A 69,885-nucleotide genomic window follows, 5' to 3' on the forward strand; every position below is an offset into this window, starting at 1 on the left:
ATTTTGTTAAGAACACAAAAAAACTTGGCTAATCCAAGTGTGTACATGTCCTTGTAGTTCCCTTCTTTTACTCAGGTTTGTTGTATATATATGTTCATCATTATCTGCTATAGAACACTCGGCGACTTTAGTTTTGTTTCCTTTTTATAATTGCATATTTCTCTAACCTTTACAATTGTCTGCAGGGAATCCTTCAACCCGACATGTGGAATGTAGTTCCGTCGGATCGATGGGATTGGACAGCTTTAAGGGAAATGATATTGAAGCATGGAATCAGAAACTCCCTTCTTGTTGCTCCTATGCCTACTGCTTCAACCAGTCAGATTCTTGGCAACAATGAATGTTTTGAACCCTACACATCTAATATTTACAATCGCAGAGTTCTGAGGTATTCTTAAACTTAGTTGGATGATCCAAACATTCTCTGGTTGAAGAGATTAAAAAAACTTTAATTAATTCTCTTGAATCTTTCACTTGTTTTTGCAGTGGAGAATTTGTTGTGGTCAACAAGCATCTATTACATGACTTGACCACAAAGGGTCTTTGGTCACTGGATTTAAAGAATAAGATCATCAATCAAGATGGTTCGGTTCTTAACATTCAAGAGATTCCAGATGATTTAAAAGCAGTTTACAAGTATGGTTCGCGCATTTCCGTCACTGATGTCTAGGATTTACTTATTCGATTATTTATGCTACTGCCTTTCTGGTGCTAGATCTGTCTGGGAAATCAAGCAAAGGACATTGGTTGACATGGCAATCGATCGTGGGTGCTACATTGATCAGAGCCAAAGCCTTAACATTCATATGGATCAACCTAACTTCGGGAAACTAACTTCACTGCATTTCTACGCTTGGTCTAAGGTCTGCAACTAACAAGGAAGATTCAACTACTGTATCCTCACTGTCATATGCGTGCTGAAGCTTCTTGTTTTTGAATTGTGGCTTGAAAGGGACTAAAGACTGGGATGTACTATCTTCGTTCGCGAGCAGCTGCAGATGCAATCAAGTTCACTGTCGACACTTCTGCACTTGGGGTAAAAGGTCACTTGATTTTGTTCAAAGTTTCGACTTTTGTATTGTTGCTCACAATCTTCTGTGGGCTTTCCTGGGTTTCTACTGCAGAAAACTGAGCCAGTCGAGAAAGGCGATGAAATTGCCTGTGCTTTAGAAAACCGTGAAGATTGCATGGCTTGTGGAAGTTGAACCATCTCATGTTGCAGCAAGCAAGAGATTCATGGTCCCTGGATTAGGCATCCTTAACTTGGTAATAACTTGGTATTATAGTATGGGTGGTGGCTTATTTTGGTTACAGTAAATAGATATCTGTTTCTTCTAATATAACGAATAGCTATCTTATTTGCAATCTGCACCGTCCATTTGCTACTGACATGTGGATGTCTTCAATATCGCGATTGGGTAAATCATTCAGGTTGCTAACAGATCTATCCTGCATTTGAAAACTATGCCCTAAAAAAGTGCATATATATAGTATGTTAAATGTAATGATGGTTGAATTTCAATTTACCTATAAGATTTTATTTGCATGTAAATGTTATTTTAAATTGTCCAAGTGCCATTTCGAAATGTTAAGTTGAAATTGATATTTTAAATTAAAATTAATGCATTGTTGTATATTATTAATTTAAATGAGATTCCCACTTGGCATTCGTACAAAACTTCAAGACTATCAAAAGGAGAAATTAGAATACATTGATACAAGTTTATCACATGTGGGCTAGCTCGCTACAGTCTGTTATAATTTCTCGACCCAGAGAAATTATGATACACGATCCTTGAGGGGAAGTTCTATATGGCTCAAATTGAGTTCTGATTTCTGAGTTTATTGAGGTTTTTTGTTTCTTTAGATCTTTTTAACTTTTAGAGTTAGTTCTATATTGACCAAAGTTTCAATTTTATACACGTTGCAAATTTGTCCCGTGATTATCGGCTCGGCTACACCGTGAGTCTTCAATTATAATACACGCTCCTTGAGGGAAGTTCCAATCCCATCAAAATTTCTCAAACTAACCATAACACAAATCAACCATTTGATCCACTCCAGTCGTAAAAACATTATTAACTTTAAAGAAGCGTTACAGATATAAACCATGCGAAAGAGTACAGACCAAGTGAATGAGATAGAGAAATGAATAAGTAATCACGTTACCATGTAGTGATCCGCAAGATCACCAACATTACTCGCATCGGGTTAATAATGACACCACCAAAAGTATGGAGTAATTAAGTGAGACAAAGATGTTATAATTGGCAGGGCAGTGAAAGAGCAATCACTTCAACGTAGGGGATGGTATATTTGAAATGTTTGATGGAACCGTATTTATGTAAACTACTATCCAAACAGAGAATGCGCACACAATGAAATTTGATACCCAGATTTCTCCTCTGGCAATGTCACAGCATGGTGCAGCATTGATTGGTTTTCTTGGCTTGTTTGTAGAACATCTTCGCGTGAACAAATACAATAGGATCAAACAAAAAAAACAAAAAAATCAGTGCAAGGTGTTAAGCTTAAAACTACTCTGCATAGTGTCAAATGGAACAACAGGAAAACAGAAATGAAAAAAACTTGCATGTTGAATGATTGGTTCTGCTCTTATATTGATTTCATTACACTGAAATGGTATAAAGATTGGATCGAAAACATAATCACCAATTAGGCATAACTATGCAAAATTGTTAAAGGTAGAATGTCTATTGGGTGTTAAATTTTGGACAGAATGGATGGTGGAAGTAAGCGGTAATTAGAAAGGGCAGTGTTCCTCATATTATATCGATAAACAAGAAGCACACCCATATGGGTCCTTGACTTGCCCTTATGGAAGTGAAAGTCTTGGCTTCAGCCATCTAGTGATATGCTCGTATGCTAAACAACTACTTCTTCCCTTCCACTTCAGGTGATGTATGTTGGGTGTAGAGTAAAAACATGGCACAACTACATGCCTCTTTACTAGGTAATAAGTTACCCTAGGACGTTAGGCTACCTTAATGCACGGATTGTGACTTGGGCTTTTCACTGCTTGCATTAACTGCTTCAACCCACTGCTTGAAAGGAAAGTAAGGTAACAAATTGGCTTGTTACCGGGGGGTATTAATTGCTCAAAAAGTGGGTCAGCAAACCTAGTTGATAATTAAGCTAAAATATGACCTACTAAAAAACCTATCTTTCTATTTATTTTTTACATATCATAAATAATGTTAACGGTGATTTAGATCTTTAAAATCTTATATATGTGACAAAATATATATATGTAATGGGTACAATCATAGAAATACACTAGAAGCTTTCTATGTAATTATACCTACAAATGTTCTGCCCTTTCTCAATCAATTTTCCAATACAGAGTTCACTAGCTTCTTCAAGTATAATAACTTAATCGCCGGAATTGGTTCTCGTTAATTGCTGGCCTTTTCATTGACTGAATCTCCAAAGTTTTTTCAAGTTTGTTGCTTATTCTTTAGGCAAACATTAATGATTTCTTATTAAGTTTGTTCTCTAGCATGTGTATTGAAAGGATGTAATGCACTGTTATCAACCATTACATTGAACTACTATATACTGAAGCAGAGTCAAGCTTACTTGTGATGCTGCGCTGAGATCTGAACTCTTGTCCACTAGGCTATCCAACCTTTCTCCTCGGGCGAGCACACTATCAATAGTTTTATGCTGCATGATTTTCCAAAAAAAGGGACAATGATTAGTAAAAGTTACTCAAAGTCGCTACAAGTTCTCATCCGTTAATAGAATGTTAACATTTTCTAGTTTTTTTTGTCAGATAAACCATTTATTTGACAAATTTAATTTAATATTTGCGAGATACAAAAAAAGACATCAATTTCGACACAAGGCAGATGCTGCATGCTTCAATTTCAATCACATGGGAAGTTTCAGAAGATCACTAGGCAAAGATTTAATATCAAATAGCAACATTCCAAGACATTTCCAAACTGAAAATGCCTACATTTCATGGACTTTGACATGAGCAGTACAATCATTTAAGTATTGACAGAATGGATACCCAACATTCTCGCAAGTAATGCCCAAATGAGAAGGGAAATAAGTTATATATTCACGTTTTGCAGTATAAAATCACAATTTCTGCAGCCCATACTATCATCTGGTGAAGAATGAAGCTGAAACATAGGATTTTTTAATTGTTCTGAGCAGCGAACAGGGAATGGTTAAAAGGGCCACAGCGTCCAAAATAATTATATATGGCTCCTCTACTGATGATTTTTTCCATTTTACTGTGATTAGTTGAGTAGATAAATGAACAGCAAACATAAGCTCACTTTGTTTTTTTAATTAGTCTTTTAACCAATAAAATGGATGTTTCCAAAGCATAAAAGAGTTGCAAAAGGGTGTGCTTACAAGGATAATCTTAGTTTCATCTAGGTCCCTCTGAATTTTCAGCAACTTATCAGCCTCTGCAGGATCCTAGTAAGAGAAATAAGAGCAAAGTTATTCATTGAAGCTAATAAAATAATGATTTAAATAAGAGTGGCAAAGTGTCAAAACAATTTTCAATCAAAATGATATGCAATATTTAAGAAAATTTATCACATTATCAGACAATACAAACAAAAGAACGAAGAAAAGCCATCACTTTAATAAAAGAGCTATCTTGTGCATTTCCATCATGAAATTTTTTGAAGTTATTAAATTAAACCAAATGCTGACACCGGTGGAAAACCACAATTAAAATCAAGACAAACCTGAAATTTTGTCAATGCTTCAGTTAGAAATGGCCATGGTTGAGTTGAATCAGTCTGCTGGACTCTCCAAGACTCCCCAAAAGTTTTCTGATACTCATCCAGTACCTTGAGCATATAGAAAAACTCTAATGCAAATAGAAAAACTGAAATAACAAGTTTAACGAAAGTATGACATAACACCCACAAGAACCAAATTGAAATGATGCAAATCCTGAAGTATGATTAGAATACATTGAACCCACAAAAATTAGTCTTCGGATCTCCATCTAGTACTTAAACAGATTTAGAGTTTTGAAAGACATGAAATAGTCAAGTATATATTCCCATAGAAACCAACATTAGAGAAAGTTGAACCCTGAAATATGATTAGGAAAAACTTAGAGCTAAGGAAGTGTAAACTCCAAATCCCTTTACAAGGAAGTATAATCTGCAAAACATTGCTTACAATCATCAACCAATAATATTATGTCATTATCAAGATTGAATATAGTCTGGAATACAAGAATCAAAGGCAATTTACAATCATAAGACCCAGGGTCCCATATCAGATGATAAGGTCAAGAAAACAGCATAAATTTCCTCAGTAGGATATTGCCAAAGAATATTATGGAACTTCTCTAAAAGCAAAAGAAGATAACTTCTGAAACTGATACTATGTAATGCTAGATTTAGCTTGCATCGAGAACTAAATAAATTGAAGGTTAGGATATCAAATCTTGAATCAATGTAACAAGGATCTATTCCTCGTTGTAACTCAATGCAAAATCATATAATTAGTGATCTTCAAATGTTCCAAATTATTTCTAATTAAAGTTTTCTGTGTCTCATTGACTCAGTTTGTGTAACAACAAAATTTGTTGATCATATTTGACCATTTGCATTCTATTTTTCATTCATTTTACTGACTACTGAAATTGCACCCAATTGCTCCCTAACTACAATATTTTTTATTTGTCTTAGCATCTCATCTTTACAAAAATAAGTTGTGTGTATTGTTTCCTGACTCACAAACACTCAAGTAGATTATGTATCACAGGCGGTGGTAACCTAAGTGGCACAACCTTCACTTAAGACTCTAGAAGCTCCACAACGTTCCCATCAAACCTTTACCTTCCTCAATATGCCTTTCTATGTAAGAGGGTACATCTTACAAAAGAAGTGTTTGGTATTATCATTGGGAGTAATGGGTGAACCTAATATGAAACTAAAAATAAAGGTGACTGGGTTACTCAGACTGCCCATTCTCTTATAGTACACGCTCATTTCAATGTTCTTCAAGCATACTTGTAACTGATGGATACATGAAAATGGAACTGGGGACAGAGAATAGAAAAGAAAACTTGTCGGAATTGCTACTTTTGAGGGGACAAGAAGTGTACATTGAGTGCAAATTTACACATTAAAGCTCCCATAAGGAGAACCTAAATATGCGCATAAGCCTGAAATGAGACAACTTAAGTTGAACTGATTCAAGCGAGGAACAAGTTGAAGTTAACTAAATTTTTTACAGTAACATATGCGTGGTTTAAGACGACCATTGTTGTTGGTAGAAGCATATGCATCATATGCCAGAAAAAAAAGAAGCAATTACCGTGTTTAAGAGAGAAAATGCACTTCGCACTGGATAATGATCATCCATAAAAGCCAAAGCGCAAAGGCCATTTCGGTTATAAGAGTGCACCTTGTACTCTGAAAATCATCAAAGAAAGAAGGAGATTAACTATTAGCCATAATAAAACTGAAGAAATCTACCTTGGCAGAGAAAAATGAAAACTACAGTATGCTATTCTAATTCTGAAACCTCACAATTACCCAATTCATGGCGAATATTATGATTGGTTTGATGCCACGTTGAGAACTTATATAGACAACTTTTGGTTTTACACAAGACACGTCGTTAGTAAAATCCAGAAAACCCAAAATTTACCCAATCATGGAGTCTTTAGATTAGTTTGATGCCATACTGGTAACTTAAAGATGACCCCCTTTTTTCACAAGACGCGGAATTGACAAATTGCACAAAATAAAAAAGTGCAAATTTAGTCGAATGAAGAAGAAACTGCGCATCATCCGCCACCAATTTCTCAAATTGGAGAAACGATACACAAAATGCACCGGGTACGATCGAAGAAAAAGCTGAATTTCGCGGCGTCAAAGAGGACCTTCGTGCTGGACGGACTGGCGCTGGCCGGCGGGCGTGCGCTTGGCGACGGTGCGGGAGACGAAGAGGATGAACTCCTTGGCGGCCGACCTCTGGAAGTACCCGAAATGGCTGACGTCGGAGGCGTTGGCGAGGACCACGGGATCTGTCCCGGAAGAGGAGGAGGAGGAGGTGTCGCCGGCACCGGAGTTCTTCAGCACGAGGAGGGCAGTAATCTTCATCTCCGATCCCAATCGGGAAACCCTAGACGAGGCGAGATCGAATCCTCTCCTTCTGCGCTTTTTCGTTCGTCGCCGATGAAAGGAATAACAAGTGACCTTTGACAGATATTTTATTAAATATTTAGACAAAAAAAAAGAGAAAATTTCATTCCGCACCTTAAATTTATTTGAGCAAACAAAACTCCTTTTTTATTTATTATCGAAACAAAAATAACATCTCATCCAGCTAGAGTCTATTTTTTATTTTTAAAAACAATTGACCAATATTAATTTTATATTACAATAGTCACTTATTCCTGGTCCGCTCCTATACCAAGGAAAAGGAAATTGATGGGAGATTATGGCTCCCACCATTGCCCCTACTAATGCAATTGGTAGGATTGGAACAACTTTTACGGTCCAGATGATCTCATCCTACTAACAATAACCACAACGAGAGTAGATCCTCTATACTACAAAATGCGGTGTAGAGGACATACCACTATACTGATTGGTTGATTTATATGGATCCCACCTGCTAAACAGGTGGGGTCTATTTAAATTAACCAATAAATTTTTGTGGTTCATGCTTTGGTCGACAAAGTGTGGACTGGAGGATCCCGCCTGAGCCACGACGCGACGATGAAAAGTAAGATGAGAGTCTCCCAGGCACGAGAACAGATCTCTTGGTCCACAAAAAAATGGACTAGGGGATGGCCCACTTTCAATTGTGCCCGGATTGTAATTGCAATCCCTTCATAGGTTCATCGCCCCCACCAAATTATAGTTTAGATCAGAGCAGACGACCGGAGGCCACCCTGAGGCTGTCGGAAGTGGGTAAGTGTCCAGGTTGTCGAGCACTGAGCAAGAGGAGACCTCCGAGAGGCCACCTGTTCTGACCCAAATTATAATCTGATGGAGACGATGAATCTATAAAGGCATCGTAACTAATTGCAGCCGAACCATAATTACGATCCGACCACAATTAGAAATGGATCATTCCTGATCTATATTTTTATGGACCAAGAGATCTAATTACTCATGATGGCAAAAGACGAATACACTCGTCCTCAGCACCCCCATCAAACCATCCCAGAGTTAACACAAAGAAAGTAAATGAGAGATCTAGTCTCCTATTGTAGCAAAAAGGCGAATATGCTCACCCCCAACGCTCCCGCTAATCTGTCCCAAGACCAACACGGAGATCTAATCTCTCATGCACTTATACATCGTATTTGAATCATTCATGATGCTACATTGCTACTGGGTAGTCCATCAGAATTCCTCTATATTTTTTAAATTTATCTGAATGGCTGATAAAAAATTTACTTGGGGCTAAACAATGACCTCAACATCAAATCACAGATTGAGATACTAGTATATAAATAATAATTTCTTGTTGTACATATTAATTAAAGAGAAATAATATTCTTAAGAAAAATTCTTAAGGATGGACACATAAATGATAAGATTCACAAAAAGTGAAATGATGGATCTCATTATTTATGTGTCTATCTTTAAGAATTTTTCTTAAGAATTTTCCTTATGAGAATCATAGCTCTTAATTAAACTAACATTATATTGACATGATATAATACAACAAGGGAGAAATTTAAGCTGTTGCATGAACTTTAGAAAGTAACATAATATAAATAGAAAAACATAATAAAATCCTATATGATATTTATTTATTTACGTGGAACCGAAATAATACGAAATCACTGAAAACTAAAATCCTCTAATTTATTAGACACCAAATGATTTGAAGTACTCTGATTCACGTTTCTTTCAACACAAAGATGATGTTACAAACTAAAAATCAAAGGGGGATCTAAGATTGATCCCCTCAGGACGTGAGCATGAGACGAATAAGATTACAATGCGTTGAAACAAGCAACCATGTGGCCACATTACTAGATGCGGAGAGATTAAAGATTGGGGTGTCAATTACGCTGAGTGAACGGAGATCGTGGAATAAGAGATTGTTTGATAGGCTGCTGCTTGGAAGTGCAAACAGGGTGGTTCTCTCGGAATTCCTCGAGCAGAACTTCCATTGGCATCGTTCGAAGAGATTCGATCATCCCCCTGCTTGGAATCTCTAATTCAGACCTCATGGGGGTTTCACCAGTTGGTTCGTAATCCTGGGGGAAAAAATTGAATCTAGATTCAGACTTAGATGATAACAAAAAATTGGGATACAATGTTGAAATAAAGAGGTGCGACACTTAGTTTCGTTCCCAATAATAAGTGGAGGCCGATAAAAAAACATTATAAAGTTCGATGAATATGCTACTATTGACTTCACTAAATTTGAACGCTCCCTTAAGTTGAATAATATGTTTGAACTTACCTGGTAATTGTTTTGGAACGTTTCCTCGGCATGCCTGTTGATGTCAGCAGCATGAGTTGCATGTGACACCTGCAACTCTCGTATGTGAGTGTCATGCAGTTCTACTGCAGTTATCACTTGTTTCACACGCTCTTGCTCATGTTCTAACATACCTGATCGAAAATTTAGCAGTTAGGCAACCAAAAGGTAAAATAGAATCTCAGTATCACTACTTCTGAAAGTAGATTTTCAAATACAAAGCAAGAACACACTCTCAAGATTCTGAATTATGTCTGAACTGCTCTTTGAAGCAGCATCAACAGCAGCATCTCGAGCAGAAGCAATTTCGATGTCATGTTGCTCATTGCTATCAATAGCAGACCTGCAATAAAGGTGCTTGTGCATTTTATCAAGTCATGTATCGGGAAAAAACTCACAAAACTTGAATAAATGGAGGAAATATAAACCTTATGTGAACATCCAACTCAGCAGCATGTTTATTGCTTAGCTCATTGGCTGAAGTAAGAGTCTTCTTCCATTGTTGAGTAGCAACATGGGCATTGTCGATGCTGAAAAGTTGTTTAGATAGACATGGTGAATCAAAAAGAAATTTAGATTAAGACAGGATCGGAGAGGTATACTGAATCCGACTTGCACTGACCATTGCTGTAGCTTGAGTTCTATACAACAGTGCTTCGCTGCAGAAAAATTGGAGGCATCCTTCAAATCATGTTCGGTGCCCTTGCAAAAGTTTTCCCATTTCCTCTTTGCATCAGTGGTCAAGACATCCAATGTCGTTGTAATCTCTTGTACATTTTCTTTGCCAACCAACGCTACTTCTTCCATACTAGCAAGCCTCTCATCCACCTTAAAGGCAAAACATGTGATTGTAATGCTTGAAAAAAATTTACATCTTCAAACATGGATTTTGAGCAAACCAGTTTTTTTTGCCGACACATGTGACTGGATACTAAACCAGCTATCTCTGAAAGAAGCTTCTCTTCTTCATATTTGGATTGCTCCTGTTGGAAAATATCAATGGGCCAAAATCAGATTATTGAATAAGAACGAAATCTGTGTAGAAAGAGAGTCAAAAATTATACCTCATAAGCCGTCTGCAAATCATGTATGCACATCACATGTCTTTCATGCAGCAGATTTGACTGGCTTCTAAGCCTTTCTGCTTTCTGACCAAATGTATCGAGTAAGCTGTATGTGAACACAGAGATTTCTTTCACAAGGTTTATGCATGCATTGAATCTCTGGATGAAGTACAACTAGGTTAGGATAAAAAAAATCAATTAAACAACTAAATGTTGATAATGCGATGCAAACCTCACGAAGTTCATGGGTAAAATTTGCAATTTCTCCTCCGTGTTGGGATAATAACTTTTGCAAATTACTAAAGCTCTGATCAGCTTCAATCTCCCCAAGAGATAGCAACTGATGCATAAGTAAGCATAGCAGGTGAATGGTTTAATAAAGAATGGAAGAATGAAAATAACTGCTAGATCATTTCAAGAACTCATATGGGTTCCATTTAGCTACTTACTTGATCAAGAGAGCAACAATTGGAGGCAACCAGATCAGACATTTCCTCCAGGTTGGCAGTATTACCAGCTTTATGAAGTCTCACAACATTTTGAACAGCTTCCATATGTGATACAAACAATGATTTCGAAGCTAATACTTTCTTCTTCAATTCGATCGCACCCTGAATTAATTATATCAGCAAGAGAACAATCAGATAAATCATACAACAAAAAATTATAGAGTGCAATGAAATGCCTCTAAAAGCACATACCTTTTCACTTAAATCAAGGCAAGATTGGCACATCTTCTCAATAGAGAGAAGATATTTATTCTGTTCATCTATGGATGAAATAACAGTATTGCAAAGAAGTCCAACCTTTGCTGCCAATTCAACTTGAAAATTGTTGACAACAGACCTGTTGGTCGCACCGAGTTTGTCTTCTCTAGCTGTGAAGTTTTTAAGATATGAGCTAATAGCATGGAAAGCTATTATAATTTAGAAACAAAAAAAAATATTCACAGAACAAAAGTTACCTATCTTAGAGAATAACGATGCATTATCACGAAGAGATTTTTCCAAATCAGAAGACAGGACAGAAGCTTGATGGACTAATGCATTTTCTGATTTGCATATTTTGAGTATTAGCATAACGTCACAAGTTTTGCAAGACTGTATAAGTAATTAAATACCTGCTTTTCTCTGTTCAGAGATGATGAACTCTTTTTCCTGAAGAGTATATTGGGCACACTTCAGATCATCTGTGACACTAGCTAGTAACTTGCTTGTCTGATCTAATCTTTTCTGCATCACAATTGCAGTAAATCAGTTAAAAGAACTCAACAACCAGAAGAATAATTATTTAAATCCAACAACCTCCATATTGTCAAGTGTCTGAGTCAACTCTGCAGAATGTTGAAGTTCACCATTGTACTTCCCTTGGAGATCTTCAAGTTGCTGATGAAACAAAAAGAATGAGTTGCAAGAAATATGTTCAACTTAGATTGAGTTGATTATATACTTTACCAAAATTGTTAATTCTCACCTTTTGATTAGTCTCTATCATTGATGTCATTTGCTCAATTTGTTCTGCCATTGCCTTCGTGCAAGAAAGAAAACAAATTGAGTGAATGCTTTAAAGAATTTCTAAAAATTAATTTTAATTAAGATAAGAATAAAGTATTGGGAGTAGAGACACTGAAAATGGTGAAATCTAAACCATGCCAATAAACAAAAAAAAAAACTAATTCAATCTAAATACAGAATGCTAAAATTGACAGGCATTAGTTTATTTTTCAATGGATATGGCATAAAAGATTCAAAATTGTTCCTTAAATTATACCTTCCTTTCATTCTCCTCCTGGTAGTACCTCTCCTTAGGAATATATACACCAACTTTATCACGAGCAGCATACACCTCTAACATATGAAATCATTAGTTTAACTATCCAAGAAAATTCAATTAGTTATTGGCAAAAAAATATATATATAGAAATACCAGCTTTAAGGCGATCAATTTCCCCATAAAGATCCTTGATCAATGTTGATTTCATCATCTTTTGGTTTACCTAATCAATTCACAAATTTCAAGGGCCATCTACAGATATTGATCAGATTACAAAAAGTTTTTCCCAGACAGTTATTTCTTAATGCAATAAGAGTGGCAGTAGTAAAAGGAAAAAATAGACGTTTCACTTGTTTCTCAAAACCTAAGAAAAAATCTTGCTGTTGAATGTTGACATGACAGCAATTTGAGTAAGCAAATTTGCCAACTCATTACGCATTGCTCCATCAAATATTTTTAGCTTTATTTTCTTAAAATTTAACCCTAAGAAACAACAATGAAAGACATTGCCATTAATCTACAAAAGTTCCTTTCTGAAGGGATAATTCTTTTAACATTTATTTAACACAAATTTAATGATTTAGATGTTTATAGACTAGAATTACAGAGGGTAAAAGACTAATTCCTCATCAATCATGCCAAAACCAAATTATCACATAAGCTAGATTGCTGCCTGTTGTGAAAATCAGGTCAAATTTCTTACAAGAAAAAGCATTTAGAAGGATACCATATAAGAATAATTTTGTATGGTTGCTTATACAGATATTAAACTACTGTATATAAGATCATTAACCACCAATATTTTGATTTCACAAAAATTGAACAAATTAATTAAATAGTACCTATTGATCATATTCAAGATGTTCATACTGTCTTAAATTGTCTTTTAACACTGTAAATTTTTTATTTTTCCCAGATAGAAAAATATTTTTGATGAAAAAAATGGCATTAGAAAAGGAGAGAAAATTTCATTATACCTCAGGTCTATTTTTAATATTCTTAGCCCTGTGAGCATAATCCAGTGTACTAAGAGTTTCCTCAAGGCAATGCACAGAAGGGGACACAGTAGCTATTATGCATGTTTTTGTTCTCCCACCCAATGAATCACGAAGTAAACGTGTAAGTTTGCTGTCTCTGTACATCACATATAGAATTTTGTTAAAGATTAAAAGCTGTAAAACATTGAAAAGTAAAGACTAAGTTAAATATTTAAACCTGTAGGGTATATGTCCAAGATGCTCTACCAGAGCAGTAATAACACGACCTAGAGTAAGCAAGCTTTTGTTGATCTCACCTGCTTCTCTTGCGCGGCCCTTGACACAAAAGAATACAAAAATAAGAATGATTCAGAGTAATGTTAATCCAAGCAGGAATGAGCATAGCTTGTTTTGCTCTAGTAAAAGTTGATCGAGGTTACATAACATAACCAAAATTTTGTAACATCTACTCCTAAAAAGGGACAGAATTTCTCACATAAAAGGGGATAAAAGTTAAGTCCTGGTGAACAATTGCAAGGTTTGGGTAAAATTCATATCATTGTTAATGATATAATTTTATGTTTATTGAAAATTAATTTGCAACATTTACAGAGGAGACCTTTACTTTTCACCAATCATATGGATGGATGAAGGGAGAAAAATATTAGCTCTTGCATATAGCTTTACCTAGTTTTTGATCATTGGATAATTGAAGAGTAGCAATCGAGGAAAATCCATTGTAACCAGATATTGATAGAGAATCACTAGGGCTGCACTTTCATAGTAGCAAGGGGGAAAATTCTACATGAACAATGCCTCATTATTAAAGAAGTGCCATGACACAAATTGCATGTTGATTTTATATTTTTTTAATATGTTGATATCTTATCTATGCTCATCTTGTTGACACAAAATACAATTTTTTTTCTCAATTATTATTCACATAAAACCAATAAAATATGATAACTTAGATAACCAAAAAAGGTTGTATAATGATAGTAAATAACTAAATATTTTAACTAATATTTAATATCATTTCATGTAGGAGTAACAAAAAATATGAACCTTACCTCCCTTGCACCTGAGCGAGATATGTTTTCAGATCCAGCTAAATCAACTAGATTCAGTTTGCCACATTTGATTAGCTCTTCCCCTTCTGGAGTAGCCTCTTTAATGTGAATGGTAATAGAAAACAGAGAATGTGATCGGCTGAAATGTTAAAAAAATGGGAAGAGAACATTAAATAACAAAACTTTTCCAATAAAAAGGAATAAAATTAAAGGAGTATGCTACCTAACCTTGATTGTTTATTCAAGAGAGTCTCTGCAGTGCGCCTTTTAGCTGAACCTCTTTCTAGGAGAGAAAATATCTCAACAGCGCTTGTTACTATCTCCTCCTCAAGACCTCTTACAAGCACGCCACCTTTACCATCTTCCATGAGGGGAAGTGGCTTTTTTTGCCTTTCCTCTAAAACAATCTTAGATAACTCTTCCGGAGCAAGCAAATCAGTTATTTCTTCATTATACAATTCCAGGAAGGTGACCTTTACACTGTATTCATCATTTTGTCTCTCTAACGTGTCAAAAATTTGTTTCACAGCTCGAGGAATGACACCTGCATCTGCAGGCAATTGACCTTTTGGGCCGCTCTGGAACAGTTTAAATTATCACCTTAGCAAAGTATTCATTTCAAATTATTGGAAGGTTTGTAAGCAAAATTTTGATTCACAACTAAAACTAGAACTTGCATTGAAAAAGAAATGACATACTTTAGCCTTTCTACATTCGCCTTCCATTGTGTAAGTTTTCCCAGTTCCAGTTTGCCCATAAGCAAAAATGGTGCAATTGAAACCCTCTAAAACCTCATTTACAATTGGAACAACAGCTTGATCATAAAGATCCGCTTGTTTTGCTGAAGGACCAAACACCTGAAAAATGGAGAGTTTTCTCTTAAATGAAACAAGTGATATAGTTGAAACTGCATTAAAGATTACCAACTCAAACAATACAAATCAATTTCAAAATAAAATCAGAATAAATTAAAGTATAAATAAATTCTAAATCATCATTCTCTAACTATTAAGATTAAAAAATGATCAAAACACAGATATAATAGCCACACTTCAAAATGCTATTCTCACAGCTTTAGTTGATCCTCATATGAATGTCATCTTTCAGAAACCCCCTAATGCATATGTTGAGACATTAAACTTCACAAAACCATCAATCATGGCTAAATCATGGCATCATCTAAATTCCACCTATGAGGATAAAATATGAGTACAACTGCAAATTCATTAACCTGTATATTATGTTGTAGTATTTTTATGTCACAGCACAACTGATAACTTTAGGCTTAGTCATTACTTCATGAAGTAAGTTGTCTAAAAAGAATTAGATACACTTTAGTTCCACGAGGAAGCTAGTCCATGGTTATATAAACTTTAATTAGAAAGGAAAATAAAGTTTTCATTTTCTTATCATAAAATTTCAATGCATATATGTTTAACTGACAGGTTGTATTCAAATACTCACATCACAACTAATCAGTTAACTTCACTTGAGGAAAAAAAACAGAATAGAGAATTGTACTTTAGAGGATACCATGGGAATAAGTGTATAGATAGGATTTATAAAATACAAACGAGGCAGAAGGATAAATTCCAACCTTAATAATTACCATTTTATTTAGTTGAAAATAGTCAAATAACCCTGCTGATTTTTTTCTGATTCCTGGATAGTAATTTCGTTAGTTGAATGTTGAACAAATTTCTTTCTATCCCTACTGGCTTAGAATAGAGGTAGACTTATAGGTATAAGCACCTCTGATTCCTTGCTCAGACTCTAAATAAAAGATGAAAAGCCACTGCAAATACTGAAATTTCATCCTACTTCACTGAATCTGATTTCAAACATACAGTGCACTTAGTCGTGACAAAAAAAATTATTAAAAAAAAAACGAAGGCACACCTTATCAAAAGTAAAAACCCGGTCAATCTGCTTTCCAGCGATCGCCTGCGACACCGCGACCTCCCTCTGGTACTCGTTGCAGGTCACCACCTGCGGCGCATTGTTTCGCAGCTCGTCTTCGTTAAAGGGCCTTCAGATCAGCAAAAAAAAATGAAAAATAGTCAGAACCCTAAACAAGCATCATTGACTATGGCCTCATATCACACCTCCAGACGGGCCCTTATAGATTCCATCCCCTAACCCTAATCGAGTAAAACAGAGAGAACTGGAGCTCTTCCTTCCCCTACCTGCAGCGGAGAAGAACCTGAACGTTCACCGCCTTGTCCTTCTCGTGGCGAGATCCCATCTCCGGCAGATCCGAGTCAACAGAGAAGTCGAAGGCCCGTTAATGGCGAGTCGACGCTGGAATGACCGGGGATCGGAATGAAATTTACATGAAAAAGATGGCAAATATGTTGGGCTTTTTGCTCGTTGTAGAAAAGGCGGGATTCGAAACGGAGTTTGAAATCGAGGCGAAATGTCCGCACGATAAGTGCGATCATAAAGAATCAGACGGCCACGATATAAGCAGAGCAGATCGGGTTCGTAAAGCTCTCCGGTTCAGATGGGCTATTCGTGACCGTCCGATTTCGAATGGACGTCGATCTGCTGATAGAAGATGTAGAAGTCAGGTCCGCATCCGCTCCATTCCGATCTCTCAATGGCCATGATCAACTCTAGTTAGAAGCTCAAAAATCAAATTAAAAAATTATTGGGGAATAACATTATTCATCGTATTTCACTAAACGTATACAAATATTAGTAATTAGACTTGATACCTTAGGTATCCGACCTATATAAGGTCCACAGGAAATGCTCACACTAGCCTGCCTTGAGATAGCTAGGTCATCATGCCGAGTGCCCGAGTAGTCATTTGTCAAGCGCCAAAGAGCGAGTGTAGATTGTTCGAGTGTTAAATGCATGAGGATTTGAGGACCAAGGCCAAATGACCGACGGCTCAAACGCCCAAAAAGTACTAAAGTACTAGAGAGCCTGAGTCCGAATGTCTGATTGTCAGAGCAATCGGGAGTCAAAGACTCAGGAGTCCTATCTTAATTTATATGAAGGACCGTGAACTCGAGTTCGTCATGCAAAGGAAAGACAACAAGTGTGGATAACGCATAACAATTATCTCCATTTAGGCAAAGTAGCTACAATCATTATGAAACTTTGTAAAACAGTGTTATCTGTTACAAGGAGATGCAGTGATGCACCATTTGAGAATCAGACGGTATAATTTTTCACCTTTGTTTTTTCTTCATATATAAGATAACGATATCGATATTGGAGAGGTACATCTATTCGCCATTCTGTCCTCTCCTCTGATCCGGAGTAGATATATAGTCCCCATCGGACGATGGGTTGTTAGACGGCAAATCGAATTCTCTTGTCTATTTGTTTTTGAATTAGGAGATAGTTCATAATCTAATTATAATTAGATCATGATGAACATAATTAGTTATAATTATTTTTTTAATTCATCTTTCCATTTAAATTATAGTTTGGGTCAAGGTGGACGGTCAGAGGTTACTCTCCACTCGACGCCCAGCACCTCGGTCACCTACCCATCACCGACCAACCTCCAGCTACCTACCCAACTCAAACTACAACCTAGGTAGAAAGATAAACTCAAGGAGAGATCGTAACTAATTGCAAGATGTCTTGCTTTCATTTGCTGTCCCTTATCTTTATAATGTTGCCGAAATGTATCGAGAAAGGAGGTCATGTCAGTGATGTCAAAAGTGATACCTATCCATGTTTTGACTTTATCAAGTAGGGGCTTCACAATGTCACAATCAAAGAAATGTATCAAGAACGTAATCACTTTTTGCTACTATGGGATTAGGAGGAGATGAGAGAAGAAAAGGAAAGGGTAAATAAGGGGAATGATAATTTTGACCCTTATTTGGAACGGAGTGAGTTAAGAAGCTGAAAGGGTAAATAAGAAAAATGATAATTTTGACTTTTGTCCGGGATAGAGTGAGTAAAGGAGAGAAGGAAAGCAAAGGGTAAGTTTTGTCTTGCATGCTCATGAATCGGCACAAATTTCTTATACTCTGATTTGGAGTGTAAGAATGAGAACTCAAAAATATTTTGTTATAATTTCATCCTATTCCAAAATATTAATTCTTAAATTAACTCATTTGTTTAGGTATCTTATCTTTGTGACATCGCTTGTCACGCAACGCGTGCAGCATCCAACTGCTAGCACTCCACAGCATATATCTTAAGGTGCGTTTAGTTCACGTTATCATATATAACCTTTGTTATGTTATTACCAGATAATCGCATAACCAAGATTATGAGAAATAAAACATAACCAAATGTTATTTGGTTCAACCTATGAAATACAACAAAAACTTATTTTGTTTCAAGGTTTAATGAATACCTTAATTTAATATTTTACTATATTACCCTCAGTTACAAAACCAACTATACATATAATTATGATTATTATTATTATTATTATTTAAAATTTTCTTTATTTTCAAATTTTTTTATTTCTTTAATTTTTAAAAATTTTAAATTTTAATTTTAAATTATTTTTAAAAAATTTATTATTTTTTTTATTTTTTAAATTTTGTTAACTTTTTAAAAATTTTAAAGATTTTTTACGTTTTTTTCTCTTTTTTCCACGTTTTTTTTATTATCGGAGGGTATTTTTGGTAAAAAAAATCGTTAACCCCGGAATCAAGAAAAACCTTAGGGGGTGTTTGGTTTGCATTTTCCATGCTGTTTTCTGTTTTCATGTTTTGAGAAAATGGAAAACGCGTTTGGTTTACGTTTTTCACATTTATTTTTAAGAAAATGAGAGTATTTTCTAAGAAAACGAAAAACGCGGAAAAGTCATTTTCTAAAAAATGAAAAACGCGCGTTTTTCAGAAAATGAAAATGTAAATGAGGCAAACCAAACGCACCCTTAGTTTTCTAAAATTTTTCGATTTCGGGTTGTATAACCTTTTTGCTGACGTGTCGGGCATGGAGCATTACTTAAGAATTGTTGATTACCTAAATCAAACAGAGTTTTTGTTGATAATTTTGGATGGATAACCAAGATTATCAAGGATAACCTCTAACCAAATACACCCTTAGAGCTTAGGACTCAAGAGGACAACGACGGATAACTCTAATCTTTTCCTCCTCTAAGGACTAAGACATTCTTTCTCTCTTTCATCTTCCTTCAATGATTTTTTCTTTACCCTATCCAAATAGAGTGTTAGGGGTAGAACCATCCTTGAACTTACTAGGGTGGATTTAGAGCTCAACCCCATCTTTTTTTAAAAGCAAATTAATGAATTTTTTTTCCCAATTTCATGTCATTCTCAGATAATAGGCATCGGCATTGGCCATACGTCTCGTTTCCTATTAATATCTAAGATTTGATTTGAATATCGAAGGGGGCCTCAACCCTCGACGCAACTAATTCTAGTCTATATTCATTTAGAAGAAAAATGGATAAATTAATAGAATGTGACTTTAGAAATATTTTTTAGATGATTTTAAAATAAGGTAAAAAAAATATTTCTTAATATTATTGTAAGTCAATAATCTACATCTTTGGTTAGAAATTTTCATTTAAACTCTTGGCCAACAATCAAACAACCTAATCTGAATACAGGTATTTTTCGTTTGTCTCGCTCTAATTTCTTCGTTAGAAATAACACAAAAAATCGCTAACATTATCCTAAAATAGGAAGCAAGAAGATAGGTTTCACAAGCAAAGTGATTCTCCTCTTCCATCCGCCAGATGTCGGAGGCGGATGCCGCCGCCCGCCCAGTCGGCGGCACTGAGTACAGCTGGATCCGGGCTGTTCCCGGAGGCACCGGCATCACCGTCCTCGCTCTCCTTCTCTCCCGGCCCGTCTGCCTTCCCCTCCTCCAATCTGCCCTCCGCCGCCTCCAAGCCTCCCACCCCCTCCTCCTCGCTCAACTCACTACAGCCTCCGCCGCCCACCCTTCCTTCTCCCTGACCGATCCCTCCTCTCTCTCCCTCCTCTCCCTCAACGCCTCCAACCTCCCTCTGCCGCCTCCTGACGCGGAGTCGGGGATCTCCCCTTTCCACGCCATCCTCGAGCGCGAGCTCAATCAGAACCCGTGGTCCGATCCGAGCCCCGATCGCCTCCCGCTCCTCTTCCCCACGGTCTACGAGATGCCCGATCCGGCCCGGACTGTCGTCGCGCTCCGCTTCCACACCGCGGTCTGCGACCGGAGTGCCGCCGCAGCTTTGCTCAAGGAGCTCCTGTGCATAATGTCGAGCGCCGGCACCGGCGGGCCGGGGGAGGGGTTGAACCGGGAAATCGAGGAACTGATACCGAGGCAGGACGCGTGGAAACCGTTCTGGGCGCGGGGGAAGGATTTGCTGGGCTACTCGCTGAACGGGCTGAGGGCATCGACTCTCCGTTTCGAAGACGCCGGCAGCCACGTGCGGCGATCGGAGGTGGCGCGGTTGGTGCTGGGCGCCGACGCCACCGAGAAACTTCTCACGGTGCGTGCGTTCTACTTTCTCACTATTTCTTTTTAATTAATTTTAAATGCATAAAATAATTTATTTTTTGTATCGCCCTTTTTGTCCAGAATATATATAAAATCCTGCCGAAAATGATGGGAACTTATTTTTTTCATAGAATCTTAATAATATTTATTTACCATTTAAAATTACGCTCATGTGGGTTAAGTTTAGAATGATATAATAAAATGTAACATTAAAAAAAAAGATAAAAATGGAATATAACAGATATATAATTTTTTTTAACAAGGATATTTTTGTTATCTAATTTTACACAACATCAAATTTTATTTGAAGTTGTTATTGATATTGAAAGATAAATTTATATTTAGTAATAATAATTTTAGTATTATTTAACACTTAACTCTAAGAATCTATTTTTGCTCGGCTTAGGCTAGGTCCCATGTAGATTGGCATTTTATATATTATTCTTTTTCCAACAATAGTACAAGTATGAGTCATCTCCTTTTCTGTTGGGGACGTAGACACTTGAGAGAATGTGAACCCCAAACAACTCATCCACTTAGTCCTTCTCTCTTATTTTTCTTCCACCAAACTATTAAAAGCAGTTATGTTCATGCATAAGATTTAGCAATGCAATCAGTTAACCTTGATTAGCAAACAAAACTTTAAAATAAAAAGGGGAAAATACGATCTTATCAAGCTTGTAACATAAATAGATTTCTCAAGTTCTTTGGAAAGATATATCTCTGAGAAGCTAAAAAGTTGAGAGGGAACAAAGTTTGCAAAAACTTTTTTACTCACTAAAGAGATCAAGTTGGGGGGAAAATTAGTAAAAGTAGCTATTATCCTTCTCCCCATCCTTCCACGCAAAGCTTGCTGGCATTTACTAGTATGATGGAAATTGGAAATTGATGGGGGAGGTATGTAGGAAAAATTAGAAGAGAGGAAGAATATTATTTTCTCTCTCAGTAAACAAAAAATCATAAATTTATCTCTTCCCTGAATTTTCTCTAGTATACTTTCTGTCCAAGTAAATGGTTGAATTCACATAAATAATTTTTAAGACTTTGAATCACAGGAATGCAAAGAAAGAGCAATCAAGCTCTGCGGAGCCATATCGGCAGCAGCTATGCTTGCTTCCCATGCATCGAAAAAGTTTGAGAATGATCAGTATGAGACCTACTCGGTCGTGACCCTTATCGATTGCCGCAAGTATCTGGATCCAGTTCTACACGAACACAATATCGGTGAGTACCTCGCTTGCCATGACAATTTGACTGAGTGGAGCTAGGATAAATATGTACAAGTAATTTGCAGGGTTTTATCATTCAGCAATCATCAACACACACAACATTCATAGCGGAGAAGGCCTGTGGGAGGTAGCCAAGAGATGCCATGATTCCTACTCCAATGCCATGAACAACAAGAAGCATCTAAAAGACATAGGCGAGCTCAACTTCCTGATGTGCCGAGCCATTGAAAACCCACAATTAACCCCTTCGTCATCCCTACGCACCGCGCTCATCAGTGTGTTCGAGGAACCCGTGATCCATGACTCATCCAAGCTGCAAGAAGAGATTGGCCTTGATGACTACTTTGGGTGTGCTTCGGTTCATGGAGTCGGTCCATCGATTGCGGTGTTTGACACAATCCGAGATGGAAAACTAGATTGTGCCTGTGTCTACCCTTCTCCCCTTCACTCGAGGAAGCAAATCCAAGAGCTACTTGAAGACATGGTAAGAATTCTAACTCAAGGCACGGTAAATGATGAATCTAAATAGATTGAGAAACATTGAGGTAGAAAATGTTGCAGACCTATTCGACTCGCTAGATGAAATAAAAGCATCAATTAAGACTAGTCTTTATGAATTAATGTCTTATATTTTCTATATTATAGAGTCCATCTACTAGTATAAAAATATGTGACGTCGATGTATAGTGCGATGCCTAAAAAAGTACGGTTAAAAGTAATTTCACAGTCGAAATTACTCTAATTTAATTAAAATTATTTTAATATTATTATAATATTTTTTAATCAAAATTGTTATCATATGAATTATGTTTTGATTAAAATTATTTAAAGTAGCTAATATTAAAAATTAAAATTGTTATAGTTTTGGTTAAACTATTATAATATACTAGTCGCACATGCAACATGAGTATACGTAAATTAATGAATGTATAAGATCAAATAATTAAATAATATTATTTAATTTTAGTATGATTTATTTTATAAAAATTTTAATCTGAAAATAAAATTGAAATTAGGTTATTAATCGTCATCTCGTCCGAAAGTCGGGGAAGTGGATGTCGGGAACGTGGTGCTCCCGTTCACCTCCGAGGGTCTTTGCGCTTTCCTGTAACACAGGCAGCATCAGTGTCGAGTCAGGGAAGGGTTCCCCGATGATAATCCTTCGACACTCAAGTCAGTCTCCGGCAGCCAATGGAAGCAAAGAGATAGATGAATAATAGCAACAATAGTAATGTGCGCATACCTCTGCTGAAGCTTGGACCCCCCTTTATATAGGGTTTCTGGCGCGTGTGTGCACGTTTTTTAAAGCGAGCACGTCATCCCAAGCTTTCCGTGAATAGTTATGTCAGTAAAGTGTCTCTGACACAATACCTTAACGAACCGAGCATATATCTGAAATGGCAGTGAAAGCTTCTGTCGTACGATCTTCTGCTTGATCATGACATCCGTTGACGACACTAACTCCTAAAAGGATGTTGAAGGATATCCCTTGGTATCTGTTGCTCAGTCGAATGGGATGGGCGCTTGGCTGGCTGATGAATTTACTTCTTGGCCGAGCGGTTTAATCGCTCAGCCAATACTTCCACTGTCTGATTACTGCACGTGTCTGGACCGAGCGGGATAGCCGATTGGCTGTAGTAATGTTGTCCACGTGTAGTTCGCTAGGCCATGACTCTACTCTGCTGATTTAGTCATTGATGTAGAGTCGAGCGGGGTGGCCGCTCGGCATGCTTTTGCAAACACTTGACGCTTATTCATGCCTTGAGCGTCTCAGCTCAGCCGATGGGGTGAGCTAGTGATGATGTCGGATCGGGCCTTTCACATCTTGGTCGGGCGAATCACTCGCCCGCCCGACCTATGATAGGGGGCGTTGACCACCTTGATTTTGACCATCGTGGCGAAGACCTTTCCCAAGATGAGCTCCTTCTTATCACCGCATCACATACCTCCTCTTTAAGTCTAGTCGAAGGAGGCCGTGGTCCGACTGACTGGACTATTGCGTGAGCAGATTTTGTCCCGACCGGTCTTCCTTTCCGTAGGACCTGATCAGGCTAGGCCTGACCCTTGTCGATCGACCTTTTGAAGGTGGTTGCTTGGTCATGTGTATGCTCCTTTGATCCGGCCGGACAATCAAAAGGCTACACTTGGAGACTTTTTCGTCCGTTTGTCTCGGGCGAACGACGGCTACCTAATGTCACCCTGATTTCTCGAGAAGCGCGTAAATCCTTTTTCATTAAGGCGGAACAGATTCCCATGCTGGCCTTAATTACCGACCCGTGGTAGCACGCCACGTGTCATGTCCGCAGCCACCGCACGCCTTACGCACAGACATTGATGGCAACGCTTGGCGGTTTAAATTCAACGATCGGATTTTCGCATAGGTTTTCACGATCTAGATCGGACGGTTTCGATCGGCTAAGCCCGGGGTATATGAGCTCGTCGCCTCACCGCCCTCTCTACCTTTGTGCTCCTGCGCTTGTGTTTTCCAGTGATTCTGTGCGTGTTCTCTCACGGCTCTCTGCACATATTTTCCAATGACTCTCCTCCTGACTTTCAAATACGATCAAATCATATCTCAAATTATATAGTGAAAATATTTGATATCAGTTGAAGAATTAATGAGAAAATATTTAATATTTGAAGAATTAATGAGAAAATATTTGAAGAATTAATGAGGAATGATATGGAATTCAATTCCTTTTAGAATTGGAATTGAATTTCATGTTTTGAAATGATTTTTTAGCTAAGAATTGATATGGAATTCAATTTCAATTCCATCAAACAAGGCAAAAGTAAATCATACCTCTTTATGTGTGATTTAGATAGGGAATTCAATTCTCCATATTATGTCCATTGTGGCCTCATTCTCTCTTCTTTGTAAGAAAAGAAAAGAAAAAAGAGAGAAGGATAAAATGGTAAAATATAAGAATTTCATAACTTAAGTTACAATTTATTCCAAACATGAGAATTAAATTTAATTTCTTATAGAATTCAATTCATAATGAAATTTAATTCAATTACATGATTTAAATTATTTTTAAACATGGTGTAAAGAATTGATGACTATATCAATTCGTAGAAAAGTTGAAACAGATGAATAATTGATGAGAATTGAGATCGTGAGAAAAAGTGATATTGTAAAAATTAAGTTATGCAGATATACACTCTCTAGTGGCGTGAAATGAAAAAGTTAACGGGCGAGCATTAAGTAGGGGGCCGCCCAACTTAAATTATCCAAACAATTCCCATAATTCGAGCCCAATTATTCTGCCCTAGACAGGATAGTAGCGGCGATGGCGGGCGAGGAAGGAAGCGGCGGCGGCGGCGGGGAGTCGAGTGATGCGGCGGCCGGATGGCAAGGAAGAGTAGTGGGCGAATGGAACAGGATCAAGGAGCACGCGGAGACTTACCCCTACCTATGGGGTTCCTACATCTTGGTCTACGGCGTTCTTGGATCCTACCTCGCCTACCGGTGGAGGAAGCTCCGGAGGACGGAGGACCGCGTCCGCGTCCTCCAGGCGAGGCTCCGTAAGCTGGTCGAGGCCGAGGAGGCGTCCTCCGGAGGTTCCGTCCCGTCGTCCGCGGCGCCCAAACCGACACCGTCGGACAAGTCGAGTGGGCCTCCCTAGGAGTTCTTCCTGCCGGTAGAACCGGTTAGTATGGATCTATCAAATCCGTAGATTCCTTCCCCTCTGGATCTTGCTTCTGAGTTTTGTCAAATTTATGGTTCAGCCGCTCAGCGCGTTCGATTTTGCTCCTACGTTTTCTCCTACTGTTTCTTTAGCTAAAGGAACAATTTTTAAAAGGAAAACCCATCAAATTTACATTCTTCTCTCGCTATTGTAATAACATTACTGGTAAGATTATGAAATCATTGGAGAAAGCATTTCCAACGATCGATTTTGAAGGCGATTATAGGCCAAAGTTGTGTTTTTGAGATGAAATTGAGCTTTGAAATATTGTCTTCTTAGCTTGTTGCATTTGTTAGTTTTGTAACATCAAAAGTTCATTTTTTTTTCAAGTTCAGGCCATATGAATGAGTTGATTTAGGATGAACTTCAACTCGAAGGCACTATGATCCAGTAGGTGTAGTTGAGTTGTAGTTTCTACTACTGAAGCAGAGTTTGGAAGATTTTAATATCGGTAAATAATTTTATATTGCAGTTACGCAATAGAACTATAACCAAACTAAGATTTTAAGCAAATTAATAGTTATAATAACAGGTAAACCATAACAACTTAACCACGAGCTCACTCTCATAGTATGAAGTCTTCTACAACGATGCCGACTTGTCTCATACCGTTCTTACCTTGCCCTCGAGAAGAAGGTGAGCTCTACTTATCTCATGCCATTCTTACATAAAGCTTGGAGCACTTGTCTCATACCGTCCTTATTTGAGCCTCGAGGCTTCAACAATGCGCCTAAGATCCAAGCAACTATAACAACCTTGATTAAGGCAGACGATACCGTTCTTACCTAGCCCTTGGAGCACTGAAGTTGTGAGAGTGTTAACAATCATCGTCGATAAAAGAGTAGGATGAGCTCTATTTATCTCATGCCATTCTTGCTTAAGGCTTAGATTATGTCTCATACCATCCTTATCCGAGCTTCAAGGCACCCGAATCCTCGTCAAGAGAAGTGATAAAGAAGATGATTGGCTCCACTTGTCTTGTAGCATCCTTTATCTAAGCCTCTGAGGCAAAGGAGTTGCAATCTTACATATTGCTAGGCGCTAAAAGTGGTGAAGGAAAGGATGAGTTCATTGGGAAATTGAGAAGTGTCCTACCGCTATATCATTTCCCTGGGAGCTGATGGCTGATGGTCGCCCTCTCTTATATCATAAAGTTGAGCTAATCGATATGAATGATAACACTGATTTGATATAATCTGACCAGAGTTGTTTGTTTCATATGAAGTATTTTTTTTTTATATTCTTATGTTTGCTCTTCGCTCGCATGAATCTTTTGAGACAAAGTTGTCATCACCCATCGGGCTTTTGCTTGTGACCATAAACCATCTGTTGAAGAGATGGTTGTTGAGTGTTGAAGCTACTCGATGTTGGACAATGGGTGGTGGTAACTAAATCGGTGCCAATCTAGGTGATCCCCATGAGTGGCAACCTAGGCATTGTTATCATTCTAATGTCGGTTTAACCCAGGAAGAAGAAGAAGAATAGGAAGAAAATAGAGATGTACAGATTTCGGTGTCGCATGTCAACTAATTCAATCTAAACAAGTGGAAAAATGCTTATAAAAGCAAAAAAAAAAAAAAAAAAAAACCACATATATATATATATATATATAATTTGAATATAAAAAAACAAAATGCTTAATAAGATTGACCATGTTGTTTCTATTGGATATCATAAGGTTTTATAAAGGTAAAAAAAATGCAAAAAAAAAATTAAAAGTTTAAACTGCTGGCTATGGGGTTCGAACCCATGCGCACTTATGTGCAGAAGATCTTAAGTCTTCCCCCTTAACCACTCGGGCAAACCAGCTTGTTGTTTAATGATTTGATAATATCTATGATATTGATTAAAAGTTTGACTTACTAAGGATATTTTTTTTTTGGTTAAGTAGGAAGTGTATATTTGCTAAGGTAACTTGAACGTACGTGTATAGATATTTATTTAGAAGAAAGTTTTCATTTGATTGTGATAGTGATCCATGTCTGAGAACGTCAAACTATCGGTGAGTTAGTATGGATATTGACTTGTTGTCAATCATCGAGCCATAATGAGGAGCAACAAGGAAATTAGTATGGATATTGACTTGTTGTCAATCATCGAGCCATAATGAGGATCAGCAAGGAGATCCTCTGAAGCTTGAATAGAAGAAGACCAAGGAGCAAGAGGATTAGAACGACAACCAAAAGGTTTTTCGATGCAATCATTTTGATTCTCTAGTCAGTTTTCGACGATGATGGAGGAGGAAGAATAAAGAAGAGTAGTTCTAAAATTTTAGATGTATTTTTACTCATACCTGAGCTCATAGGACGGGCTACTTTTTATAGAGCGATGATTGATTCCTATGTTCCCGTGTGTTCCAAAATTCGAACACTTTATTATTCGCTTGCTCAAATAATTTAAAATCCCGAGATCATTATTCTTTTCATGAAAGAGTCAAAAATTCATATAATATATCCGCTCGAGCATTATTATTATTATTATTTTTTGAAATAGTCCGAAATCCAGATTTAAGGCGCTAAAGGGACAGATGCCAAAGAGATGGGGGCACTATAAAGTCGGAGGCGCCAAGAAATCAGGGCACCAAGGAGTGGGGGCATCTGGGGATGACTTGATTCTCCCTTAAACTGCATCTCCGTAGAATTACTAACCTCCTTTATTCACGTGACTCTGATTACCTCCTGATCAATACTAAAAATATTTTTTAGTGCCTGGTTGCTTTAGCTCAGTAATTGCATCCTTTACCAGGCATAAACTTTCTATAACCTGTAATAATAATTCTTTCTTCATCTTGATGCAGGAGGATCTTGAACTCCTTCATGTAATGTCTATTCGCCACTGAAACCCTACCAACCATCAGATCTTGGAAGAGAAGATGAGGGGGTTTACCTCGCCATGCGCCTATGGCCTGTGTACCTGCATGAACCTCCCTCCATATCCGTGGGGCCGGCACTAGGGGGGCCGCTAAGGTAGCGGATCTACCTTTTTTTTGGAAGAGAAGATGAGGGGGCAATGGCGATTGAGGTGGATTGGTTAGAGACGAGTAGAAGTTAAAGGAGGGGACTACAACAGTAGATGTGGATCAACTCAAACATAACTAATGTATACAAACAATATCGATACACAGTCCCTCTTGTTACCTTCATGGTAAACTGAAACACATTCTTATTTGAACTTACAATCCATGTGTTCACCACTTCACCACAAACTTACAAAAGTTACATCCGTAAAACAACCTGAAGCAAAATAGGCACAAGAAAAGAGCAACAAGCAGAACTCTTCTTGATGAATCATCCATAGTGCCAATACATCATTTTCTTTGGCAAATTCAGCAAGGGCTATGGCTATGATAGTAGTGATGCATGCTCTCCTCTTATTTATCAGAGTAATATGTTAATTCCAAACGTGCCCCGACGATTTCTTACTTTTCTCATCTTTTCTGGAAGTTGAGGTACTTGATACAGTAAACAAAGAGGAAGAAGAAGAGGAGGATGAAAGCCAAGTGAGCCAAAGCAACATAGGCAAGGAAACTATGTTGATAGCCAAAGTAGTGTTTCAGGAATTGCTTCACTGTAACATTGCTTTCTCCGGGGATCTCAATCGATTTGTCGTTCTGTCCAAGTTGGGATGCCACAAGACCATATATCGTCCAAGCTACAGGGTCACCCCAGCAATACCACCTCCACCATACAGGCATTGACTGCAAAATCACAAATGTAATGTAATATTAGAAGGGGATTGTAAGGATCATGCCACAAGTCGATATGAGTATCAAGTCAAGGTGTGAAAATCATAAATTTAACCGAAGTTAAACATTTCAAATTTGCATGAGGTCGAAAAATGAATTTGGACTTGTTTGATATGCGGGTCAATTTAATCTTGGTCTTCTGTTTGTGGAAAAAACTAGAATTCCCATGCGAATCATGTACTTATGAGCAATGCCAAACACTTACCGGTCGGGTTATTAGGAAGCCTGCGTACAAGTTCCAGAAGGTGTAGAAGAAACTTGAGAGGATTGCCGCGACTTGGTGGTTAGGTGTGAGTGCTACCACCATCATACCATAGAGAATGAAGTAGGAAAAACATGCTATAATGAAGAATAAGAACCAAAGGAAGTTGCTTGTGTGCCAGCCAAAGCCAATCATGGGGAAGAGGAGCAGGGTGTAGATCAGCCCCTGTGCCAGTACGTATACCATCTCGACGTTAACCTGCAAAACCAAAGAAAATTGAAGATCTCTCATGTCGGTTAGGAAAACATAGTTATTGTAAGGTTAATATTTACATGATTTTCTTGTAAGCTTATCGATACTTGATTGACTAATTATATGTTTTCAAAAGCTCTACTACAGAAAAATATTAATCGAATGATTTTCTTGTTGATAGGGCTAATAGATACTTGATTCGTTAAAAATTGGAAATCGTGTAGTTCATTGGATGCTCCAATATATCCTTATGCATTAGAATTCAAACAGATGCATACATTTTAAGTGAGTAGGAGAATAAAAACAAGAGTGGGTTTCTTCGAGTTTTCCCCTACTCTGTTGTTTACTGGGTTTCTTCGAGTTTATTTAACATGAAGAAACAAGAGTGGGAGAATAGAATATCTACCCCAAGTCCAAATCAAAAAAGTATATTTAATAACTCAACATTGGTGTGGAGCTAAAAACGAAACAAAAGAAACTGTATCACTTTACTACAAACACATGGAAGATTTTTAACTTACTTGAGCAAACGCATAAGCCAGGGCCGAATACATCCCTGCTGCTCGTTCACGATAAAAGACAGTCCTTTCAATACCCACAACTGGTTGCACTGTCATAGCATTGGTGGCTCCAAGAAAGAAAATAGCAGCATATATAGCTCCAACTAGATCCAAAACATCTTGTTCCTTGTTTCTGTGTCATGTAGCCAAATATTAAGATGTTTACATCTTCAGCAACTATTCTATGCATAGAAATTTTGTTTTTCAGCAACTAGATAAATTGGGAAAAATGAGACTGAAAATTTCAAGAATAGAAGTTTATCTTATCCACCATTACCATTTGATTTTTATACTTGAAAAGTCCCATGAAATATCGTAAGCTTGGAAGCTTGCTCTACCAGTTGTTAGCTTCTACCAAAATCCATAGATATGGTTCAAAAATATCAATTTGATACTTGATGATGACAGATTATTCATTAAAGGTGTAGAATAAACAGTCAATGGAAAAGAAAGTGCAATTGAAAAAGAATGAAAAGAGAAGGCACCAAGGGTTCTAATATTGCTCATAACCTTTTTTTATCATCTTATACTGTATGTGTTCCCTATACATGCTGTGTGACAAGAAGACAATTATTTGAGAACAGTAAAGAAGCTTACATATTGTCACCCTTTTGCCAAAACATGGTGCCAAAAATAAGGCCGATGACTATTGTAATGAAGAACCGGACACCATTATATTGTGGGTTTCTCCAATATGACCAGTAGTGTTTCCAACAACAAGCTATGCATTGAGTACCAAAACTCTGGGCATATTTCGTTGGAAAATGCAAGTCCTCTGAATCCACTGAAGGAACAAACAGTGCCTTGATAAGTTGTTTATTTTTCCTGGAGAATAGAAGTGGACGTACATATTTTTCACTTAGTTTGATAAACTAGGTAAGCCAAAAGAAAGTGAATATGAACTTATTTGATTGCATCTTGATACGCAACATCTACATACCGGCAAAGAGAGGAGTGAGCGTATACTTGAGCAAAATCCACATTAATGCTATCTTCAACTGAAGGAGAAGTTACTTCCAGCATCCATGTTGCAGGGTTATAGCCTTCATTAATCTTAGGAACCCCAGGAACTGCCTGAAGGGAAATCGTTTTGGTTAAGTGCAAGTAAATTTAGGCATTCTTGAAAACTCCTTGGGTATTATAGCATAAAGGCACATCAAAAACTAATAAAAATGACCAATGCCTGGAAACCAAAAAGTGTATAGAACTATATTGATGCTTTTCTCAGGTCAATTATTCTGTCTAATATTTTGAGAGTTGTTCAAATTTATTATTAAAATAAGTAATCCAATTGAACTGGAATCACTTTTGAGGCGACTATATATCTACAAAAGGTCATACGCTGACCCCGAGCGGCCTTCACGATTGGCCCCACAACCATCTGTAGAAAGGTAAATTAAGAAATCAAGGTAAATCAAGAAATCGAGTAGGCCACCACATAGGAGGGTATTTCCACTGGCTTTGTATGGAATCGACCCTTGCCCATTTTTGCAAATCTACCATGCGGTGACCAACTCGGCTATGCCCTGAAGGCCACTTCTGAGGCAACTATAGTCATGCTTGTATGTGGTACTGGCCTTCCTAATGCTTGCTGCTCTTCTTATGCCTCTTGGATTATTCTTCTAGAAGCTAAATGTCAAATGTCTACACGATGGATATTTAAACTCACTCTACCTACTTACAGATAAAGACATCTTGGAAGAGTGCAGTTTGATTTGATGCACCGTGCAGAGATTTGGTGGTCGAGCTAGAATTTTGGAATGTGAGGCAAATGTCTGGACCCTTGAAAGAGTTTACTAGTGCCGCTGAGGTGAAAATGAAAGGTTCTTCCCAGATTTTCAGGAAAGGAAAGATGGAAGATGTGAAAAAAGGTTTTCTAGGAAGTCAAAGTTGAAGGAAATCAGATGTCAACATTGTAAAATCAACCTATGAGAATTTGAGACATGTTACAAAGGCATAAAAGGTAACATATAAAGTCGGAACTCACTTGAAAGTATTCTATAACCTTGCGAGAGTGATGCCCAATTGCTCCAGCATATATAATTTGACCTCCCCTCTTCATCAAAAGTAGCTGGAAACCATAATAAAAAGTAAGCCCCTTGTGAATCGATTATATATATATATATATATATATATATATATATATATATATATATAGTATGTATATATTTAAAAACTTAAAAAGAAATTAAAGGCTCAAGAACCTCATCGAAAGATTCAAATATGTCTATGCTTGGTTGGTGGATTGTACAAACAACAGTTCGTCCAGTGTTCACTGTGTTTCTCACTGTCCGCATGACTATGGCTGCAGCTCTAGCATCTAGACCTGATGTTGGCTCGTCCATGAAAATAATGGATGGATTTGCGACCAGCTCAACAGCAATTGTGAGTCTTTTTCTCTGCTCTGTTGATAAACCGTCAATCCCTGGAACTCCAACCAAAGCATCTCTCATTACATCCAGTTCAACTAACTCCATGACCTCCTCCACAAACATCTAGAGTATGGAAACACAAGTATTAATTATTATATCATCACTTCAAGCAAAATAATTTTGTAGTAATAATCAAGTGTACGATATGATTGAAGTCTCTGGTTATCTCTGCCAGGCATTACTAATTGTATGTCGTTGAACAGTTAAAATATCCAAACAGGAAAAAGGCTCCTAGCTTCATGTAACAGTAGCATGAATAGACATAGCCCACAACTGTTTTTCTCCAAGAAATAAGCCTAGCAACACAGTCAGTTCAAGAAAAAACAGAAACATGTCACAGAAAACCCTATAGAATGAAATAAACAATCACACCTTCATATTAAAGTCTCAATCAAATACTTCATAGTGGCAGGGGTATGCCATCCATTGGTGTGACAGATTCATTGGTGTGAGCATCTGTTTTTTTTTTCTGACATCCATTTCAGACATATTGAAATCACATTTGATATCTCCCATCACTTATTTGACTGGACAAATAATGTACTGCATGAAAGAAAGTACCATTTTGGAGTAGATAAAGTGGCCTGATTTGACACAAACGTCAACTGTAGAAACTAGAATAAAAGATTAATAGTGGACTTCCCAATGAAATCTGTAATGATGATTAACATAAACATATTCTAAACTTGATCTGTGAAATAACCAAGCAGAAACAGAAATTTGAAACAAAAACATGGATTGCGTTTGAGAATCCTACTACTTCCCATACCTAACCCCCCATCCCACCCCACCCCCCCACACACAAAATTCAGGAACAAAAACTAAATAAAAGAAAATGCCACTCAAATTTCTTACCTTGTCAATACTGAAATTGGTTCCCAATCTGACAAAAAAAAAATAGTAAAAACAGAAAATTTGATTGTTTAACCAACCTCTCGTATTTCCTTGTCTATTTCGGGGGCAAGACGCAGCCAAGCAGAGTATACAAGCGATTCATAAACAGTCACATAAGGTGAGTGGATGTCATTTTGTTCACAGTAACCACTAATCCGAGCAAACGTCTCTTGCTTTTTAGGATAGCCAGAAATGCTGATACGGCCTTTAATATAACCACCAGTTTTTCTTCCTGCCAGAACATCCATTAAGGTAGTCTTTCCTGCTCCACTTACTCCAACCAATGCTGTCAGCACACCAGGCCTCAATGCACCACTTACATTAGATAGCAATTGGAGATGATCTTCCTTGACTCCTTGGTTCTTCATTTCCTGATATAGGAAGTAGGAAATAAGTCATGCTAACTTTCCTTTCTTTATGTTTGTTCTATAGGAGAATATTGCTTGAAAAGGTACAAAATGGAGAAATCTGGTGCTAGAATTCACCATAATTTTGAATGTTCCTCTATATGTGTATTCTCCTATGCACATTTCCCCTTGTATTATTGTATATATGCATGTTAAAGTCATCCCTTCACAAGAGTGGAAAACTCACACTAGGTTTCTTTATTCTTTTTCTAAACAGAATTTTCTTAAATTGTACTTCAGTGAACTGGTATCATTTTTTTTATTTTGCCAATATTCCCTAAGTGATGCATGATTAAATTTGCTAAAATGCACGTGAAAAAGAAGCAAGCTCAGTGACATTTGTTCACAGAAATAAGAAAAGAGATTCTAAGAAAGCAATTCACACAAAATGACCATTATAGGAATCTTGGATTATACTGCCTCCATTTTTGCAATATAACCATTTTAGGTTGAAGCTTTTTTGGATAAGCAAGATTCAAAACAAAGATGGCTACTTGATAGAATTATATCCACTGTAGAACTGTAGATGATATACTTAATTTCAGGTATGTCATCCATGTATTGTGATTCTAGACAAATTGGAAAGAAAGGAGTATCTCAAACAAGAGTTGTGTGATCTACAATGAGTACACTCTTAGGTAACTTATTTGTAACTATTGACTTACTGTAGGCATATCAACATGGTAGTTCAAATGTCTGAAAGCAAGAGAAAGTGGCTGAAAAGGCAGCACCATTCCCCTCCTAGCTGGATGAACTGAAGAATTGAAACTCTCAATCTCCAAGCTGTTTCTTCGACCAGCAGCTACATCAGCATATAGAATTAAGAGTTTCAGAAACAATTGAATACATTTTAAAAAAAAATAAAAGCCAAAACAGAACTTCTGCTGTAGCCCATTAACAACCTATTAGAGCATATCAGGGTTATTTAACACTATTCATTTCTCATGAGCTATTGATTTCATCTTGAATTTGTCCCTTAATTTAAATCCTAACCTTTAGACACATGATGGTGTCATGCGAATGATTTAAAATCAATCACATTATATTATATATTAATTTATGATGGCTGAATTACTTGAGTAACTGCTCATCACTGTCTATCTCATACACTATACTAAACTTAAGAAGATAATAAAAAAGATATCATAAATTTTAAAAGTAAATTCAATTAGACAAACTAACCTTCTAAATCAGGTGTAGCAGATTTCCAGCTACTTCTTATCAGTTCAAAACTCTGGTCTTTGTCTGCTAACAAATTCTTTCTTTTGTTACTTTCTGATTCCTCATCAATGACAAAATGTTGAGAACTTCCAATAGCTATACAAAGATAATTCCATCAGACTAACTCATGTGAAAATGAAAAACCAAATTAGTGAACTGACAACTTACGGTTCAAAAAGGTAAGTGAAAGTATAAACAACATATTGAAGAGAAGGGCAAAGCCTACAAGTGCTCCGATAGAAATCCAATACCAATAACCATCAACAAACAGTCCTCGAGATTTTAGAATGGCTGTTCCTATTGTTGGTGCATTGACATTGGTGTCATTGTTTGGCTGTAACAAAGATGAAGACGTGCATTAAGTTTCAGATGTCCTGTGTTGTCATTCTTTTACTCACTGATTACAAAAGTTCATAATTATAAATCTAGGTGTTTATCAATATGTTCCTTTAGGAACATAGAATGCTTAAGAAATATGAAAATAATCTTACAGTGTTCCATCTATGGTCAAGGAACTCATTAATAGCTATTGCATTTTGCCCATACATCATCGGAGAACTCCAGTAACCCCAGATCCACCAAGGCTTGATATCATCTGCTCACATAGAGAAAGGACAAAGATGAGTTTATGATTCAACACGAATCCATATACTAGGGAGGAGTTACACAGTGATTCAACATCAGATTCCAATTACATTTGTGAACATTAGTTACTAATTAAATAGAAAGAGGCAAAGATAAGGTGCGAAGAACATCTCCTAGAAGATAATAATAACCTTTAGAGACGACGAATCCTCCTAGAACAAACACAATAAGTAGAGCAAATGTTCCAAATGTATTGGCCATAACCATAGTTCTTCCAGCTGCGGCAATAAAGCGGAAAAGAGAGAGAGACACTTGGTGTACAAGGAAAAGTGCTAGGAACTGACGGAAGAAACTGCCAAATTAAGTATAGATGAGATGGAACAATTTTATTGCATTCAATTCAGAGTAAGTGATGAAATAGAGAATATATAACAAATCCTTAACTACATACCGTCCGACGGAGGGAGCAAAACCAATTGAGTAGTATGTCAGGATAATCCAGATTCCAGATTCCAACAAGGATAGAGGAATCTTCAGGAGCCAATATGACAATCCAAAAGCCCATGGTGGGAAAAATAAGAAATCTCTTTGTCTATAGAAAACTGGCAACTTGTAGATGGTCATTGATATATCTGCCATCCCATTAAACATCACATTGACCAAACTGTAAAACAATGAGCCATAGAACTTGTCACCATCGGCAATTGTGTTATGATGCATTGTAGTTCTTAGAAACACAGTCATGGCTATCAATGAAAGTATGGTTATTTGGGTAGTTTTGAAAACATAGAGAAATGAGTTGCGTTTCATTAGCAACCATTCTCTTGACAAGCAAGCCTTGAGAAGTTCCCATTTAGAAATGCCATATTTTTCTCTAGTGAGTGCAGCACGATGTGCTTTCCTTCTATCAAAAGGAACAACTAGGTCCTCTGAAAGCCGTTTTCCAACATGAAATGATTTAAAATGCTGCACAAACTCTGAAACTGAAATATAACGGTAACGTTGGTCCTTGACATACCAGTACTGTTCTTGATCCTTTCTTGAAGTTACCTCTTGAAGAAAATCTGCGACCCCTTTCCTTTCAGGACATTTGAAACCAAGAGATCCAAAGAACTCAAGAACATTCTCTCGAGGACCTTGGTATATGATTTGTCCCTCAGAAAGTAATATAACATCATCAAAAAGTTCAAATGTCTCAGGTGCAGGTTGTAGAAGAGAGATCAACACTGTTCCATCCAGGACATGAACCATTTGTCTGATGAACTTGACTATCTGAAAAGTGGTAGAGCTGTCAAGTCCAGTAGATATTTCATCCATGAACAATGCTCTTGCAGGACCAGTCAACATCTCTCCTGAAACCAAGATCCAATACTTTTAGGCCTCAACATATGCCTAGCAAGTGTTGAAGAAAATAATTTCTTATTTTAGAACATGTGGACGTCAAAGCTAGGCGATTACAAATGATGATTGCAATCTTACTTTCCTGTCAATTTCTGTTTGCTACATACCAGTGGTCATTCGCTTTTTTTGTCCCCCAGAGATGCCTCTTCTCATTTCATCACCAACAAGGATGTCTGCGCAAATATCCAGACCAAGTACCTATTTTGCATAATTCAAAGAATCAGTGTTATTAGTTCCAGCTTAATGAAGGATAGAACACATACTAAAAAATGAGGTCAGGAACCTTCAGGATATAATCTGTTGCTATACTGGTTTTCTGCCCCTTGATTGATGTAGCCCTCATGAAAGCATCAATTTCAGGGTCTGGCTTAATTCCAGCATATCTCTCCCGTCTTGACAATTCTGACAACATCTCATACCTTGTACCCACACCCAAACACCGTCCAGAGAAGTCAAGGGTTTCTCGAACTGTCATCTCTCCATTGTGAAGGTCTAATTGACTGATATATGCACAAGTTCTCTGGGGAACAAATTCTGATAGTTCATGGCCACAATATGTAATTCTACCTGATTTCTGAACACAAAGCAAAGACATCAAATACAAATAAATTCTTTGAAAAGGTTTGTTCTAGTTTAACTATCAGAGACTAGTTGATGTTAATGCCATGTGGTAAAAGTACAAAAAAGCATACCCTAAGAGAATTATCAAGTTTCCCACATAGTGCAAGCAAGAGTGTTGTCTTCCCTGATGCTGGAGGTCCAAGAAGCAAAGTCATCCTGACAATGAGTAAGATATCGAAAACTGAGAACTGTATTTAATTTTTAGTATTCCTTTCTACTTTGCATTGAACCTGTAGATACCAGATGTAAATAAGATTGTCATTTTGTTGCAATAGTAGCAAATAGAATACATTCAGCATATTAGTTGTATGAACTGTAGGGCTTTCATAACTATAACAAACTTCTGCCTTTATGGTGTAGGGAAAAGTTCTTATGTCAAATACAGAAGTAATTTATCTAAAATCAACTGAATTATTCTCTTCTTTTAGGTGCCTTGCAGCCTTGTAGGGTTCCATAAACTAGTCGTTCTTTCTCCCATCAGCACAAGTTTCACTTGTGTCTAACTTTTCTTACTTTTGCGTATTTTATTTTTCAAGAGCTATACTAATAATATGCTCTATATTACTGCTGAATTAGAATTTTCCAGATAACTTATGCTGATACCTTGACGGCTTCAGTATCCCACTGACATTGTCAAGAATATTTATAGTCCTTTTCTTGGATGGAGAGAGTTGCAGAAGACCAAAAAAACCCTAAATGGTTCAGAAAGAATTAACATCATATAAATCAAAAGAACTGTACAAATGATTATCAGATTGAATACAAAATTGATAGCTGAGTTTAACTTTAACCTGAGAAAAATTCCAAAAGAATTGAAACTAGACCTTTTGAGAAAGAGAAAAAAAAACATAATGGTTCTCCTATAAATCTCCATAGTTAGTTCTTTCTGAAGTAGAGAAACTTGTAGGATTATATATATATATTTTTTTGAAGGAATGACTAAGACATCTCGCTTAAAACCTATGAAAACTATAACCGGGTAATAAATTTCTATTTCACATTAAATTTGGAGAAAAATGTTTAAGGATGATGAAGTACACCTAGTGATAAATTTTGAATGAGTATTTAGGACGTACAAAAAAATGGATAAAAACTAATATATTAGACTTGTTTCTCCCACATGATCGTTTCTTTTGTTTTTATATCAGTCACCACCTCTGTATATAGTATTCATTTTATTCTATTTACATGTGTATCATGTCTCACTCTTCTTGGAATATATTTGTATGGAATGTAATGAAGAATTCTCAAGTTTAGATTTGAGTCAGCCAGTACCTCTAAGATGTTCAGGGTGGTATTCCACAGGGAAGGAAGAGCTCTGCTACCAACATAAACATCTGCCTCCAGTGACAGATTCTGGTATCGAACCTCAATTTTCGGAAGTTCCAATCCCACCCTGTTCCATTTTCATATATGTCAAACCGACCAGGCCATGTAGCAACACAAGTTTCTTTTCAACAAGAAGAAAACTCATCAAATTTATCAAACAACAGACTTAAAGGAAAAGTTGCTCAAAAAATAGCCGCATAAGTTTATCAACTAATCCTAAAACCCTCAACCCAAAAAATACATCTTTCATAAAAAGATATATTTTTTGTTGAAATTTGTCATATCTATCAAAAATTATTAGCAATAGTCTGTTGGCTCAAGCATAATCGTGCACATTATTGATTCCAAGAAAGTTATGGGCGTAACCGGTCGATTCGTTCTCGGAGGCGCTTGAGGAACCGCTCGTTGTCCTCCTCCACCACCTTGAAGATTTTCTCCAGCAGAAGCTTCTTCTCGTGGAGTCCGAGGCGCCGGAGTTCAACCTCACCGCTGAAATCCGCCACGTCCGGCCGCACGACCCCCTTCCGCGCGCGGCCGTTGGCCGGCAGCTTCTCCAGTGCCGCCTGTCGCAGGTCCTCCTCGTCGTCGCTTGATTCGCTTTTGAGGAAGACGCCGGAGGCGTCCCGGAAGCTGTCGGCCCAGCTCCGGCTACTACCGGTCCTCGGGAGCTCGTTCGCCATGGAGCCGCGGCGACCACCTGCAAAGAGTAAGGCATAGGAGAAGCGAGAGGGGGAGGGAGTATAAATAATGGATGGCAATTTGGGAAGGAGATGGAGAAGCGTTTCTTGTCGATGCTGATGGTGCTCTTCCTCTTGTTCTCGCGCAGAATGAGACGAGCGAAGTAATCCGGCCGTACTGTTCATGCAGGACGCCTTGCAGGACAATTTTGCATCGAGGTCCAAATATTTTAGTTTTGTGTGTTGTAATTTTGTTTCTTTTTGCGGATGTGGGCATCGAGAACTTGTTTTTTGGCTGATGCTAGCAAACATATTAAACTATACATGGTTACTAGAGATTAGTTTTTTATTTAAATACGTAGAAAAAAAATATTGTAATTTATAAATTTTTTGTAGTCTTAAATCAGTTATAATATGTTAAATTACAAAAATTATAAATTTGAACATTTGACTTGATTTATAAAGACTAGTAGTTGAGCTCCATAAAAAACTCAGCCCAAGCTCAATCATTAATAAACAAACCTGAACACAATAAATAAATAAGTTTGAACATAAATAAATTCTGCTACAAAAGGAAGAGGATGTTCAACTCTGACGAGAATGAGATTTTACAAATTAGGAGGTTTTGAGTCGGATTTGGGCGGATCGATCGAATTTTTGTCAAAAACATAATCCAAAGATAGGTTGAAAATCCAATCTTTGAATAATTTTGCGTCTAGTAAACTGGTGAATAATATCAATTTGTCCCCTCCACTAATTCGCTACCTAAAGTAAATTGAGTATCAAACAGCATATTGAACGGAAAGGTTTCTAAGATGCTCCTTTGTCCATAATCATACCAAATGCAATGTGTATGTGTAGCATCTTGTCACGTTTCATTCTATAATTTCAATTAGATGCCGTCGTTGAGTTGTATTTATATAATTGTGGGATGTAAGTTCCAAGTGAATAAATTTTTATAATAAGGACACTCAAATGGTTAAATTTGCCAACCTAAACTGCAACAATTCGACAATTGTAACGCAGGAAAAAATTAGTCCAACGACAAATGCAGGCTAAAAAATTCTTAAAATTATAATTTCGATATTTTTCTATACAAAAATGAAAGTTGTTAGATTGCCGGTCTTAAAATTTATGAATGTAGATATAATATAAAAGAAATTGCCATCCAGTGATGTATGGAGTTAATTTGCATGATCAAGTAGCAACAAATAGCATTGATGCCACAAGTCAAAGCCAGTAGTACCATGATAATGCTGACTTCATGACTTGAACTGCTTAGTTGTTCTATAAGCAGTCCTCCAATTTAGCAGTTGAGTTGTCTCTAATATTTGGAATATTATTTTTAAGTTCTAAACCATCAAAACTAGTCAGTGTCACCGAAAAGTCTCCTAGGAAATTACAGAGCATTGGAAGTCTACGATTTTGGTAAATATAGGGATAAATACCTTATAACTTATACCAACTAGGTATCATGGGTCAGGCTGAAGATGCAGTATGAAAGAGCAAAATCATGTGAATCTCATTCAAAAATGAGAAAAATGATGCACGAAAGTTTTACCTGATTCGCAACAAGTTTGTTGAGTAATCAGACAGTAAACTACTGAAGGTGACTTCATGCCGTTAATCTCCTGAGTTAGTGGATTTTGATATCGACTTCTTGTTTGATTGCTCCAACAGTTGGGTACATGCTGCTGAGCTCACTGGTTTTAGATGCCAAGTTCTTGTTCTTTCTAAAAAGATGCTGGGGTTCTTGTCTGAATCCTGCTCTTGTAAGATATTGATGCTGAGTTCAGTTTTTTTTTAATCCCAAGTTGTTTGATAGCTCTCACAAATAAGATACTATAATGCTGAGTGAGTTTGTTTCTGAAGAAGATTCTGATGGTGCTCTTTTCATATTATGAAATGAAAAATGGGATAATCCGAAAGATTACCTCAGTCACAGCGAGTGATCGGACGATAGATTATTGATGCTGATTTCATGTTCTACATTGCTGAGTCATTTGCTTAACCCTTCAGTCTGTTAAGATTGTGAGTTTGTGGTTCTATGTTGATTTCCTGCTGAATTACTCCAACAATAACTCAATAAGATATATGCTGCTGAATTCATTGTTTTTGATGCCAAGTTCTTGTTTTTTCAAGGAAACATGCCGAGTTAGTTTGTCTGAGTCAGACTCGCAACAAGATATAGAGTCCATGTTTTTGAATATCAAGTTGTCAGTCGGTTGCCTCCACACTATAATGCTGGGCGAGTTCTTGTTTATAAGCAATTCTGATGCTGCTCGGTTCATGGCCGTTTGATCATTCCAGTAATAAGATATGGTTGCAGAGCTTGAATTCTTGTTTGATTCATCTGTCTGAGAAGACAATAACATGACAAATGATAATCAGAGTCCGCAATGAATATGAAGAGTAAACAAACAATGTTCCATGAATAATCTCATTGTGGTGATAAGGGATTGAAATGAAACAATTATGTACTGAGTTTTCTCCATATGTAACTGCAATATGAACAATCATGCAGCTGGGAGACAAGAGATTGCCAAGTATTAAGAACTTAATGATATAAATCCAGTTCACATATCTGATGAATAAGATGACAGTCGTTTGGAGGGAATTGTTGAATGGTATTTCTCCAGCCATTTGAACTATGGAAATTTTGTGCTTAAAGGTCTTCAGAAGCTCCTTTCTGCTGAATGAGGCATTTAAATGGGAAAAGGGAGATCCACAGAGATGAACCACAGCCATGAATTAGGCAACATCAATATTGTAACACGAGAAGATACCACAAGTAAATATAAAGATTGCAGCAACACACCTCAGAGTCATGCAGATTGGTAAGTGGAAGAAACTGTGCATGGTGTGTGATAACAATTGTTGAAGAAACATAACATACTAGAGTTCTGGGGAAAAGTTGGCATCAAGGTTTCTGAGGCAATTTGCCAAAATTCACTAGTTTGCACAAGCAAACATATATTGCTTGCGGCTATTTTTTCACAAAGGTTGCTTGAGTTCATTTCAAGGTTTGAAAATTTTGCTAATCCAATGAAAATTGAAAAAAAAAACTCTAACCAAGTGTATGTCCATTTCGTGAGTCTTAAAGCATGATGAAATAAGGAAAATAAAGCATTTTACAGCTTCCAAGCAAAGCAACAAAGCACATCAAGAGTGTCCAGTAATCTTAAAATGTGATGATCAAAGAAAAAAAACAAAATAAAAAAATTATAGTACCAACAAACAAAATGAAATCGCCAGGATATGAAATTTGTAAATTGAAACACACATCCCATTTATGGTTGAATTGAACATAACAGGTGAATATAAAGCATCTGCAAGTACATCATATCCCACAAAGAATACAATAAAGCATAACAATCTTAACCAGGGTTTTCTTCTTAAATGGAGGTTATTTATGAACTTATTACTGGACTTCATATAACATTCTTTTGACATTCGATGTGATTCATATTTGCCATGGACATCAAGTGCTACTATAGGAGCATCAGAAGCATTGTTGCCATCTTCATTATTATATATATTGAAGAATGAAGATTTGTTACATGCACAGGAACAAAACAGATGGAAGAAGAAACTAGTAAGATAATTGCCTTACTAATCAAATAATTTCTCCCCGGATAAGCAATTAAAAATATCTGCATACTAAACGTAAAGTTCTGAAAATAGAAGTTCCTAATATAGGATTTGTATATGTTAACATAAATGAATATGCGGAAAAAGAAAGGGGTTTCTTTTAAACATGATAGTTTCTTCTACAACTTATGCTATATTTCCAGAACTTCCAGGCAAACAGACATAAAACAATGACAAAGGAAAATTTCAAAATGCAGGTTGTCAGAACTGCAATTAGGTGGGAATGAGAGCAATAACTGATATCTTAGTAGTTCCAACTTCCTGTTATGATGTGGTCACAGATTCTATATAGTTGCATGACCTTGCTGTGAGTAATTTGACTTAAGCATTTGAATCGCCTGGGAAAGAGATTGTACCAAAAATAGAATTTTTACCGTATTCATGGAATTAGTAGAATGGGAGGTCGTTTGATTAGATTGTGTAACCAATTTTTAAGAATATTCAAAGACAAACTGTTTCTATAGAAGTACTTTTATTTATGAAGCATACAGAGAGGTGGGGTTAATATGGGGTCATTATGCAATCTTTCTCTTAACTATAATCATGAAGAACATACAAGCAAAGAAATAAGAATAACCTGAGAGCCACAAGCTGCTGAAGACAAAAGTGAACAGAAATAGTCCAGCTTTACAGATTGTGGGAAGGACAAAACATATAGTGTGCCTAAAAAGAATTAGATAGGATTCTTGTCTTGATGAAAGTTTCGTTTTCTTTTTCAGCACACATGGCTCTATAACAGATAAGAACTAAAAAGATAATAGAAAGGATCCCACAGAAGAACAAAGTTTGTCCAGACAACTTATCCTTTGTTACTGAGAAATTGAACAAACAATTCTTATATTTCTGATATATGAATCACAATGGAGATTAAAGCAAGGCTTTAATATAGTCATCATGAATTCATAAATATAGCAAAAAGAGATTCAGCTGCGAAGTATTAAGTTATAATCATGTTTTGAGGACAATTGTCATTGAAACATGTTCATCATCATTACACAGGATGTAAAATAAAACACCTTTAGGTGTTACAAAAGAAACCTTCCTTCCCTCATGCCAACTTGAAATTAAAATTTCAATTTACCTTAAGATGAAGTGACCTCTGATCCAAGGCTGAAACTTACACTACAAGAAGCTAAACATCAAATGGAACAACAAAAAAACACCATGGATCTGAGATTTGAGAGAATGATAGTCCATTAGTCTCATTGATGGCTTTTCTCACCCTTTAGTTTCTATCCTAGCTTCAGGATTAAGCTGGTCCAAGACTTCCAATGGCTTTTCTGACTGCTTCATAGTTCTCTTAATCTTGGGGGTGGTCAAGTTTCCATGGGAGAACCCATACATTCTAAGCACTTGGTTATCTGCAAAATTGAAAGCTCTCTCCAGGCTTTTCAAGCATCTCTCCACAGGGTAATCTCCATAGCTACCACAAGGCTTGCAGCCAACAAAGTGAGTGACGAATGGCCACCTCTCGTCCCCTAGTCCTGGATGATACTTCTCCATCATTTCTTCATACTTGTCCACCAATCCAGTCCAGAATCCATGAAGGTAATAGGAGTTCTCAATGTAGACCTTGTCTCCCCACCGTTTCTGTTGTGATAGCAGCAAGTAGATGAGCGCCGATTGATCATCCGCCTCGAAGGCCGGCCGGCCTTGTAGCTTGGCAGTCAGTATCTTTCCGGCTTCGTCTCGGATCGGACCTTTTGGCCCCATCGGCGCCCATGCATCGAGCAAATCGAGACTCCACTGGCAATTGCGCAGCAGGAAGCTGCCGGTATTGAGGGCAATCCAGGAATGCTTCTCAAAGAGAAGATCAGGATAGCCATGAATAACAAGATTGTGAGCAGAATAGCGGTCGAGAGGAATCTCGAAGGCCATGTCCGTAAAGAGAGCGTCGCTGTCCATCCACCAGACCCACTCCAACTCCGGGTGCGAAAGCATCAGACGGCGGAGCAGCGGGAGCTTCGCCCAGTACCCTGCGAGCTCCCGGTCGAGGTGCGCCATATTGTAGACGATTTCGATCCCGTGAATGCGGCAGTAATCGATCTTGTTCTTGGTGCCTTTCAAGAGGTAGTGATCGCCAATGGCGTTGTCGCAGGGGTTGGGCGGGGATCCAGTGACGAGTAAGATCCGAGGCTTGCCATTATCGACTCGGTTCGGGAACCCCGGGTTTTCTTCCAGCCACCGCCGCCGCTGCTCGTCCCAGTCGGAGATCTTAGGGCCAAGGGTGTAGTTGGCGTAGGCGGCGAGTTCTTCGGCGGAGGTATAGTTGAGCACGGCGGCCGTGGAGTTAAATCCGAACGGGATCTGGTCGTCATCGTCAGGATCGGAGTCAGAGCGGATCTCGCGGAGGATGCGGTCGATGTCCTCGACGACCTTCTGTTCGGAGGCTTCGGAGGCGTCGATGCCTCCTCCGGCTCCGACGAGGCTTCCGATGCCAACGGTACCGCGGAGGACGAGAATGGTGACCACGCCGCAGAGGACGGTGATCTTGAGGTTGTTGAAGGTCTTCCGAATCTGGCGGCGGCGGGTGAGGCGGGAGCGAGCGGAGCTAGGGAGGTCCCTCGCCGGCGGCGTCTTGCCCTCCTGGCCCATCACGGGATTCTTGTTCAGCGGAGGAGGAGACTACGACGCCGAAGGATCGTCGATGATGTATTTGTTCAATCTACATCGACGCGTCTGGATCCTTTGCTAATGTTCAAACATCGGATACGTAAAACACCATTGTAAATGGTCAAATCTTTCATGTGCAGGGAGTTTAGCGAAGTCGGTCCTGTTTCGTGTCACAGTCGATGGATGGGGATTGAATGAGTTGAAGGTCAATCATATGGTGTTAATTAATAAAAGTTTTTTCATTAAAAATTACGGTTTTTCTAAATTACATATTTCCAATGTTTAAAATAGCAAGAAATTAAATGTCTAAAAGAAAGTAAATCTTGTTGGCCAGAATCTGGCCAGCTAGAATGTATACATGTATATATATACAAAGACATTTTAGTAATATCAGATGTGTATATTAATTACATGTATGCACATGCATGTATTATAATTGGGAGATACATATTTCTAGCTGGCCAGATTATGGCCAACAAGATTTACTATTTATTTTTTATAAATACATTTACATTTAAAATTAGAAGCAAGTAATTCTACTGATAATTTGTGCAATAAAAATTATAATATCCATCAAATTTAAATTAAAGTAGCAAATATAAATGTTATAAATAAATATTAAATTGTTGTTTATTTTTGTTAAATATTAAAGATTAGGCTCATTATAATTTTATAAAGTAAAACTTTATTAATTAATTAGCATTTAATGCCGAACTAATTACAATAGTTGAAATTAAAAGAAGGCGGTGGCGGTGGCGGCGGCGGCTGAGCTAGCGGCGGCGGGCGGCGGTCTCGCGCTGGGCGACGAAGTAGACGGCGGCGACAGGGAGCCCGAGGTCGTTATCCTGCGCGAACCGGCGGGTGCAGAACCTGTCCCTGGAGGCGGGAGCCGCGGTAGACGAGGACGATTGGCGGCGCTTCTGCTGGAAGAGGACGAAAACGAAGCGGTGGATGCCGATGACCGGCCGCGGGCTCTCGTACGCCACCACCTCCTTCCCTGCCAGCCCATGCAAATTAATTAAGTTTATTAATTTTAATTCGTTCAAGCTCAACTTTTTTTTTAGAAAAAAAAATTAATTTCATCCGAAAAAAATCGTGCATACCGAATGAAACATCAGTCGTTCCAGGAATGTTGGTCACAATCCTTCATAGATCGATAAAATTAAACTACTAATTAATTAATTAATCAATCAATTAGTTAATCCAATCCTCGACGAACTGCGTACTCACCAGTGAACATGTTCCCTGAGGAATGGATCGCTTGGCCCGGGCACATCTGGATCCGTCATAACCTACACTAATCCATCCATTAATTAATTAAAATTCTTCTTAATAAAGAATTAATTAATTTTGCAATACTTAATAAAATATTAAAATAAAAATATATATACGTACGTACCAGTGTGAAGAAGGACCGCATGTCGCCTCCGCCATGGACGCCGACCCTCGGCCGGGCTGCGACGGCGGACGGAGACAATTCCCGGCCGTTGAGCACCGCCACCCTCTTCTTGTTGTCGCTGTAAGTGACGGTCATCTCTACGGCGCCCTTGAACGCGTCGATGACTTCCCCGACCACCCGCCCCACCGCCAGCGGATCCGACGACGACGACGACGACGCCGTCGACGACTTCTCCATCTGTGAGAGAAATCACTAAAGAGGGATTAAGGAGGGATTTATCATCCGGGGTTAGTTTTTAATTAAGTAGCTCGCCGATCGAGTGTATTTATAGTGCTTGATCTATGGATGCTTAGTTTGTGGCCATTTTAAAAATTGGTTATATAAATGTCTCGATTAAAAATTGGAATTTATGTCAGTGATTATTTTTTTATTACTTTATATAGCATAATTATAAAATAGCGATGTTGATCTTTCTTTTCACCGAGAAGTATATATTCTGTTTTTTGAAACATATTTAAAATTTATTTATAATTGATACGATGCATGGTGAGTGACCCCTCAAAAAATGAAGAGTTGTTAGTTAAGATGATATGACAGTTAAAGTTATGACGATGTGGCAATCAAAATTATGACGATATGATAGTCAAAGTTAAGGTGTATATAGCCGAACAAACTACTTTTAACATGGTTCGGCTCCTCTCGGTTGGTGGACAAGGCTCTCAACGTACACTCGGTATGCCCAAAAGTCGGTCGTCGTTAGTATCGATCGGAGCTTAGCTCCCCACTTCTCATATGTAGTCTCCCACCATATAGTCGATTGAACCTTCAGGGCTTAGCTCCCTACTTTTCATATGTAGTCTCCCAGTATACAGCTGGTCGACCCCAACACTGGTCGGACTTTCAAAGCTCAGCTCTCCACTTCTCATATGCCAGTATTCTTGCATATAACTGGTCGACCTCAACTCCGATTGGACCTTTGGGGCTCAACTCCCCATTTCTCATATGCAAGTCTTCCAGCATACAGTCGGTCAGCCCCAATGGCAATCAAACCTTCGGGGTTCAGCTCCTCACTTCTTAGATGCACAATTTCCCATCATATAGTCGGTCAGGTACAGGGCCGGTTGGATTTCCTCCAGGTATGGTTGTAAATGAATCAAGCGTTCGTGAGCAAGCTTCGTGTTTAGCTTGGTAAAAGTTAGTTTATGTTCGTTCAATATATACAAAATCAATTCAATAAATAAACTTGAATAGTTCGTTAAACTAAACAAGTAAGTTTGAACACATAAGTAATAACAACGTTCGTGAACAATGTTCACGAACCATATTCATTAATAAAACTCTTATCAATATGCTAAATAAATAAATAAGTTTGAATTATCAAGCTCAATAACCAATCAAACAATTAAAAATTTCAAACAATCAAACAAGCTTGAATTCATAGTTCGATAATATCTAAACGATTAAACGAACCAAGCTCAAACCAAACTCAAACCAAGCTTGAATTGAGAGCTTGATAATATCTAAACGAACTAAACTTAAGTCAAGCTTCAAACAAGCTCAAACTTATAAAAAATAAACTAAGTCAAACTTGAACAACTATTTTAAAGGCTTGGTTCATTTTAAGCTCAGCTCGGTTTGGCACGATTATCTTATCAAACAAGCTTGAACACCCCAAAACTCGGCTCGGCTCGGCTCGTTAGTAACCCTACCTCTAGGAGATAGCAGTATCAGAGAATCACAACAGCCTGCCAAAGAATAACGGCTACTCGTCAGGGAATATTCCACTACCCTAACATATACACGCAACGGAACCTTTTAAGGGAGGGCTGTCGTACACCCTCCTTTACCTAACATATTCTAACACCAGGCATTCTCTGATGCCTTATTATTGCGGAGGTTGTGAGGGTCAGTATAAAAAGGGGAGTTCTCTGTTAGAGTATATACTAAAAGCCTAGCTTTTTGTAAACATTTATTTTGAAATAAAGAATCACATTGGTCAAATGTCTACATTTATATGCTAAGTGTAGTTGTTCAATTAATTTATATTGAAGATAGCATGGTATGTAGTGTTACACACAGAAGATCATGTTATCAGTTCCCTGTAAATTATAAATAGTAGCTCACGACTAAGATGGATAGGAACAAACCACTGGAATAGTCGTAGTGTGATTTGATATTAATTTATCGTGACTATAAAATTACACTAGTACATTCTGAGTGTATTGATCAGAACCATTTGAGGTAATTTCTTTTTATACTGACTGCATAAAAGAACATAATCTCTGTTATTATGGAAATGTGTGCTCTTAATCATAATATAATAACAATCACATATACTTAATATTTATTTCTTTAATTTATCAAAGAGTGTGATTTAGTTCATTAAATCAATAGGCTCGATAAGTTGAGAAATGATATTATTTATATGGTGTGTTATTGATTATAGAATGAAATCGTGTCCTAGAAATCTAGGTTGATGATGTCCCCTTGAGAAGCTCATAAGGAGTGTCATGTAAACCCTGTAGGTGGACTTAATCCAGCATGACAATGAAGTTGAGTGGTACTACTCTTGGAGCTAGGTATTAATTAAGTAGTTGTCAGTAACTCATTTAATTAGTAGACATTCTATATCTTAAACACAGAGAGACTAATACACTCATGATAAAAAGGAGCTCATATAGTAATATGTCATTGGTGAGATAGTTCAATAATAACTCTTTAATGGTATAAGTTATTATTGATGAACTCGAGTTGGGTGTTCGGGGCGAACACGAGAAGCTTAAGTTCATCGGGAGACCAAAACCAATTCCTCCTCTTGGTCCCTATCGTAGCATCTTATTTATAAAGTTTTATACCCACCTAAACCCACATTCTTACCCATCCATAGGTGGTCGGCCAAGCCAAGCTTGGAGCCCAAGCAAGGGTTGACCAAGATAAGCCTTGGATGGATCAAGTGATGGCCGGCCCTAGCTTGGAGCCCAAGCTTAGGTGGCCGACCACAATAAAAATAAAAAGGATTTTATTTTAAAATCTTTCCTAATGTGGAAGACGTGATTTTAAAAGAGAGTTTTAAAATAAAATTTTACCTTTTATAGTTTCTACAAAGGATTAAGAGAAAAGTTTGATATCTTTCCTTATCTGTAGATTGAAAGAAAGATTTTAATTTTGGATAAAACTTTCCTTATTATAATCATCCACATGTTTTAATAGAGAGATTTTAATTTATAAAAGTTTCCTTTTATAACCAACCATGAAGGGATATATTTAAAAGAGAAAATTTTATTTTAAAATTTTCCGAAAACAAATTAGGAAGTTTTAATTTTTTGTTTAAAACTTTCCTTGTTTGGAGGAGTTGTAGGGGCCGACCACATTAAAGGGTTAAAAGGAAATTTTAATTAAATTTTCTTTATTAGCCATTGGCAAGAAAAATAAGGAACTTTTAATTATGTTTAAAACTTTCTTTATTTGCCAATACCAAGGAATATAAAAGAGAGGGTAAAAGTGTCTCACCTCATAACAACACATCTATTTCTCTCCTCTCCTTTCCTTAGCGGTGGTCAGCCCTCTCCTCTCTTCTTTCTCTCTTCTCCTTTTGTTGAGCCCGGCATCACTTGGAGCTCTTATTTCATCTTGGTGGTCGATTGCTTGTGGAGAAGAAGAAGAGAAAGAAAGCATCCCTTGGAGCTTGGTTGGTGGCCAAAGTTCTTAATCTTAAGAAGATTGTTGGTCGCCGAAACTTGCAAGGAGAAGAAGGGGACTTGGGTGGATTCTCGTCTCGGTAGATCATCGCCCACACGGCGTCCAAGATAAGAAGACGAATACGATAGAAGATCGTGAGGTTTATTAGCTACAAAGAAAGGTATAACTAGTTGTCTTGTTCCGCATCATACTAGTTTTCTTTGTATGGATTTTGAAATACCAAACACAAGAGACTAACGATTCTAGGTTTCGGATTTATGATTCGACTTTGTGTTTCTTTTGGTTTTTCGATCTTGTGATTCGATTGTTCTTAGTGGTTAAACCTAGGGTTACTATAATGAGATTAAATATTGAATTTCATTGAAAGACTTTGTCTAGGAAGTGGTGGATGATCTCATACCCAAGAAGACCTAGTGTCTCGCTATGTTTAACCTGGAAGTCGATCTCTGAAATAAATATTTAATCGAATTTGTAACACAGGTAGATTTGGATTAATAATATTAAGCATCGTTTGAGATCCAAGTATAAACTTCTAAGAACAGATAAGTTGAATTTGGAATCAATAATGTTAAGTTCTGTTTGCGATTCCAAATTTAATTTCTAAAGAACACAATAGGTTGTTAGGAAAGATTCAGGACTTGTACAAAATTTTTGTATAGGGGAACCAGTACGATATTCCGAGTAGCAACCAACATCTTCTCCATTGACCGGGTACGCTCCTCTAAGTGCGCACACACTCTCCATTAGCATAATGATAATATGATTAATTTATTACTTAGACCCCTCCGTCTTCCAGACTAGGATCTAGTTAGAATCTCAATTTAGATTTTTGAAATGGACCTAAATTGGACCAACGCATACTATTCCCTCAATCGGGACGTATCTCACTGAGTCACTCTCATCTAGTGACTTACCTTCACTTATCAAGTGTCAAGTTACCTCCTCAACGTCCAATCTAACTCACTAGGTCTTTATGTCGGAATCACACATTTGGACTTCCTCCCGTCAGGAATCGAACATCTTGACCTCCTGTCAAAATCCCACATCTGGACTTCACCAATCGGGAATCACACATCCCGAATAGACTTCCTGTCTGGTGTCATGTCCTCTTGACCTATCACGTTAATCAATCCTTCACCTCGGTAAATGCATTAGATTACAATAACACCTAATTTAACTCACTTGTCATTCATCAAAATTTGAATTAGACCGTTAATACAAATTACACCAACATAAGATTCATCTATCATCTCCCCGAGAAGTGTGAGTGCATTCCATAGAGGTTGTCGTGTCGTAATAGAGTGAAAACCATACACAATAAGTCACCAAGTAAACCTGATTCGTAATTGAACAACACAAACGACGATGCATATATTTATCCGATGCCATAAGAACATCCAAGGTAATCCCGTGTATATCCCAAAGTAGCAAAATATGACCTTAATTAGAATAATTGAAGTTATTTGTCATACCCATACCTAAAATTTTCCTTTGCAGCTGGGTTTCGATTAGTGTCATCACTTGAATCTTTTTTAGTTTGATGAGGTGTTGCAACCCATCCTCCCTAGGGATGGCAATGGGGCGGGGCGGGGGCGGGTTTGCCATTCCCATCTCCGCCCCGTTCTCATTTTTTCGGGTTCGGGGATTCCCCAAACCCGAACCCACGGGTTCGGGGATTCCCCATCCCCGTCCAATTTCTAAATTTAATTTATATTATTATTTTTATTATTTAATGATAATATTAATATTAATATCAATATCAATAATATTATTATTAATAATATTTTCAAAAATTTTAATATTAATATTAACACTATTATTAATATTTTTTTAAAAAAATCATATTATTATTTATTAATATTAATAATAATAATATTCGGGGTTTGAGGGTTTTATGAAAGCCCCTAATATCCCATGAAGTTATCTTTATCGACCATGGGATGTATGGGCCGCTTAGACCCTTAATTGCCGACCACTTTGTTGCATACTTTGATGTTCATCTCCCTTTGGTTAATCAGTAGCAGAAATACCAGCTACTTGTTTGACATCTAGAAACTGTCGGTATCAAAACTGAGCTATCCTTGTTTATATCATCCGAATTATGTGTGCCTAAAGATACTGAAACAGACAAGCTCCGACCAGAATGCTCATGTACCACAACCACCGGCTTAAATCCTATTTGTTGTGAGCTAGAGGTGTTTTCACTCATATCTTCTAGATTATGTCCGATTTCTGATTCGTCAGCTATAAGGTGCTGTTTGATTTGCCTTTGATCCAAAGATATTGCCTCCAAAATCAACAAAACAACCTCTTTATAAATCTCTATAATTGGTGCTTCATCCTGTGTTATTGGTGGGTTTAGAACTTCTTCCGTAACATGCTGTGATTATTGTTCCTTCCTTCAATAAGATAAGGTCTACCTTCGTTGTACGAATGGTAAAGATGTCATTTAAGATATGTCCTCCCTTGTCCTTTGAGATAATCGATGAGATGAGTATAATTGATATTTTTTAAAATAGATAATTGATGATGAAAGGAAAAGACCTTTGAGAGGATTATTGATGAGGAAGGAAAAGAGCACGAGATATTGAGGAAAAATGATATAATAATATCGATGAAATTCATTAGGGAAAGGCGTAAAATCACTAGAGGTTGTAAGGGCGCATGTTTTTAAAAGATAAATGTGAAAAAGGAGAATCAATTATATTAATAAATAAATAAATAATAATAAAAAATTACAACAAAATAAAATTAAAATAATCTAAAAGAAAAATGGGACAGTTTTTAAAAAATAAATTAAAAGTGAACTTTTTAAAATGAATATAATTAATATTAAAAATTAGGGGCTCTAGTAAAATTGGAGCCCTAAAAATAAATCTTATTAGGCTTTAATGGACTATACTTTCAGCCGGCACTGATGTTCTCTTAGTGATTAAAATCAAAGATGGAATCTAAAAACTAAGAGCAAGTGCTTGATCTTTAGAATAACTTGTCCAATATAAAAATGCATATGATCTTGGAACAAATTTGTAATAATTAAAGAGGGAGGAAAGAGACTCCACTACACTTTCCACTGCACTTTGAAAAGTGGCGTTAGAGCTTGCAAGTCATTTCTTGTCCCAACAGAATGAATAAAACTAAAAGCAGAAGATATAGAAATCTTCCATGTTACTTGTTTTAGTAAAAGACGCCAAATGCACATCTTTAAGGGAAAGGAACGTGATATTGACGGAAAAGTATCGAGGAGTTGTGATAGTTTTTAATTAGTTCTTAGTTGTAGAATATTGCAAGTTGAAATACTATTAGAAGGCTTAACTGGATGCCAATTTCATTGTTTAATTGGACTACAAATGAGTACGACGGAACTTGCACACCGGTTAGAGTTCGGTTGAGCTTGAATTAATTTGAATTCGGTGGACTTTACGTCGAACTAGAGTTGAATAAGGGGAAAGGGAGGGGAGTTAGAAGGTTTTCGTTTCGTTTCTATTATTATTTCTTTCATTTTTCCCCATAAACCTTGTCGCTTTCTTTCCTTGAAGCCTATTTATCATTGATGTGGCGGAGGTGGCGGAGGCCACGTGGAAGGTTCAGGACAGTCGACACGGATTTCAATTTAAGACGGAACTCGGGTCAAGTCTGTCTCGCTTACGATGAACTCAAGTCCAGTCAAACCAACTCTACCAAGTTCAACTGTAGTCAACTAGGCCCAAGACTCGATCAACATGCTTGGATTGAGTCAACCAACTCAATCCATTGGAGACCTTGCATTACTTGCCTTGATAGTTGTTGACGAGAAAGCTATCAATCTGATAGTTACCGATCCTATCATAAAGCTACAACAATCGATCCGATAAAAATTGACCCAACCGAAATCATTCGGAGAAGAGTCAATCTAACACACATCTGACCTATCAAAAGTGCTCGCCCATGACATTAAAGAGACAACTCATCTCTTAATCTTGGATCAGATCAATTACCTTCCATATTAACCTCTTTTTAAAAAAAAAATCAAGTGCATCAATTTTGCAAAATTTACATGTGGAAGTAAAAAAAAAAAATCTAGCAGGAGCACTGCATCAATTAAGTAGACTTTTGTACAAGTGTAAAAACAGCCTAACATGTTTTGAATATTTTTTTTTTTTTGGTATGATATATGTTTAGAGTTCATCATCATCATCATCATCATCATCATCATCATCATCATCATCATCATCATCATCATCATCATCATCTTAATCTTAACCTTTTATTAAATAATTTTAATGAATTATAAAATAAAATTACATTAATGTCTTTTTTTACTTTGAAAATAATTTAAGACTTATTAGTAATTTTTTCTAATTATTTTTTATATAAAAAATATGCACTGCAATGGTTCTCTTTAATCTCACATCTTGGGATTAAAAACACCACAAACAGAGAAACTATTATAAATACCTTGGGATAACGACGTTAGAAATCATATCTTTCTCGATCTTTTGGTTAAAATCAAATATTTGTAGGATCAAAAAGACACTAGAGAAGAGGGGTGAATAGCATTCATCGTTTTTTCTAAAATCACAAGTTAAAATAAACGCAGCGGAAAAGAGAAAGGAAAAAGAGCAAGTGCTAACACAAGTAATTTTTTACTTAGTTTGAAACTTTCGACGACTCCTACTCTAAGGTTCGCACACATTGAGTGTTTTCATTGGACAATCACTATAAGTTCGAAGGATTACAAAAAGTTAAGAACAGTGCATGAATAATAAAAGAATACCAACAACAAAATGCGAAAAAGCTTGATTGCTGGTTGTAGGAGTAGTCTTTCGATGTCGTAAGAGCCTTCTTGGAATAGTGCGCAAAACCAAAAGTAGGAGCGAATGTTCTGCTGAGACTGCTATTCGAAGCTTGTTATATAGCCACCCTCGGTCCTAGACCACCCTCAGGTGCTTGGACCATTGACGATGTGGCTTCACCTTGGCGAAACTCAATCTCTAAAATCTCATCCATCTCTGGGCACCCAGACTAGTCTGAGCGCTTGGACCTGACGTTTGTCGGCCAATCGATGTGTGCCACCTCAACCAATTGTCCGTTTACCTGGGAGTCTAGACCACCTCCGAGCGCTTGGACATCTGAGCGCCTAGACTATGTCCGAGAGCCTAGACCGTGTCCGGGCGTCCGAACTCTCTTTTTCTAGTTTTTTTATTTCTTGCATCATAAGGTTAGTACAACAAACAATAACATGAAAAGAGGAGTAGTAATATATTTGACAGTCTCCGGACTGCCCAGTTCTGACTTTGAGTTTCGCTGAAATCCTAGATCGGGCCAACGCCTACTATTTCCTTAACTGGTAACGCGTCCTCACTGGATGTCTCCTCTGGTTGCTTGCCTTTACTTACCATTTGTGGACTTAGTTGACCTTGATCTCTTGACCCACTAGGTCTTCCTATCAGATACCCTATCTAGACTTTAGCCAATTGTCTAGTCCTCCCCGACCCAACTGGACTTCCTACTAACTGTTTAATTGTCATGCCTCGAGGGTATACTTGTCCACCAAACCAGACGGTATTCCCTAGTGACAATATGAGAAATACGATATCGAACTCAGATCAAGCAAATTAAGTATCGATGCAAAATAAAAACGTGCTAACTTTTTAAATACCAATGCATGTGCATGGGAACATACTAATCTACACAAGATAATAATTATACTAATATTACAAAGCCTCATCGATTCAATGAAGGAAAGAAAATATTAAGTAGCAACAGCGGAATAAAAAAATGAAACAACTCAAACAGAAATTCAAACTTGAGTGAGATCGATAGCCAGGACCTCTAAGTGACACGAAACATCCTCTACATGTTAACCTAAAAATAAAGAGGTAGTGAGTACAATAAATCAGTGGATATAGGAAGATAGTGTATGAATACTATAGTGTAAGGAGATCAAAGGATGCAGTCTCAATAAAATACTTGCTACAAAGTAAGAGTGTCATTATAATCATCTACTAATCAAATCATAACCAATATCATAACTCTCTAACATGCTCAATCAAGTATAACCAATAAATCGGGAGTATATATTATACCTTCAAACCTGCATGAACTAATGCATACCAACATATAACAAGCTCTGACTAGCACAACATGCTAGCATGAATAGGTCTTGTGGCCAGGTCAGGATATATTACTAGTCATTGTCCGCGAGATAATGCTCTACCATGAATGATCCCATAGGCGAACAGGATGAGATAGCTATTTAGCTCATCAACCACTGATTGCAAGAGAACGTTCTATCATGGATGGTCCCATGGACAATCAGGGTATGTAAACAATCACTGCCTGTAGGAGAACACTTTACCACGGATGATCCCATGAGTAGACAGGATGTATAAATAACCACTTTCTATGGGAGAACACTCTACCATGGATGGTCCTGTGGATAGGTAAGGTATATACATGGCTATCTAGCTATGGACTACAGGAGAATACGCTATCATAGATGGTCACATGGATAGTCATATGCATCATAATCACTAACAACTTTTTCAACCATGAAGGGGAGACAATAGTCAAACAGGGTATACTAACGGTCACTAATGACTCTCTCAACCATGAATGAGAGACAATAGTCGTCAAGATATAACTGTTGGTGCATTTGGAACTATTGTGGAGGTGCCTTGGGGGAGGTTGAAGGCGTCATCCACAACCTATATAAGCCCTGTTTGAGCAGCATTCAAGACACAACTCTTCTACAAGCTTCTACACGTCCATTTGGAGTTTTGACTGCCATAGCTTCCTGCTACTACTCTGCTATAGCGTTGCGACATTCTCTGTGCCTTCCTTCATTCTCTCAACAGAGTGCTTCCTTCTCCTCTCAATAACAGTGCAGACCTGGCTCATCTCCTTTCCTTTCCATAAGCCAAAGCTAAGCTCTCGTCTCCTTCCCTCTCAGCAACAACCCAGGAAGCTCAATCAAAGGTAAGCAACTTATTTTTTTCCAGTTCCACAAAAAATATTTTATCAAATCCTCTGAGGCGATTGTTGCCTCGCCAAGCAGTGTCGCCTCGCTTGTAGGCAGCGATGTCACTTCTCATGAAGCTATCATTGCCCGCAAGGTAGGCGGCGTCGCCACTCATGAAGGCAGCGCCGCCTGTTCATGAAGCTATCATTGGTCGCCTGTTCGCCACTCATGTTATTTTTGATTTATTTGTAATGCTAGCTTTGACTCCTTTTATAGTTTAATTGCTTCATTTGTATCACCTTTGAACTTTGAATGGTATATTCAATTTCTGATGCTACACACTTTGTTATGAATATGTTACAGAACATGCTGGAAGCATTAACAATGTGAACACTTTCCGATTTAATTACTTTATTTGTATCACCTATTGTTCCCACTATTAATTTTTTTAACATGCATATTTGTTAACTATTAGTAATTATTTTGTTATCCTTAATTTCTTTTCCAAATGCTTGAAACTTCTAATATTCACTCAATAACTATCATTTTTTAGCATTACAAAACATGTTGCCTATCAATTTGGTGCAGATTTTTTTTTAGCAAGAATTCATATTTGTAAAAGGAAAATACCGGAATGGATTAGTTTTCCAATGATCGGTTCAATGAAAAATATAATGTTGGAGTTGAATAATTTTTGAATTATGCTTTTAAGAAGATAAGTGAAGAAAATAGTATTCAGTGTCAAGTGTAATAACACTGATTATGGATCTCCTTAAGTAATTGAAATGCGTCTAAATGTGAATGGAATAATACCAAATTATACAACTTGGTATCACTATGGCGAAAGGTTTGGTAAGTCTTCATCTGATGACGAAGAATCGGAAGGAAGTGATTATGATGAAATCTTAAGGGATTTATATCCTGACATGGATGGTTTTGATAGAAGTGGATTGGAAATTAGTTCATCAAAGAATAAGAATGGAGAGGAATCGAATGACGAAGCAAAGACATTTTACAAATTGTTAAAGGACTCTGAGCAATCAACTTATCCAGGTTGTGACACCTCAAAATTATCTATGCTTGTCAAGCTATTACTATACACATTAAGAGTATTGGTCGATGGAGTAATGAATCATTTGATATGTTGCTACAATTATTGAAACAAATACTTTCAATCGATTCTAATTTGCCAGAATCCTATTATGATGTCAAAAAAATTATTAAAGATCTTGGTCTCTAGCTCTTATCAAAAAATAGATGTGTGTATCAATGATTGTATGTTGTATTGGAAGGAAGAAGAGGAGTCTAACATGTGCAAAATATGTGGTGCTTCTAAATGGAAAGACAATAGTCATACTTGAGAAACCAAAGTTTGAGATAACGATAAGAAATTAGCAGTGAAGACCATGTGTTACTTTCCTTTAAAGCCAAGGCTTCAAAGGTTATTCATATCTAAAAAGATTGCTTCTTTTATGAGATGGCATCATGAAAAAAGAGTGGAGGATAGAGTGATTAGACATCCAGCTGATTCTTTAGCATGGAAGTCATTTGATGATCTGCATAAAGATTTTTCCATTGAACCTCAAAATGTATGACTTGGTCTTCCTAGTGATGGTTTCCAACCATTTACTCATTTAAAAAAATTCATACAGCATTTGGCCAGTAATACTCATTCCATACAATTTACCTCCATGGGTGTGCATGAAAGAATCTAATTTTATTCTTTCAAGTCTAATATCAGGTCCCGAGGGTCCAAGAGATGCTATCGATGTCTATCTTAAACCTTTGATAGAAGAGTTGAAGGAGTTGTGGGAACTAGGTGTCGAAACATTGGATGCTTCAACTCGCTAAAATTTTAAATTGCATGCATCTTTATTGTAGAAAATCAATGATTTCCTGCATATGGTAATCTGTCTGGCTAAAGTACCAAAGGTAAGATGGCATGTCCTTGTTGTAATAAAGACACTTGTTCTATGAGGTTAGCTAATAGTAAAAAACAATGTTATATGGGTCATCGACATTATCTTCATAGCATCCACAAATGGAGAAAAAATAAAAGTTTGTTTGATGAAACTAAAGAGGTAAGACAACCGCTACTCTCACTTTCAGGTGGTGATGTGCTTGCTGAAGTGAATAATCTTGAAGGAATCATCTTAACTAAAGATGTTAAAAGAAAGGTGAAAATATCACATAAAAAAGAGGTGATAATTGGAATAAAAAAAGTATTTTCATATATATATATATATATATATATATATATATATGTTGTAATGCAGAGAGTACTCTAAACATCAAAAAAATGATACACAACTATCAAATGACGACTGGAATAGCAATTTTATTAGTTGGTTTAAAAAAGAAAGTAAGTGATTCTATTGTTATAAATTATTTAGTATCGAACAAGATAATTTGTTCATGTTATTTACATTGTAATTTATTTGTAGGTTGGAAAAAATGAAAAAGCAAGACTAACACACTAAATATGATGAGCTGCTATCTTTGTGTCGTGATCCTTTAATGTATGCTACATGTTTCAGTGGTTATGTTGTCAATGGATATAGGTTTTGAATTGAAGCTCGTGGCAATGGATGTAGAACACAAAATTCTGGGGTGTGTGTATTCAGTGATATAGGTACTAAGAAGAATTATATTGATTATTATGGAGTGTTGAGAAAGATTTTTAAACTACAGTATCTTGATGGAAAATGAGTGGTTTTATTTCGATGTAGATGGTTTGATGTGCATGATAATGAGAAAGGAGCCAAAATAGATGAATATGGATTCACTAGCATTAATTGCCATCGTATTTTGAAAACAAACGAACCCTTTATTCTGGCCAATCAAGCTTCACAAGTGTTTTATGTCATTGATAACATCAATAAAGGTTGGCATGTTGTTGTTAAGACACAACCTCGAGATGTATATGAGATGCCACAACCAACAAAGGATGAAGGCAATAATGTTCGTGAATAAAATTTGTATGATGAAGATTGCATCTCATATATCCGTTTGATATATATGTCTGGTCTGTATGATGAAGATTGTTCTGTAGGTGTATTTTTGTCCTTTTGATGTATTTTTTTTTATTTTGTTGGTGAGTTGCATGTTTTCACAATCAAACAAACAAAAAAGTAGTGTCAACCTATCATATTTGTTTTTTTAATGATATTATCATTTGATAAATATGCCTATTTTTTTTATGTGTGAGTGGCTCATTTCATATTTTTTACTATTTTACTAATCTATTCATGTTATCCATGGATTTGTATGTAGCAGGTGTTGATCGTGTGATTTGTCCATGCGAAGCATTTGAATGTGATAGACAAGTTGATGTGTTTGTAATTGTGAGTGCATAGATTGTGAAAGAAACATTACAATGGATGACATGTGTTAATGTGAAGTAGGGCTTTAGGTGTGAACACAATTCTGTAGGTGGATTTATGTCCATTTGATGTATTGTTTTGTGGTCTTGTTGGTGGGTTGCATGTCTTCACAATCAAACAAACAAAAAGGTAGTGTCCACCTATTATATTTGTTTTTTTTATAATATTCTCATTTGATAAATATGTCCATTTGTTTATGTGTGAGTGGCTCATTTCTTGGTCTTAATATTTGTACTAATCTCTTCATGTTATCCGTGGATTTGTACGTAGCAGGTGTTGGTCATGTGATTTGTCCGTGCGAAGCATTTGAATGTGATAGACAAGTTGATGTGTTTGTAATTATGAGTGTATGGATTGTGAATGAAGCATTACAATAGATGACATGTGTCCATGTGAAGTAGGATTTTAACACTTCACATTTTAGGTGTGAACACAATTCTATAGGTGGGCTTATGTCCGTTTGATATATTGTTTTGTGGTTTTGTTGTGTTGCATGTCTTCACAATCAAACATGTTGGTGCAGCGGGGCCGACAAGAGGGGAGGGGTGAATTACCTGTAATAAAAAAACTACCCTCCTCGTACTTTCAACTTTAAAATAGCAACAATAATAAAATAAAATAACAAAAAAGAAGAGACAAAAGAAATTTAACTTGGTTACAACCTAGGTGGTTGTTAATCCAAGGCGGTTAAACAGCTCCACTAGAAACATCTCCTTCACTGTAGGTGGAGAAGCTTTTTTACACACTAAGAAACCTCAAGAGTTGCTAAGAATTATATATAGAGTTGAATGAATAATTTCCTAGCTCCAGGGGCCTTTATATAGCTCATGGAAATTTTATCTTGAGTATTAAGGGCGCCTCTAAAGGGTTTGAGGGCGTCTCCAAGTGGATAAGCGGATAAAACTTTATTTGCGCACAAACGGTCAGATTGACCCAGTTGAAGCGCCCTCAAAGGCATTAAGGGTGCCCTCAATGCTGTTGAGGTGGAAATGCAGGGGGAAATGCATCCGCCTACAAAAGTATAGGTGGAATTTGAAGTCTACAAGTTGAAGAGCAAAAAGCATAATACATCGACAATCAAGGAAGAATTGGTAAACCTCTAAACTTTATGCAGACATTGTAATTTATGACTCTTGCAATTTTTTAGGTCACATCCTCTAACTTTAAATGAAAATATATTGATACGCTTGTAAAAAGTTTTTTTTCCTTTCAAAAGGTGGAATTTCAGCTCATACTCTTATTGTGTATTTTGAGAAAGATGAATGGAAAGAAAGAGACTTTACAGAAGATAGTTCTTTCTTGGATATCTTGAACATATGTAAAAAGTTCATTGACATATATTCTGTTGGTTTCAAAGTCACAAATGGGGATGGTAAGCCATTGAGAAATGATAAAGATTTATTGGCTATACTGAAAGCACATGAAGACGTGGAGAATATAGAGATTTATGTACATGTGGATGAAACTGCCCAACCATTAATCTTCAAAATGCCTCAAGACAATCCAACCTAGCGCTAATAAAGAGTTATTTATTTTGAGTTTTTTTTGTGTTTCTCTTTATTAGTGATTTATTTTCTTTAAATTTGTACAGATTCTATCCCAAGAGTTCCAAGAGTGAGAGATATCACGATATTAGGTGATTTTAAGACAAATGAGAAAGTCATAATACGAGGGGATATGATAAACGGAACTGAACAAGCTAGTACAGTTCAATGGTTTATAACTGTTTCGAAGAACTTTGATATCGAGACTAGCTTTCAAGCTATCAGTAAATGTACGATCAACAAGGCAAGTTATTGGCTATATAATAATTTAAATATTCCATGAACCATCATATATTATTGTAATTATATGATTTCTCTAATTATGATTTTCAAATACCAATTGAGGTTGTTGGTCATTATCTTGTTGCTAAATTTACACCTGTCACTGAAGATGGTGAAAGTGATGAATCGAGGTTTGCTATTACACATAAATATGTTGATCGTAAGTATATTTGAAATGTAGTGAATTATGAGTTTTCTATGGATTTCAAATTGAACTCTTGATACAATTATTTATTACTTTAATTCATTGAATAGATTCAGCACCTAAAAAGGTGAGAAAAGTTAGAGGAAAAAATAAGAATAAGAAAATTGCAGCTCTAAAAAGTGAAGAAAAGATAGAGATCAAATTCTGCAACAATCATGCAGTGGGAAAAAATCATAGCTATTGGTCAAACACTTGGGGAAAATTGTGCGCGACAAGCATATCTGCCCTATACAAGTGAAAACATGGAAGGAGTTGACTGAATTGGACAAGCAACACATGTGGGATGCGGTAAAGGTAGGTGAATTTTATTACTATATTAGTAAACGTGAATTACATTACTACATTACTGCATGCCCATAGATTTATAAATGTGAATTACATCAATCATTGATTGGTAAACGTGCATTTTTTTTTTAGTTCTTTTTTCATTCATTGATTGGTGATCGTACATTGCTACATTACTGCATGCCCATAGATTAGTAAACGTTATTGATCCGGTGGTAAGGACGGGGGACCCTCGTTGACGGGAGGTCAATGGTAAGAGGGTCAACCCCAATGTTGTGCCGATCGGATAGAGGTCGCGCCGAGCGGAGTGGCGAGTCGACCGGACATCTGGCCAAGGTCTCCCCAAGGACGTGCTGATCGGACAGAGGTCGCGCCGAGCGGAGTGGCGGGCCGACCGGACATCCGGCCAAGGGTCTCCCGGACCATACGGAAGATAACCCGACCAGGGGTTGGATTTCTGATGCTCAAGGTAAAAGGGGCTATGGGCCGGGCGGACAGGCCACTCGGCCGAGCCGCAGGACAATAAAGTGCAATTCCATCCGAGCACATGAGCAGGGCCTCCCGGAGCCCATGAGCGCCGAGCGGCTGGCCCGCTCGGCCCGGGAACAAGTAAGAGCGTTAGGAGACAAAAATGACAACTGATAACTTCGTCCTCGAGACACCTGCTGCCGACAAACAGCATGGTCGGCGGCTGGAGTGGACAGAGTATCGTATGGTGGAAGCTTCCACCGTCACATCCGGGATATGCTCGGACGATTGCGGAATGACGTCAGACATGTTTTTTTGACACGACCTATTGAGGTATGTTTGGGGAAGCGTGCACGCATCGAGAAGTGTGCCCGCGTCTCTCCGGGGTCCTATATAAGAACCCCCAGACTTCGACGGAGGTATGCAATCTTGATCACTGTAGCCACAGTAGCGTTACTTTGCTCTTCTTCTTCGCTGCCTGACTTGAGCGTCTGAGGGACGTCGCCGGGAAACCCCTCCCGGCTCGGCTTCTTTGCAGATCCGCCGGAGATCCACTTCACCAATCGAAGATAGCGGAGAGTGCCACATCCCCAGTGTCCATCGACTCAGCGTGCGGACAGGATCAGTTATAGTAATGAAGTTTGAGGTTTTTCTCTTGAATGAAGTATGGTGTATTATGAATATGTTGCAGGAATGCTTTTTTAATCGTAGCATAGAATTATATCGTGAGCATACTTTGGAGCATATAAGTGCTTTGTGGACAACATGGAGGTCATCCTTGAATGTAAATTATGTGAGACTTTGTAAAACTAAAGTTGAAGTTTAAAAAAATGTGCCAAAAGGGTTTAATGCTAAAAATGGGAATGACTTGTCATTAATAAGTTCTTAATTGATGAGTTTCAGGTATAATAATGTTGGTTCAAAGTGTTATAAGAAATATTTTCATTTTGCAGTTAAATTGTACTAATGTAAGTGTTGATTGCAATATTAGTTTGTGATTTATGTTGAAAACAATAACCAGAATTCAAATAATCGGGTAAACTGAGTAATACCTCATCGAACTGGAATGTATGGTATTAATTTTAATGACGGTATGGTATTATTTAATTTTCATCACTAAAAATATTACAACAATAAGGACGGGATACCTTTATTGTCATTAATTACTTTTACCTAGGAGGATAGTGATGAAGGTCCATGACGGACAAATTCCCCTCATTATAATTATTTGATGACAGGTTTTGAACATTTAATGACGATATTTTTTGTCACTATAGATCTAATGATCTATTTTCTTATAGTGCAAGTCTTTTAGTTCTGCACACTTGGTAACAAGATCAGACAACACAACTTCTAACTTTAGTAAATTTGTTATTCATCAAAATCTAAGTTAGACCATTGATGTCAATTACACCAATAATCTCCCCCTTTATGATGTAATGACAAACTAAGCTAATATTAGAAAAATATTCAAGAATAAAAACAATACTAGCATGTATAACAAAATAATTTCAACTATTATTTTCTTTTTTAAACATTTTTTTTGGATTATAATTTTTCTTATCTTAAACCTTTACTCTCCTCCTTTGATATTCATCAAAAATAGATATACAAATAATAGTCAAGCAAATAAGCAAAAGAATATAATATAGATTTCAGGTCTACATTAGAAAGGGGTTTATAAAGATTTCAAAGATAATTGACATTTAAAGTTTAATATAAATGTCAATAGTTTTCAAAGTAATTTTAAATATTTTTAAAGGATTTTCAGTGAAGTTTTCACAGCGATTTAAAAAATATTTTCCAAGTAAATATTTTTTTCCCATGTATTATGTCCTTTAAGTTGGCATTACTCCTTAATTTGATAGCTTTGGTTATCCTTGTTATTTATAAGGACTTCTACCTAAGTGTCTAAGTGACTTAGTGTGATCTTGAAAAAATTAATATCGGATTAAGTTGATTAAGTTTAATTAATCTATGTTTTAATTAGGTTTAACTTAATTAAAGTTAAATTAAATTTGATACAGCTTAATTTATTAAGTAAAGTTAAATTAAAATTAATTAAGTTGAAGTATAAAGTTGAATAAAGTTAAGGTTTAATTCGATTTATTCTATTAAGAAAAGTTAATTAAACCAAGTTTTTTTAATCAAGGTTGATTAAAATTTTAATTAGGGTCGAATTTTATCAAATTTTAATTAAAGTCAAATTTGAATTAAGGTTGAATTGAAGTTAATTTTTAATTAAATTATAATTTAATTAAAGTAGAGTTAAGATTTTAATTAATGTTAAAGTTGAGGTTTTGATTAAATTTACAGTTAAACTTTGATTAGATTATAAGTTACATTAATTGATAAAATAATTTGATTGAGTTAAATTAAATTAAATTGGATTAGATTTTAATTAGGTTAAATTAAATTTAATTAAATTAAGGTATTAATTAATTAAAGTTAAATTAAAAATTCAATTACTACTAACCAAAATTCTTAATTAAGGTTAAATTATTAAAGTTAAATTGATGTTAAATTTTAATTAAATTGAGTTAATGTTATATTTTTAATTAAATTATAATTTTAATTAAGTTTAATATTTTAATTATGTTGAATTTTTTATTAGGTTACATTAAGGTTTTAATTTAAATTAATGTTTCAGGTTTAATTCAATTAAGTTTTAATTGTTTACTGATTATTTGTTTTTTATGTTAATTATTTTTTATTTGTTTTAAAGATTTTTTACATAAAAAAAATTAAAGGATTTTTCAAAAGATGTTTGAAATACTTTTAAAAGTTTTTTTTAAATGGTTTTTGAAAGATTTTAAAAAGGTTTTTCAAAATAGTTTTTTAAAATAGTTTTAAAAAGTTTTTTTACCATATTTTAAAAGGCTTTTAAAACTCATTTTTAAAGGTTTTAAAATAGTTTTAATTTTTTTTTTAAAAAATAATTTTTAAAATAGTTTTTAAAATTTTTTTGATCATTTTAAAAAGGTTTTTTAAAATAGTTTATCAAAGGTTTTTTAAAAGAATTTTCTAAAATAGTTTTTAAAAGAATTATATATTTTTTTTAAAAAAAAAATTTTAAAATATTTTTAAAATAATTTAAAATTTATTTTTAAAAGAGTTTTTAAAATGGTTTTTAAAAGAATTTGTAAAAGGTTTTTGAAATGAATTTAAAATAATTTTTTAAATGGATATTTAAAAGAACTTTTTAAAGATTATAAAAATATTTTTTAAAAGAATTTTTTAAAAACTATTTTTTTAAAAGATTTTTTTTAAAAAAAATTTAAAAAGGTTTTTAAGTAATTTGTAAAATATTTTTTTAAAAAAAATTTAAAGGATTTTTTTTTTATCTAAAAGTTTTTAATTGAATTGAATTTAAAATTTGATATTTTAATTTACTTTAATTATCTCAACCCATCTAATTGTTCAATGTATTCTTATAGTTTTGTAAGATAATTATGTTGAGTTTTGGAAATGATTTGAACTTGTATTTATATTCAGGTTTAATCATCAGTTAATTAATTATAAATTTTATAAATTATCTTCTAGGCAGTAGTGAGACACAGAGACCTTCTTCGGTGTCAGAACAACGACCACTTTTTAAGATAAAACCTTTTAATAAAATTATTTATTTAATTAACTTACTAAAAAATTGGTCTAACTAGTTTAGGATGTGGCAAGGTAGCTTCAATTATGGTGGCAAAAAAAAGGCGAATACGCTCGCCCCAGCGCTCCCGCCAACCCGTCCCAGGGCCAACACGGAGGAGGTAAATCACGGGCAACTACTAACCTTTGGAATATAAACTAGCACATAAGGGAGACATTAATCTCAGCTCTGTCAAGATTCGAATTCCGGACCTCATGGTGACAACACTTTATGCGCTAACCACTAGATCTATCCGAGGGGACGACGAGGTAGCTTCAATTAGTTTCAAGACCAAGAGGGGTAGATCGTACTCCAATTACTCGTTAGATCATGTTTTGATAACGTACTATTATCTCATCCCATCTTGATACTATGATTGGATAATAATCAAATTATCTTTATAATCTGGTCTTAATTATCCAAACGGGTAAACTATATTTTAGAGGTGTCAACTAATTTGGAGTCTTCTCCTAAATCATATAATTTTTATTTTGTTAAGTTTAATTAAGCATAATTAACTTTTAGTTAATGTTTAATTAATATTTAATTAATTATAATTTAAGTTCAATTTTTTCTTTTTACTTTTGAATTAATTAAGTTGGTTAAATTACCTTGTTTAAAAGATTATATTTAATATGTAAGTTTTTATTAATTTTTAATTTAATAATTTGTTTGAATTATCTTTATATAAAATATTATATTTAATTTTTTTATTAATTTTTAATTTGTTAAATTATTTGAATTATTTTTTTAAAAAAAGTTTATTTTAAATGTTTTAATTTGTATTAATTTTTAATTTCAAATTTATAAGATTTTATTTTGATTTTATCCCAATGTTTGAATTTATCCTTAAATTCATATTTTCTTTGTCTTTTTAAAGTTTATATTATTAGTTAAATAAATTAGATTAACTTTATCTATATTATTAGATTTAAATTTTTAATAATTAAACTATCTTTATATTAGATAGAAATTTCTATATTGATATTATCTATATTATCAAATATTTTATTAATGTATTTATCAATTTTATTTAGATTTATTTTATCATTTTTATATTTTAAATTCAAATTTATCGTAATTTTTAAATTAATTAAGTTATCAATTGTTTCTGAATTTTGAAAATTTTATCAACTAATTTATTTAAATTTAAATTTATTGGATTAATTAAATTTGAATTTTTAAAATTAATTTAATTTTCAGAATTAATGAAATTTTTATAATTAATAATTTTATTTTCTGAATTATTAATTAAATTTATTTTATGTCAATTTAGATTAAGCCTCTGCATGGAGAGATCAGACATCTAATAGGATATTTTGTATCCGTTAAGAATTGACGAATAGTTGACCCAAAGATCTATTAGAATAATCACCCATATAATTATTAATTAATTATGTCAATCCGCGGGAGCAAATAATAATATTATCAAATTATCTAATATTGCAGCAAAAGTTGATTATGTTTATCTAAGATGCTTCTCACAACTCGTCCTTAAGTTATGCGAAGAGAGGTCAATTTATCGTTGATTGCCAAGTGACTAGAGAGTGAGAGGAGTTTTTTTTTTTATCGAAGGTATGTTAAAAGTTGATCACTTATCCTATTATAATAAAATTGTCACTATTTAGCCAATTGACACCCAATGGGGGCTCTAATAATCCAATATAGATCTTTAAGTTGTAGCACGATTTTGATTAGGAGTTTGAGTTAGGGGTGCAAATAAATCAAATTGCTCATGAGCTACT

General features: G+C 36.3%; 8 protein-coding genes and 1 non-coding gene across 11 annotated transcripts in view; 3 read left to right on the forward strand and 6 right to left on the reverse strand.

Moving 5' to 3' along the window:
* The window catches only part of LOC121988619 (ribonucleoside-diphosphate reductase large subunit-like), a 4,990-nt gene extending 3,601 nt beyond the window's left edge, over positions 1-1,389 (forward strand). The window contains exons 13-17 of the mRNA XM_042542145.1: positions 186-388; positions 487-636; positions 716-863; positions 953-1,036; positions 1,125-1,389. Of these exons, the coding sequence (XP_042398079.1) occupies positions 186-388; positions 487-636; positions 716-863; positions 953-1,036; positions 1,125-1,205 (666 nt within the window). The 3' untranslated portion in view covers positions 1,206-1,389. The remainder of the gene's footprint in view (positions 1-185; positions 389-486; positions 637-715; positions 864-952; positions 1,037-1,124) is intronic.
* A 660-nt stretch (positions 1,390-2,049) lies between these two features.
* On the reverse strand, positions 2,050-7,219 carry LOC121988620 (VAMP-like protein YKT61). Its single transcript, XM_042542146.1, has 6 exons — positions 6,899-7,219; positions 6,328-6,425; positions 4,737-4,841; positions 4,393-4,458; positions 3,601-3,687; positions 2,050-2,465 (listed from the first exon to the last, which is right to left on the reverse strand). Exons 1-6 carry the CDS (start codon positions 7,116-7,118, stop codon positions 2,415-2,417), a joined length of 627 nt encoding a protein of 208 aa, XP_042398080.1. The 5' UTR covers positions 7,119-7,219; the 3' UTR covers positions 2,050-2,414.
* A 1,600-nt stretch (positions 7,220-8,819) lies between these two features.
* LOC121988621 (kinesin-like protein KIN-5C) lies at positions 8,820-16,690 on the reverse strand. The gene is made up of 23 exons (XM_042542147.1): positions 16,536-16,690; positions 16,249-16,378; positions 15,048-15,206; positions 14,578-14,927; positions 14,350-14,488; positions 13,518-13,615; positions 13,280-13,436; positions 12,456-12,525; positions 12,300-12,376; positions 12,003-12,056; positions 11,834-11,914; positions 11,650-11,761; positions 11,494-11,580; positions 11,231-11,406; positions 10,979-11,140; positions 10,762-10,869; positions 10,530-10,688; positions 10,365-10,448; positions 10,088-10,293; positions 9,894-9,995; positions 9,699-9,808; positions 9,448-9,599; positions 8,820-9,238 (listed from the first exon to the last, which is right to left on the reverse strand). Exons 1-23 carry the CDS (start codon positions 16,592-16,594, stop codon positions 9,041-9,043), a joined length of 3,030 nt encoding a protein of 1,009 aa, XP_042398081.1. The 5' UTR covers positions 16,595-16,690; the 3' UTR covers positions 8,820-9,040.
* Positions 16,691-19,959: 3,269 nt separating this feature from the next.
* On the forward strand, positions 19,960-22,616 carry LOC121988623. 2 transcript variants are annotated; one of them, XM_042542149.1, is made up of 3 exons: positions 19,960-20,773; positions 21,837-22,005; positions 22,091-22,616. In XM_042542149.1, exons 1-3 carry the CDS (start codon positions 20,036-20,038, stop codon positions 22,537-22,539), a joined length of 1,356 nt encoding a protein of 451 aa, XP_042398083.1. In that variant the 5' UTR covers positions 19,960-20,035; the 3' UTR covers positions 22,540-22,616. The 2 variants fall into 2 exon arrangements, with proteins under 2 accessions (XP_042398083.1, XP_042398082.1); XM_042542148.1 differs by having other exon boundaries at positions 19,964-20,773; positions 22,076-22,616.
* A 2,616-nt stretch (positions 22,617-25,232) lies between these two features.
* LOC121990494 lies at positions 25,233-25,967 on the forward strand. The gene has a single exon (XM_042544614.1). It carries the CDS (start codon positions 25,304-25,306, stop codon positions 25,637-25,639), a length of 336 nt encoding a protein of 111 aa, XP_042400548.1. The 5' UTR covers positions 25,233-25,303; the 3' UTR covers positions 25,640-25,967.
* Positions 25,968-27,428: 1,461 nt separating this feature from the next.
* TRNAL-UAA lies at positions 27,429-27,511 on the reverse strand. Its single transcript has one exon. It is a non-coding gene; the product is annotated as a tRNA-Leu (tRNA).
* A 1,266-nt stretch (positions 27,512-28,777) lies between these two features.
* LOC121988624 (ABC transporter G family member 39-like) lies at positions 28,778-40,235 on the reverse strand. 2 transcript variants are annotated; one of them, XM_042542150.1, is made up of 20 exons: positions 39,718-40,235; positions 39,298-39,418; positions 38,626-38,714; positions 38,094-38,178; positions 37,685-37,975; positions 37,509-37,599; positions 36,452-37,352; positions 36,192-36,352; positions 35,907-36,010; positions 35,584-35,749; positions 35,377-35,511; positions 34,860-34,996; positions 33,826-34,158; positions 32,666-32,956; positions 32,449-32,532; positions 31,402-31,535; positions 31,059-31,286; positions 30,423-30,594; positions 29,653-29,907; positions 28,778-29,399 (listed from the first exon to the last, which is right to left on the reverse strand). In XM_042542150.1, the coding sequence occupies exons 1-20, from the start codon at positions 40,212-40,214 to the stop codon at positions 29,130-29,132; spliced, it is 4,545 nt and encodes a 1,514-aa protein (XP_042398084.1). In that variant the 5' UTR covers positions 40,215-40,235; the 3' UTR covers positions 28,778-29,129. The 2 variants fall into 2 exon arrangements, with proteins under 2 accessions (XP_042398084.1, XP_042398085.1); XM_042542151.1 differs by lacking the exons at positions 38,626-38,714; positions 39,718-40,235.
* Positions 40,236-44,616: 4,381 nt separating this feature from the next.
* LOC121988625 (probable glycosyltransferase 2) lies at positions 44,617-46,370 on the reverse strand. The gene has a single exon (XM_042542153.1). It carries the CDS (start codon positions 46,272-46,274, stop codon positions 44,898-44,900), a length of 1,377 nt encoding a protein of 458 aa, XP_042398087.1. The 5' UTR covers positions 46,275-46,370; the 3' UTR covers positions 44,617-44,897.
* Positions 46,371-46,960: 590 nt separating this feature from the next.
* On the reverse strand, positions 46,961-47,975 carry LOC121990495 (CEN-like protein 2). Its single transcript, XM_042544615.1, has 4 exons — positions 47,692-47,975; positions 47,523-47,584; positions 47,396-47,436; positions 46,961-47,289 (listed from the first exon to the last, which is right to left on the reverse strand). The coding sequence occupies exons 1-4, from the start codon at positions 47,926-47,928 to the stop codon at positions 47,063-47,065; spliced, it is 567 nt and encodes a 188-aa protein (XP_042400549.1). The 5' UTR covers positions 47,929-47,975; the 3' UTR covers positions 46,961-47,062.
* Positions 47,976-69,885: the final 21,910 nt, after the last annotated feature.

This window comes from Zingiber officinale, chromosome 6B (genome assembly GCF_018446385.1).
Source record: "Zingiber officinale cultivar Zhangliang chromosome 6B, Zo_v1.1, whole genome shotgun sequence".
Classification (NCBI taxonomy): Eukaryota; Viridiplantae; Streptophyta; class Magnoliopsida; order Zingiberales; family Zingiberaceae; genus Zingiber; species Zingiber officinale.

What these genes read in the sequence shown, in the direction of transcription:
- LOC121988620 (XM_042542146.1), bottom strand. Translation starts at nt 7,118, where the DNA reads ATGAAGATTACTGCCCTCCTCGTGCTGAAGAACTCCGGTGCCGGCGAC. An exon ending in CATTTTCTCTCTTAAACACG is followed by an intron (nt 4,842 to 6,327) that starts GTAATTGCTTCT and finishes TATATGCTCAAG; the next exon opens with GTACTGGATGAGTATCAGAA. An exon ending in ATCTCAGCGCAGCATCACAA is followed by an intron (nt 2,466 to 3,600) that starts GTAAGCTTGACT and finishes GTTCACGCGAAG; the next exon opens with ATGTTCTACAAACAAGCCAA.
- LOC121988621 (XM_042542147.1), bottom strand. Translation starts at nt 16,594, where the DNA reads ATGGGATCTCGCCACGAGAAGGACAAGGCGGTGAACGTTCAGGTTCTT. An exon ending in GAACTCAAGCTACAGCAATG is followed by an intron (nt 9,996 to 10,087) that starts GTCAGTGCAAGT and finishes ACAACTTTTCAG; the next exon opens with CATCGACAATGCCCATGTTG. An exon ending in GAGTTGGATGTTCACATAAG is followed by an intron (nt 9,809 to 9,893) that starts GTTTATATTTCC and finishes CCTTTATTGCAG; the next exon opens with GTCTGCTATTGATAGCAATG.
- LOC121988623 (XM_042542148.1), top strand. Translation starts at nt 20,036, where the DNA reads ATGTCGGAGGCGGATGCCGCCGCCCGCCCAGTCGGCGGCACTGAGTAC. An exon ending in CCACCGAGAAACTTCTCACG is followed by an intron (nt 20,774 to 21,836) that starts GTGCGTGCGTTC and finishes TTTGAATCACAG; the next exon opens with GAATGCAAAGAAAGAGCAAT. An exon ending in TCTACACGAACACAATATCG is followed by an intron (nt 22,006 to 22,075) that starts GTGAGTACCTCG and finishes AGTAATTTGCAG; the next exon opens with GGTTTTATCATTCAGCAATC.
- LOC121990494 (XM_042544614.1), top strand. Translation starts at nt 25,304, where the DNA reads ATGGCGGGCGAGGAAGGAAGCGGCGGCGGCGGCGGGGAGTCGAGTGAT.
- LOC121988624 (XM_042542150.1), bottom strand. Translation starts at nt 40,214, where the DNA reads ATGAACAGTACGGCCGGATTACTTCGCTCGTCTCATTCTGCGCGAGAA. An exon ending in AAAAAAGCGAATGACCACTG is followed by an intron (nt 37,353 to 37,508) that starts GTATGTAGCAAA and finishes TCTTGGTTTCAG; the next exon opens with GAGAGATGTTGACTGGTCCT. An exon ending in TTGACCATAGATGGAACACT is followed by an intron (nt 35,750 to 35,906) that starts GTAAGATTATTT and finishes TCTTTGTTACAG; the next exon opens with CCAAACAATGACACCAATGT.
- LOC121988625 (XM_042542153.1), bottom strand. Translation starts at nt 46,274, where the DNA reads ATGGGCCAGGAGGGCAAGACGCCGCCGGCGAGGGACCTCCCTAGCTCC.
- LOC121990495 (XM_042544615.1), bottom strand. Translation starts at nt 47,928, where the DNA reads ATGGAGAAGTCGTCGACGGCGTCGTCGTCGTCGTCGTCGGATCCGCTG. An exon ending in CTCAGGGAACATGTTCACTG is followed by an intron (nt 47,437 to 47,522) that starts GTGAGTACGCAG and finishes CGATCTATGAAG; the next exon opens with GATTGTGACCAACATTCCTG. An exon ending in AACGACTGATGTTTCATTCG is followed by an intron (nt 47,290 to 47,395) that starts GTATGCACGATT and finishes ATGGGCTGGCAG; the next exon opens with GGAAGGAGGTGGTGGCGTAC.